We start from the raw sequence: 70,556 nt of genomic DNA on the forward strand, positions 1-70,556 counted from the left end.
TGATGGGTAAACTGTTCCTGGCGATGGCCTGGTCTTGATAAGACTGGTCTGGTGGGTTCGATTCCCACTGGCGGCATCCTCACATCCCTAAGCAAACTGACTATCTTTTAAAATAAGAGGACAGTTCCCGCAGTTCATGAACGAGCTTCTACTCCTTTGCCTAATTTGACTACGTGTTACAAAACACTTATGTCAAAATCATTTCTGTGAACACGATCCAAATGAATGTTGAGCATCACAATCAATCGAATAAATTAAGAAGGCGTTCTGCATGAGGCAGTCCTTGATAATCTTAGAATTTTTTAAATGCATATTTTTGGGTTCTAAATAAATTTTGAATCTTTCCCTCTGCTGTACTTTTTCATAAAATAAGTTCAAAACTTATTCAACCAATTCAATAAGTTTCTTGTGGTCTACACAAACAAATGCTTTATTTCAGTAAGATTCAGATTCTTTAGACATGTCCAGGAACAAGCCTGCTATCTCGTCTTTTCTGTTAATGGCATTGTTTCTAAGGTCAGGGCTACATCCTTGCAAACAAGGAATGTTATTGTTATTGATATGCATGTATTCGTGTGGCACATTGTTTAATTTGAGCAATTTGAGCAACACTCAAACACCATTGCATGTCACTACCCTTCTGCCAGTTTCTTAGATAAATAGTGTAGGACTGCCCACAAGGAACTCCAAATGGTAAAAGTATTTAAATCTATAACCATTTCTGGTCATGATTTGCTCCAGGTTGTGGGTGATGGGTAAACTGTTCCTGGCGATGGCCTGGTGGTGGGTTCGATTCCCACTGGCGGCCTCCTCACATCCTTAAGCAAACTGACCACACTTAAAACAAGGTAGGTTAACGCCAGACCGCGTCTTGTCGTAACAGGCTTCGCGATGTCTCGCGGCCTGTTCCTCCAATCCGCGCCTGGCGTACCTACCTTGGCCTGCGGCGCTGGCCTGCCTTCGGCAGGCATTGGCTTGTCCATCGTCGGATACTTCTTACGTGTTGCATGCTGGGGGGCTAGCCCCCCAGACCCCCCTTAATTCTAGATAGAGTTGCTTCATCTACAGATAACACGATCTTGACCCTCGTCACTTTCTAACTTGTCGAGGCTGGGGGGCTCCGCCCCCTACATCCCCCTTTCTTCAAGACAGAGGTGATCTACCTGCAAAAAACTCGATTTTTCGCCGTTTTTTAGGTGTTTTTCGGCTATAAAAACTGAACCAGTTGAGCTAGGATAGTGAAATTTCGCGTGTGCCGAGCCAAGAACATACCTAATAAGCCTGCAAAATCTCCGCCAGATCGGCCGAGCCGTTCAGGAGGAGTAGTGTACACAGACAGACAGACAGACAGACAGACAGAAAAAACTTTTCAACCGCACTGGAGTAACAGGCTTCGCTATCGCTCAGCCAATTAAAAGACAGTTCCCGCAGTTCATGAACAAGCCTCTACTTCTTTGCCTAATTGTCTATTACAAAACGCTTATGTCAAAACTATTTCTGCTAACACGATCCAAATGAATGTTGAGCATTATAATCAATCGAATAAATAAACTTTAAACTATTCTTGTAATTTGGTTTTTGTTTGTGCCCATCCTTCCATCTTTTGCATCCTGTCACTATCAGTTGCAGTCTTATTATTCTGTGTTGAAATGAATGATGGAGGTGAATGCTCTGATATATTGGAAAACAGGTCAATTTGAACATTTTCTTTATTTTTCAAAGTTGAGTTGAGTAACACTTCAGTATCACTGAGGTGGTTCAATGTACACTACAGAGTTTCGACAAGCTGGTTTGGTTTGGGAATTTAAAAATGGAAGGAAAACAGTTAATTGTTAAATGAATAGGCGTACTTCTTGAAGTTTCACATACGTTCCAGGATGACAGCTGATAAGCCCTTTTTTGAAATCACACGAGAGCAAGAATCGCACTAGTATGGCTGGAGCAACTATTTTCTTTGACGAATCAAGATTACCCCTCCAATGCCAATATTGATCACAACGCAAACAAGAATGGAGCAGTAGAAAACATTTCGACATTACAATCATAAGTGTTTTGCTAACCTTTAATAGTTCAGAGGCCCAAAGCAATTCAAGTGGGCATATTTTTCAGAAATACTTTAACGCTGCTGAAGAAAACCATCGCAACCCTGCTCAACTTGTGAACAGAGTCTTGTGTGAAATAACCATTTTACAACGTTCCCTAACTGGTTTAGAATCATATTTGAAAAAGAAAACTATTTTGCCACATAACTAGTCAGTCATCCTAAGGATAAGTCAGGATCCTAAACGAATAACGTCTGTGTTAACCTTCGTCTACCAAATCAACATGCAGTTTCTGTTTACTAATAATATTTTGCAAACAAACAACAGCAAGAAAGGGGTCGGGGAGGGGGAGATGGGGATACTTTGACTTTTTTTTTTGCCAAGTTGGCATTGCTTTCACAGCTCAACTTTTCCGAGAGGGCTGTGCCTTTCTCCTCTAGCGCTGGTCCAAATGGGCAGGTAGTGGGGGCGAAAGGCGCTGGAGGGACAGGAGGGGAAAGCGGCCAGAGCCACGCCGAGGTTCATTCGGCCTCGTAAACTTTCGGTAGAACGACTATACGCCAGACCGTGTCTTGCCGTAACAGGCTTCGCGACGCTGAGCCGGTTTCGTCAATCCACGCTTGGCGTATACACATACCTTGACCTGCGGCGCTAAACTGCCTTCGGCAAGCTGCTTTGAGAGACAGACCGTAGAAATGGGCGTGATCACTGAGAATGAAAGAGTCATGATCATGACTAAAATTTTGGGCGAGGAATTCTTTATCACCCAAATTTGGGTGAGGAAAGTTTCCTCGCCCAATTTGGGTGAGGAAAGTTTCCTCGCCCAATTTGGGTGAGGAAGGTTTCCTTACCCAAATTTGGGTCATAATACTATGGGGCCAGATGGGTAGCTGATACACCCTTCCTCACCCATTTTGGGCGAGGAAGCCTTCCTCGCCCAAATTTGGGTGATAAAGTATACCTCGCCCAAAATTGAGTTTTGATCATGACTTTTTCATTCTCAGTGATCCCCTCAAAAAATAGCATTTGTCATCAAAATCTATACTAATGGGACTTAACTTTGGGTCTGGGGTCCGAATGGGTTCTATTTTCGTCATCAGCAGCCTCAAAAACATAAACATAGGAAACGACATGAAACTTGACCAAAAGTTGTACGTACCTACAAAGTTGTCTTTTTTCTGCCGTTTTTAAGTGTTTTTGTGCTAAAATGACCAAATGGATTGCGTTACAAAGCTGAATTTTGGTGTGTGGCGAGCCAATGATATACCTAATGACCCTGCAAAATCTCAGCCGAATCGGCCGAGCCGTTCAGGAGGAGTCGGGCACACAGACACACACTGGCAGACAAAACTTTTCAACCGCACTGGAGTAACGGGCTTCGCTATCGCTCAGCCAATAAGGATAAAAAATCTTCTTATATATTCCACAAGTAGTACTTTTCACTGAAAATAAGTTAAATGTCTCAGAAAATCAGTATCGACTGGCTAAAACCCCACTTCTGTAAAAAATCAAAGTAAAAACCAGGACAACTTTAGAGGCCCATTACTCTCATTTTAGGTGAGCTTCAAAAAATTCATGGGGTCCAAACCGATTGTAGTCATGTGAAATCGAACTTAGTTGGGATTCGGGCTGGTAAGAGAAGTGTTGTGGACACACGGTCTAAAAAACGTGAAATATTGTCTCAAGTTACCCCGGTTTATGGCACGCAAGGACTCTCTCTCGAGGAATGGTTGGACAAGATTTAAAAGCCAATCAAAGCACTTTGGAGTCATACGAAATGTTTCGTAGAACTTCTCGGTATCATGCTCCTTCGTAATCTTGATCGTTGTTTTCCAGGCACCCAAATACTTTATGATGCTGGAGAAGTGGCCTGACCTTCGGTGCCTCCTCTTCATCTCTACTTTTTTGACCCATGATGTGTGACCAATGTGACGGCCAGTCTTGCTTGGCCTTCTGCAAAAAATAAGGGTCAAAAAAAGAGCAAATTACGAGAGTTTAACATATATGCACCTTTGTGCAAGATTGATACTGGTGATGAGATGTATTTGGGCCGCCTCTTCAGCCGGGCTGCTGTCGCCAAAGTCGCAGCTTTTAACCGCATGACAAAAGATGGGAAAGAAAAGAACCATTATAACAATAGTGAACGAAAAAGCCTACACTTCGGGAGTTGTCTGGAGTTAGGACTTGCTTTTCAGCGGGGAAGCAGAGAAACAATATCACACCAACTAGTAGAACCGCCAAAACGACGCCAAGCTCACACTTCTCATTCAAACTCGACAACGATTCCCCGCTGTTTACCGTTTCTCGATCTCTGATTGGCCGACGCCTTTGAGAACTACATGGGAATCTCTCCGCGTAACGTACTGTGTCGCACTTCGAACCTACCTTATTTATGCCGTAGGACGCAGGTCTACGAGGTGCAATAAAATATTTATTCGTATAAAATATGTAGAAAGTTAAAAAAAAATACGATTTCAAGAAATCCTAGGAGTCACGAAGTCAATTTGATTATTGTGTAAGAGTGTGGAGAAAAAAAAGAAGTGGTGTTGTGAAGTTGTGGCTCAGGGGACTACTAATGGCAGTGGTACCAATGGGGTCGATGTGCCACCCGTCGAAATTGAAACTTGACAATAGAAATCAAAATGCTGGTAAATTAAAAAAAATCCAATGCTAATGTATTCCGCAGTGTTCTAACAATGGAACATTTTTAAAGTCCATCATTATTAAAATGTTCTTGGCAGAAAGAAGGCAGTAAATTAATTTTCACGGGTTGGCAACTAGTTTCTCGGCGTCTGCGCCCTTGCGAAAATCGCGAAGCTGAAAGCACCAGCCAGCAGTCGCGCATTAAAACACTGCCCATCCATTGTTGCTGACGTTGAATCGTTTGGCTTGTTTCAAAAGGCTATGGTTCTCTAGTCATGTTTTCTTCAATTCTGTGTAATAGTTCTCCCTTACAACGTATCAACACCACGACGGTTGGTTTGACAAACTTCATAAACTCGGGAGGGATGGTTTCGAAACGCGGGTGAGTCTTGTTCGAGGAACATGAGCACTGCAAGTCGCGAGGTGGAGCGAAGTGGTCCTAGTGCTAACTGAATCACAACAACAACAAAATTGTTTTATTGACAGGAAAAAAAAAGGAATATTTGAGAAACTATATGTCAGAAAAAATGAACTTTTGTTTTGCTAATTTTCTGTGAATATTTTTTTAGAAAGTCATCACACAAAAATTGAAAATTTGTTTTATATGAATTTTCATAAGCAGGAAACAGAGAAAAAACAAGAAAGAGAGCAAAATTAATACAGATTTCAAATGCTACAGTTGGTTAAACTGTTAAGCAGGTTGCAAACCTACTGCGCATGTCCAAAAACACTCCAATCAAGAAGTATTATTGGATAGTTCTACCCGAAAAACTGCGTTCGAACCGACACCAATTCTATTGTTGCATCTTGTCTACCTGCAGTCAAAGAAATTTTTCATTTCGAACGTGCTGATTTTAGCTTTTGGAGTAAGCTGTACAGACCCAAAAAGAAGCTCGGCTATTGGTCCGCCCCGGCTCGGCTCCCCCCACTCCCTTTTTTTTCCTTTGCGAATCGAGTTTTGCCATGGAAACGGCGATTTTGACAGCAAATTTCTCAAAATTGGCCACCAACTTTTTAACCAGATTTCAGCATGAGAATCAGCGTTCAAAGTTCTACAAGTCTGCAAAGTCTCATTAAAATCGTATAGAAAATTTCCGAAATGCATAAAGGGCCACACAAATTGAATCTCGGGCCGGCTGAATCCTGGGTATACTATAAGGCTACTTCGTGCCTAAAAAATAGAAATATCCAGTGCCCTAAATGAAGCGGTGCGGACTACACTGTCAAAAAAATAAAGTTCAATTGACTAAAATTTAGTGGATTGTACTAAGAAATTTAGTCGTTTTTCAGGGCGACTAAGAGTTAGTAGAATTAAGAACACGCCAATCGAGCATGAGTGGACAGTAAAAACGACCAAATATTAGTCGAATCAAACAAAACTTAGTCGAAATTTTGACCAAAATATTTAGTCAGTTCCCTTTAGTCGGCTCTTGTGACGTAAGCAGCGGTGACGTCACACCATTTGGAGACTTGATGACGATTTTCTTAGTTTTAGTTGATTCGACCTCCTCGAGATCCTTTTGAGATTACTAAGAACTGCGTCCCCTCCTATTGGTTGAAGAGAATCACGTGACCACACGACCTCCTTCTAAATGTGACGTCAGCGCCCAGGCACTGACACTTAATCAGAGAGTCGAAAAATCGGAATCTCTGGCGGGTGTCGAACACGCATACTCTGACACGCCGTGCGACAACGCTAACCACTGCGCTACCGACTTGACGGAGGAAGACTGGCCGAGCGCAGCATCTTGACGGACCTCGCAGGGTGGGCAGCGACTATACTCAACTAAATTTTGGTTGAATCGACTAAGAATTAGTTTTAGTTTGAATGACCAAAACCAATTAGTCGATTGTACTTAATTTTTTTGACAGTGTACTTGGGCGCGCGTCGACGCGAGCGCCACCTCCCGGGGTCTCACAGAATTTCTTCGCCGCCATAGCCCGTTCCGTGCGAATGCACTATACGTTGGACTGGTCATATGTCGCGTTATACGCCGTGTTATTCGTCATTTGAAGGGTTTTCTTACTGAGATATTCATTTTTATCCACCAAATATGTTCTTATCTAATAAAATCATTAGCAGTAGGTGTCTTTGGATAAGATGGAAAATGATGAGTGATGAGTTGATTGTAGTAGCACCTTGAATGTAACAAAATGTGAACTTTCTGGTTTGGAACCGGTTTGGGCCCCAATCCCCAATCCTCAAGAAATTAATCACAAGAATGTTGTTAGGTGTTGATATCCAATAATAAATAGAGTATTCCATTATGATGCTTGCTTTCTGCACATCATGGTGAGGTTGAACTGTTGATGTTAACTTGCATTGTAGTCACTGTTTTCCATTTCACACGAGGACTGAATGATGTTTGAACAAAAACATAACATAAACAACGATAAATGATCTGGTTGGGGAATGTCCTTGTCACACGATTCATGTAAAGCCATAATTTTGATAAAGTAATTACTGCAACACCAAACATGAAGACGGCCATTTCCAAAAACTGTCCTCTCCAAAACGCTCAGACTCTGCAGTGTGCGAGGCTAGTTTGAGTTTTTCATACCTGACTCGAATCTGAATCTGCACTCACAGCGTTTTGAAGAGGACAGTTTTTGGAAATGGCCGTCTTCATGTTTGGTGTTGCAGTAATTACTTTATCAAAATTATGGCTTTACATGAATCGTGTGACAAGGACATTCCCCAACCAGATCATGTATCGTTGTTTATGTTATGTTTTTGTTCAAACATCATTCAGTCCTCGTGTGAAATGGAAAACAGTGACTACAATGCAAGTTAACATCAACAGTTCAACCTCACCATGATGTGCAGAAAGCAAGCATCATAATGGAATACTCTATTTATTACCGTCAACGGGGGTAACTTGGGACACTTTTTCACGTTTTTTGAACGCCAGAGGCAAGATTCTCAACCCAGACCAATGGATCCCAACTATGTTAAAGTTTGGCCCTTTCCCCATGATTTCATGCTTGTCTGGTTCATTTGCCTCGATTATATCGTTTCCCAGCGGTCTCGAAAGAGTGTCCCAAGTTACCCCATGACCGGGGGTAACTTGGGACAGTAGGTAATTAGCTACATTCCCATGCATCTATTGATGTTAATGGATGTAATAAATTTAAGTCACATCATGTAGACCAATTATTCAGGCCTAGGAACTATTGTAGGGCCGATATTGGACTATATCTAGGGCTCTACGTGGAACTCTCTTTTCGACTGGTATTACCCAAGCATTTTCTGAAAATTTCAAAATATGGATTACCAGAAGACAAAACTGCAGAGCAAGGCATCTCTTTCCATCATCAGCGTAAAATCCGAAGTTCAAGTTATGTCAGGGACCAGGTCAGTCAACTCCTAGAAGGCTAAGACTGCTAGAAACATGAGGAAAAGACTGTCCCAAGTTACCCCGTAAAATTTCGATTTTTGATAAATTGAAGTCTGGACCGAAGATGGGAAAACTGTAATCAACGCCCTTTTGCGAACGTTATTGTCTGTGTATGATCTAACAACCCAGAGAGACTAATCGGCCAAATCTGCATTTCACTCCTTGCACTAGGGTCAACTTGTCAATGATTGACATAGTTTGTCAAAAACCCTATTATGTAGTTTCCTGTTTCTCAAATACTAACGGTGATGTTATGCACCTCTTCCACCTTTCCGCGCGTGTCCTGAGGCCTCTGAAATAAAACCCTGCCGCGGGTTTGACGCTAGGATCCCCCGTCGCTGAATGGCAGCACCAACAAGCTGTTCAGGGCAGACTGTCCCAAGTTACCCCTGGTGTCCCAAGTTACCCCCGTTGACGGTATTGGATATCAACACCTAACAACATTCTTGTGATTAATTTCTTGAGGTCAACTTCTAAAGTACATGTAGTAGGTAAACATGACTGTAAGGGAATTTAGTCGGGTTTGGTTTGAAGTACTAACAGTCACTACCAAGAATGCAGCGGAAGCAGTCGAAACTTCAACATCTACCAAAGTACACAGGTATTTCTCCCAATGATGACAAAAGATGTTTGCCCAGAGCGCACCCCAGTCAGCACAAATGCGGGAAGTCATAAAGGTGTTTGCAGACCACACACCTTTGCGCCTACTTCAGCCTAGGCTGAAGGTGTTTAGACTCCACGCACCTTGTCCACTGCCATGCAAAGAAAGCGCAAGGTGTATGGCCAGCATACACCTTGCGCTGCATCCATAGTGCAGCAGGGATATTTGGCCTGGGCGCACCCCCACTAGTAAAATCAAAGTGAAAGGTGTTTACATGGGACGCACCTTTGCAAGTGAGCCTAAGCAGCCATGCATTGCTTTCTCATGCAGTGGTTTGGGCCCAAGGTGTTTCAAAAGAAAGCGCCTAAGGCGCTTTGTTTTGAGGCGCCTTCTGGCGTTATGTGGTGAGGCGACTCAAGGTGGTACAATACCTAAGGCAAGCGACTAAAGGCGTCAAGTTTTAGAACACCCCTGAATGAGAGTGTAGCTACATTCCCATTCATCTATTGATGTTAATGCTTGCAATAAATTTAAGTCACGACATGTAGACCAAGAATTCAGGCCTAGGAACACACTAAATGCTTATGGACTATTTTCCCCATAACAACGCATAATTTTCTGCATAAGGTGTGGATGATTCTGCGCATGCGTAACAACGCATAAAAAATCCCTAAGCTTACGCATGTTATTATTTATTCCATAAGATCCGGATAAAAATAGTCTGTAGCTTCTGTACAAAATTAATCCATAGTACACCCAGAAGAGCTTTGGAATTAATCCTTAAGTTATGCATAAAATGTGCAGAAGTGACGCAATAAATATTACATAACATACAGAGAAATCCGAAGGCCAGAAATGCATAGGCATTAGCAGAATATATTCGTCAACTACGCACAAAATAGCTTGCTCGAGCTTGCTCGAGCTTGCTCGGCACAGATGCCGTTCTGAACCTTGCTTGTTAACGGCCTGGATCTCACCAAAATGACCACTACCTAACGGAAAACTGAACTAAGCAAATCAATAAAATGTTGGATCAATAAGTATCAGAACAGGTTAACAAGGAATCGCACAGTTGTATTTTTGAATTAGGGTTTACTCCAATTGCAGTTGTGGTACTCCAATTCCCACTACCACTGCTTGTGTTGTGTATTTTGCTAAGAGAAAAACGCAATATTGTGTGAAACTCACCAGCACTGACAGTCTCAGTCCAGTATATGGTCAAGCAGCACCACATCAGCTGAGATGGATAACCGGTTTCTTCATCTTCTCTTACCATCACTAAGTCATGACTCAAAGCAAGGTTATTAAACCTGATTCCAGCTAATTCCAGCCACAGCACACGAACTAAGTAATACGTGAGGATCCATATCTCATGCCAGGGAGGCACAGCATGTAACAGTTCATGATGGCAAACAGGCATTTGCAACGCATTTTGTTCCACAAAAGTTTCAAGTTCCTAGATAAAAGTTCGTGAAACTCCACGCCAGACGCAGACAACGCAGACGAGCAGAAGACAACTTCAAATCAATCAGTTTGGCCACCTGTTGGCCACCAACCAGGAACCAGGCAGTGCTCAGCGTGACTCGGGGCAGGAAGGACTGCACAGGCGCAGGGCGGGATGACTATTCGCAGTCACACCGGCAGACGACAAGTTGCAGAACGCAGTTAACGTCATTAATTTCTTTTCCTCCCTTCATTAAGAGAGTTCTCTGTTCACTGCTTCAAGAAAGGACGTTTACTTTGATAGTAACTCAGGGACGAGACTCACCAGCCGTCAGTTTAGACTTAAGAGCCAGTAAAAAGAACCGTAGCTGAACCGTAGTAGGAAGTATCTCTCTCTCTCTCTCTTACTTGGAGACAGCCTTCGTCTTAGCGTCGGAGTCGGAATCTCACTCGTCAGAGCAGCGCAGGTTTCTTTCCATTACTATTTCTGAAGTCTCTGATTAACTTTCAAGCCACTTAAGAGAAAACACTCCCATTTGTCTCCCTATCCCTGTTAGGTTTTTCATTTCTAGAAAAACAGGAGTGATAGATGAGAGGCGATAAATAAAGAATGGATCTGCTCAAATGACTTTCTCAGAGACAAATTTACAAATTTGATTTATTTACAAATTTTTTAACAAATAGAAATGCAGCATGAAGACCAATAATGCCATCAGCTGTGGTAAGATTTCAAAACATTTGAAGGAATATCTTGTTAACCATTTTGAAAAATCTGAAATAAAGAAAAAGAGTTAGAAATACCCACAAATAAAAGATACTAAATTAATTACTCAATAACAAGAAAATAACAAATGGATCTATGATCCATGTATGATTATGATCTTACCTGGGATACTTAATGAACCAAAACTGAAAGCAAATAGCAAATGCATTTCTTTGTCCTTGGAAGAAGCAAAGGGCGAAGGCAGGAATCTGATATCGACTGGCATGCCATTTCCTCTCTGTAAAGAAGACAGACATCAGCACTAATGATAAAATATGACTTCATTATTGTGTCTAATTGACTACTCACCTCTGATCATTCAGGCTCTTACATCTGAAGTAAACCCACAAAATGAACAAGTTGCAATAAAAAAAACTTGTGTTAAGGACTTTGCCAATTTTCAATCATACATAATTTAAAAATCTGAAACAGTAAGAATAAGGAACATGTACAAATGTTAAGATTTAAAAAAAAAAATGGAGATTTGCATCTTGAATAAACATACCTGAAGGTTTTCAATCAATGAAAACTTTGACCTAAGACAAAAAGAATTTCATTGTTCTTCAGTTCATTGTTCTTCAGTGATCTGATTCAACTTGCTTCTCTCTGTACCAGAAAAAAAAAGACATTAGCACAAAGAAGAAAATATAATTAGTTACTTATTTTACTATCTCCACCTCACCTGTGAATCAGATGACAGTCATTTGGAGTGCAGCACAAGGGCTGTGCTTTCGTGGAAGGAACCTCAAGTGACGTGTTAAAACAATTGACTTCTGGCAGTTGAGGAAAAACTTCATTTGTTTTAAAAAGAATCAAATTTAAAATCTGAAATTTAAAAAAGGATTTAGAATATATATCCAAAAAAGCAATAATTATTATTATAAATACATTAGGAGAGTCTGTGGAACTCTACATCATCTCAAATCAAGTCCTTACCTCAATTTCAAAACCAATCAGTTCTAATCAAACCAATACTGTGCGCAGAGACAAATGGACTTCATTTGTCTTGGTTGGCCATGCAGCAATGCACCTGAAGTGTGCTAGGGATTTGACTTCAACTGCAGCAAGTTTCCCTTTCTGAAAAAAAGAAAGATTATTAACACAATGAAGACAGAATAAAAAAAACTTAGTCCTTAAATTCTCACTTTACCTCTTTATCACACTCCACACACACAACATAGGTATTGTAACGAGGACTCAGTTCTAAAACTTTCCAGGGAGCCACAATGAAAAAGACAGACTGGTCTTGTGTTACAATGGCTTGTTGAATTCGTCCAAAAATTGGTTGCCTTGGAGTGCTGCCAGGCAGACATACAAACAGCCCTGTTCGGTACTCCTCTCCATTCACAGTGACGCTTGAGACAAAAGTAATTATTTCTTCATCCAACCGATTTACTAGTCTTAACAAATCTGCATGAGGAGAATCTGATAGCCTCATTGATGTTCCACTCTGGTGCTCAATTTGATTTTCCAAATCACATCGGAAAGACTTCAGATTACTTAACTGGAACATCTTTGCCATGGTCAGAGGAGGGTTTTTGAAGTTACAGCAGACAGCCGAGTGTTGGCGGAAAATTTTTAGCCTGCCTTCAAATTTGGCACACCACACTCGCACTGGACTCGCATACTGCCTTATCATTTCACAATAATGCTTAAGGTGGTGTAACTTATTGATAACATACACAATGAATTGTTTTCGAGTAAGAAATACAGTTCCTATGCTGCCTTCTCCATCTTCACTTTCTCCTTCTCCCTCTTCTCCATCCTCTGGTTCAACTTCACCTTCTTCTGTTCCTTCTTGAATACCAACTTCGTCTTCTACTTCTCCTTCTTCTTCATCTTCTCCTTCTTCTTCTTCTTCTTCTTCTTCATCTTCTCCTTCTTCTTCTCCTTCTTCATCTTCAACATCTTCCTCATCTTCATCACCCTCTGTTGGTTGTCTGATAAATAAATCTACAAATAATGCATTATGCTGAGTGATAAGTTGGTCCAGATGGTCATTGTCTTCTGGCGCAATCTCAAAGGCAAAAATTATTTGCATCATATTTTGCAACAGAAATAGAATTTGCATGTGAGGATCAACTTCTTCTCCATCTTCCAAGAAGTCATTGATGAGAAACGGAAGGCTTCGGATGAGGCACCACATTTGAGAGCCTGTTTGCTTGAAATTAGTGTGCCTGTTAGTAAACATTTCATCAGTGAAATTGGGGGAAGGCTTATTTTTGCTGTCTGGCAGCCCATAAGAAAATGAAGCAATAGCTCCATTCAAATCTTTGACCGTGAAAAGCTTCCTAATGACAATGAACTCACGTAAAACTAACTTGAGAACCAGAGGCCCAATTCCCTCCAAAATATCATGGAATGCATCAAAGACAACATTCTCAACACAACTGAAGAATGGGATCTCATCGAGGGGGCTGGGCTGCTTGACACCACATTCTGTGGAAAACTTCTTTCTTCGAGCAACTTGTTCCAGATGGTTCTGATGTAACTCCTTCGTTCTAGGAGCACCCATAGCATTTGCATCAGCCCGAACCTCATTGCGACTTACCATGCACTTACGACAAAAATGCCTGGCTCCTGGTCCCAGAAACCCCAACACCTCATGAGCAGCTTTGGTGTCTGCAGTGAAGGCAGTAAGCACAGCTCTAATTACATGCTCTTCATTGTTTATAACAACAGGTACACCCTCTTCTGAGGAAAGCTTCTTCATTTCCTGGATGAAAGGCGTTAAAACTTTTTTGAAAGCACCTTTCTTCTTCATGTCATCTGCATAGACCAGGGCAAGCAAGAAAATGGATGATAGCTCAGATGACATAGCAGCTTCTAGATTCATAATTTGGAAGAAAAAAGCTCCAAGCTGATGAATGATAGTTTTAGACCCAAGCGCATTGCTGATCTCCAATTCATCATAGTACAAGAGAATGCAGAAAACCTTCTTGTGCCTCTGCAAAAACTGAAGAGTTTTGTAACGGTAGCCATCAGCATGTGATCTTAACTTGCCATCACGACTAGACAAATCTTGAAATACTTTTTCTCTCATCTTATCATTGGACAGAATAGATTTAAGAGTATCTGTAATTTTAACAGATTGAAAAGTTTCATTCACTTGTTTTGGAACATAGGCATTGGTTTGCGGGTCAAGTCTTTTGTCTATACGAAAATCCAAGAACTTTGAGTCAGGCACAGGAAGTCCGAACTTCTCTTTAAAACACTCAAGCTGGTCATCAATTGTTTTCAAGTTTCTGGGTTTAGAACATTTACATCATTTAACAAATTGTCAACAGCTTCTTGATCAAACCCTGTATCCAGCAAGCGTTGTTGTATTTTGGCCTTTAAAGAAGTGCTGTAATCTTGCAACATTTGATTGCATCCAGTTTGAAATCGTTCAATGGCCTTGCCAGTCAAACTTGCCGTGGACCTCATATCAACAAGTACATTGACAGCAGCCTCATCCACAGTTTCTTGCAGAGTAAGTGGGGGAGGTGGAGGGGCAGCAACTGCAGGGTCAGCAGTAGGAGATCCAGGTTCATGTAGTGCTGGTGGTGATGGTGAACGTGGTGGGAGCTCTCCAGGCGGCACACCAATAGATCCCTCTCCACAACTGGGACCAGCCAGATCATCGTTGGAACCAGTGTGATAAGAGGACCAGTGTCTTATCATAGAGGTTTTGACCAAAAACCGCTTTGGGCAAAATCCGCATTTAAATGAGGTTAAATCTGAATGGATTTGCGAGTAATGCTTTGACAATGCATTGAGGTCTGCACACTTCTGAGCACAGTCTCCACAAAACACCGCCATGATGACCTAAAACCAACACACAAGTTACTTTCATAGGTAGCACATAAAAAAAATAGTTTACCTAATAATGGCTGACCGTACCTAAGAGTTGTCAGCTTTTGTATCAAAGGACACACATGACATACGGGAAAAAAATTAGTCAATAATCATTCCGAGTCAAAGGCAATGGCTTCATTTGGAGATAGACTTCTGCAAGAGGACAACCCACAAGTGGACAGCTCCATGATAAACCTGCAGGGACCAAAACACGAGTTAATTAAGAATGTAGCAAATCTGAATTAAGATCTACTGTTCACCCTAAACTTACCTCACTTTCCCAAGAGATTACTTCTGCCCGATGTTAGATTTTGATTCAAAGATGAGCTCGTGCAGGAACAGACTTCTTTGAGTGGATTAACCTGAAACAAACATACATGTTAAAGGATGACAACAATAGAACAAGCAGCGTGATTATTATTACTTGCTCTGATATATTTTAATGAAAACAAGAAGCAAAGAACATCAATAGCCAATAACCAATTGAAATTAGAGTCTGATATGGAAGCACCTTTTGTGCAGTGCAATGAGATTCGCAACAGTTGTTACACCGTTTGCACTCTCAACAACTTTAAATTAACGAGTCCCATGATTCTAGAATCACATTACAAATTGTCCCACTAAACAACCAATGATCTTATGTAGCAAATCTAAATAAGGTTCTACTGCTCACCCTAAACTTACCTCACTTTCCCAAGAGATTACTTCTGCCTGGTGTCGGATTTCGATTCAAAGATGAGCTCGTACAGGAACAGACTTCTTTGAGTGGGTTAACCTAAAACAAAGAAATACATGTTAAGGGATGACAGCAATAGAACAAGCGGCTTGATTATTATTACTTGAACTGATTATTTTTAAGAAAACAAGAAGCAATGAACATCAATAGCCAATAACCAATTGAAATTAGAGTCTGATATGGAAGCACCTTTTGTGCAGTGCAATGAGATTCGCAACAGTTGATACACCGTTTGCACTCTCAACAACTCTAAATTAACGAGTCCCATGATTCTAGAATCAGATTACAAGATGTCCCAACAAACAACCAATGATCTTGATTTAAAAGAGAAAGTGAAAGACATACAGTCAGCCTATAACCTCTCGCGACATTCCGCAAAAATTGTTTTTATCAGTATTTTCCCAGATAGATCAAAGTGCGCCATTGATTTCTCAACGTACGACAGTCTGAACAAACCTTTGGGGATGGAACGGAGATTCTTCCGGCATTATTAGAGACTAAACGATCTCGCCGCACTGGCGGCGCCCGTCCAAAAGGACTCAGGAATACTCACTAACACATACCTCCCGGACCAAACATGACAGGCTTGCTGGGAGCAAAAAAAAATTAAAATAGATGAAAGTAACATAAAATTGCGAATCTGGCTTTTTATTCGGCTTTCATGCCAAATATATTGATGATTTCTTGCCGAGAGCAACAGGGTGTCCGGCCGGGGCTCTTACGCGCGCGCAACCTGCACATAGCAGTCCCTGCCTGCATATAGCAGAACTGTGAATAGTCAAGCAGACAGCAGCTCAGCTGTTCATCTGTGCTCAGCTGATCCTGGTCTCTTCCAACGTTCCAACTTTTCTCCCCAAATTCTGAGTTTATTGAATTAAGCAAGTATCACCATTTTCCCTCTTAGATTATACAAGGGCATTTTTTTTTCACAGTTCCAGAAAAAGGAGTAGGAAATCATACAACACTTGACAAGGCAAAAGAAAAAACAGCGAGCCAAAATGAGTTTTATTACTACTAGTGATATTCTATTTAACATCTTGAACATAAAATGAAAAGATTTGTGACTACAAAAATAAAAATTTAATAAAACTGTAATGTAGTAGTTTAGATTGAACAAAAGTTGTTCAAAATTGAGACTACCATATCTGTGACATAAAATAAAAAGAACTGTATCTACAATAATTAATTATTTAATAGTTGAGATTGAACTAAAGTTATTTCTTTCAACTTGTTTATAGTAAAGACAACATTGTGGAAACAAAAATGATTAAGCTTTGTTAAGCTTGTTCCACAATTCTATTTGAGATGGGCTTGCGAGGGATCTACTGCCCCTGGATGTCCACATCTCCTTTACCCCACAGAGGAAATGCTGAATAAAGTGCAATGTATTTCTCCACCCAACAGGGTGATTAACATTAAATACAACATAAGTCTTCATTAACAAATCAAATGCCTGCAGAAAGGCGTGAGGGCTGGATGTGTTTAAACAACTTAACTCCATGGGCCTTCCATCTAGAACTAGGAAGTACTTGAGTATTTTCTTATCTAGAATATCACTTTGAATAAGTACAAGGTACGGTTGAACTGAATCTGCTGACTGGGCAACTCTGTCAACCGCAAAGCCTTCTACATCATCCTTGGCCTGCAAAGAGCAGAAATAAAGAAATACCTATCAGCACCTCAAATTTTTATTGAAACCACCTAAAACAAACTCACCTTCAGAATTACCATCAGATCTTCTTCTTCAGCCCAAGTCCTTGTTTTGTCCTTGTCCTTCTTCATGGGAATGTCATGAGGGAGGTTTTGCGATATTAGCATGAGGCATTTCATGACAGCTAGAAAGAAAATAAATATAGATTAGCATACAATTTAGGAAAGGCACAAAAAATTCTTTGCGTCAGGTTTTACTTACAAACATCATGTTTCAATGCGAGGGGGCGCCTCTGCGCAAGGCAAAGAAACTTTGGCTGCATTTTCTGGAAATTTGCCATCATGTCATGGCTAGAGGGATGCATCCTTAAGAACTCTTCACAAATCTACAGAAAAAAAAGAAATATCAATGAGTACATTACAGACAACCAATGATAAGAACTGTGACACTTTAAAAAATTCTTTTTAAAAAGAAAGGAAACTTACTACTTCACCACCATAGGAGGAAAAATGAATGTATTTCTCAAGAAAGAAGGTAATGCTTTCACCTTTCTTCCTTTCATCTTGTCTCAGATCGAATGATCGTGCCATTCCTTGCATAATTTCTGCTTTGACAGCTGCCTTGTCTACTGGCACAATTAATGCCATAGCCTCAACCTGAAAGATCAAAAGCATTGAGTTATAAGATAGAAAGGTCCACTGTGATATGCAGCAAGTAAAAGTAATTTTATTACGAAAGCCAAGGATGAATAGGGGTAATTTCAAGAAAATGGTGAAATGAAATACCAATACTGACTTGTGCATTAGTGAGATTTGAAGAGGATTTAGTCAGATTGTCATCTGCTAGCTCTTTCTTTGACTTGCGTTGCCTGTTCTTTTCCTGAATTGGTCTGGCTGCATTCACAATCCACCCAGTATTCGTAACTCGATTAAACAGAGGTTCCTAACAAGAAAGACACATTCATTATTACTTTCATTACACTATTAATTGTCAAGGCCAGACACAAACAATATTTATATAAATATGTATAAATGTATAAATATACACATACCCATGGAGGCAGGTTTTCATCGGTACTTTCTGTCAGGGAAAATGATTCGGGATAAGCTTTGAAAATGGACTTCGCTAGCCCATCCTTCATGTCTGTGGTAACTTGCTTAGGATCACTAAAAAATTATGAAATAAAATGAGAATATGTTTAACTAAGACCCATAGTATTCTGAATGCATGAGAATCACCTCACTAAGTTGTGATACATCCACTTGGTTAAGACTCGTACGACAAGCTTTCTGTCTTTCCTTTCAAGACTTTTCTTGTTGGAAAGGTTGTTTATAACAGCCAATCCTCTGCTCTCTTTTGGGAGCCTTTGGGTCAAAAGTGAGCCCACATCATACTGTAAAAAAGGAGAAAAGAATCACAAGGGCTTTTCAAAATTAGAAAGCTAAAAATTTTCAATAACAATAGAAAGAGCAAATACCTCAGGAAGTTCTCGATCTCTCCAGTTAATAGAAGGTTTCGCAATGGAGTTAGAGTTGTGCTCCTGTAAATTTGCACCTAGAGGTGAGTCAGGCTCACTGAAAGTGGAAGGGGAGCCAGGTTGTTTTGAAGTAGACGGTTGAGGAGAGCCAGGCCCTCTTGAAGTAGAGGGTTGAGAGCCACGTTCTCTTGAACTGAAATGCTGAGAAGAACCGGTATTCTTTCTGGCCCTCAGAACTCGAAAAGGTGCATCTTCTTTTGAAGTGGAGGGATCAGAAGCCCTTGATGAAGAGGGTAGACTTTGAGATGTAGATTGCTGTAACCACATGAAATGGTAAACAAATAAGGGAGTTGAAAGCATGATCAAAACTTCCACTCCACACACAACATGCAAATTAAAAGTTTCAGAAACTACTACTTACCTCCTCAAAAGCAGTTTTTGCTTTACGTTTTAATAGGTTCTGAGAATCTCTCTGTCGTTTCTCAGAATCAGTTACAAACTTTGGTTTGAAGGCAGCAATTATCTGAGCATCTGCAAACAAAAATCCTTATTTATTTACAAACCCGAACAAGAAATGTACTTGGTTGATTTTCCCTCACATTACCTTTCTGCTTTTCTTTAAAGTCCTCCCAAACCCGAAGTTGTTGATACATGACGCTTTTGTCATAGTTGCTCCTCTCCGCAAGATCATCTTCCGTCAAATACTTTCTTAGAGCAGCCTCCTCAATGGGATCAAGTTTAGCGTCTTCACCGTCACTGTAGCTTTCATCACTATTGATCTGAGCACAATGACAAGGAATATAAAAGCAATACTTCATGAAATTTTACGAGATACAGAAAACCGTTCAAAGAACACTTACAGAAAGCTTCTCGTTGGAAAATCCTTCGGGACCATTTCAGGAGGATGTACAGAAGGTTTCTTATTGGAAGGCGGAAGCACCTCAGAAGTATGTACAGAGATGGCATCATTCCAAAATCCATGGGGATTCTTGGAATTATTAGAAGGCGGAACCACAGAAGTATGTACAGAGATGGCATCATTCAAAAATCCATGGGGATTTTTGGAAATAAGATGCATTATCTTTACTATCTCAGCCCCCGAAAATCCTAATGGTTTGAGGGTCTCAGGCGTCAGAAAGAAGAAGGATTCTTCATCAAAATCTTCACCTGCGATTAATAACAAAAGAAATTAAAAAATTGCGACCACATAATATAAGAGTTGGCTCTAGGTGTAGAGGGAAGGATCACACTTCATCGCTCTACGATTCGGACCAAGCACAGTATGGCGGCCATTACCGGCCTGGCCTAGGCTGTGAGTGAGACTAACACATAGTCGCCCAGCAATAGCAAGATAATGAGCCTTTCAAACAGCAGAAAAATTACTCACGGATACATTTCTGTATGGTGTCTTCTTTCAGGCCACGCTGGCGCAGTGCATCTGCCAGCATTTCAGAATCCATCTTGTTGAAATCCAATTCACTGTCCACCGACGTCGGAGCGGGTTTAACTTTCAACGGAGCTAACCGCCACTGTTGTTGGCGCGAAAGGCAGTGCGCCTCCCGTTTCCCAGTCGACGATGCAGCCAACACGAAATGTTGATGTGGAGTCGAGTGACAGGACACCTGCGAGAAAAGTACACAAAACATGATCAAAGCAATTCTTTTTTTGTCATGATAGGATAAATTATGAGTAGAAAAAAAAATCAGAAGCGAAATGGTTCATTACAACTCACTTCGACAAGGATGTGCCGGAACTAAACGGGAATGTTGGTAGCACTCGCAAATAATTCAAATTCAAAAAAAAGAAAAGAAAATCCGGAGAAGTAGTAATTGTGAATACTATCGTCCATTCTAAAAAAAAGTACTGTTTTTTCCCGGTCATTTGGCTTTAGTTGAAAGCTATCCTGTTCAGAATTGATCAAATGCCTGCAGGTCGGCCGATCGATCGATCGATCGATGAGTCGGCAGGAGGGAAGGTTTTCGCGCCTCCGCGGCTCTCTCGAAGAGATCGCAACGGAATGAAAAAATTAAAGTGAAATTAATGAAAAGTCACAGTTGGAAAGGAGTTCGAGTTTCTAACCGTGAAAAGGCGGTCCTGATTATCGCCCGGCTTGAAAATCGGGCTTCAGTAGAATCATAGACAATCGAACCCACGGAGGGTGGTTCGATGTTCGATCGTGAATCGATCTCCGACCGCTTCGCTGGCTACGGACTTTCGCAGGACAGCGCCTGGAGTGAATTTTCAAACTTGACCAAACACACATCACCTTACAAATTTAGATTTGTCTCAAAAAGACAAACAAAAACTGTCAACAGATGCGATGGTTTAAAATGGAAAATAAAAGAGTTATAGAACTCCGATTATCTTTTTGACCATTTTAGCACTCTATAAATCCAATAATTATCTCATTTTCCATTTTTAACCATGACATGTGTTGACATTTTTCGTTTGTCTTCTCGAGACAAATCGAAATCTGTATGGTAATGTCTATTTGATTAAATAAAAAAATTCACTCTACTCAACGAAGTTAAAAAAGACATTAGAAGTTCAATAAATATTTCATTTTCCATTTTAACCAAGCCGAAAATCGAACCCTCATCTTGTCCCCTCGCGCTCGCCCCACCGTAAACGTGGGATAAAAAGAACATTGAAGGAGGTAGGCAAACCCGCCACCACCTCTGTCCGGCGGGTTTGCCTACCCTCCCCATCACAGGGGCGCTCGGCAAAGCGATGAGTGAGACTGACAATTTTTCTTGATATCAGCCTTGACAAGCTTATTTGTATTTTCAATCTTGCGTATTATAAACTTCTCTCTGTTTAATTTACATAGACTATGCACAATTTGTCAGAAGAGGAAAACTGCATAATTTTAAGCAGTTTTTGACACTGATCTTATGCATTATTTAGCATGTATTTGCGAATTATACGTAACATTACGCACAATTTGATCAAAAAGATAAATCATGCATTAGTTATGCAGAAAATTATGCATAACTTATGCATTACTTAATTATCCATAAGGTTATGCACTAAAAAAAGTGCATAAGAAATTAGTGTGAACTCTTGTAGGACCGATATTTGACTACATCTAGTGCTCCACGTGGAACTCCTTTTTCTACTGGTATTATCCAAGCATTTTCTGAAAATCTTAAAAGATAGATTACCAGAAGACAAAACAGCAGAGCAAGGCATCTCTTTCCATCAGCAGCGTAAAATCCGAAGTTTAAGTTGTGTTATGGACCGGGTCAGTCAACTCCTAGAAGGCTGGGACTGCTGGCGACACGAGGAAAAGACTGTCCCAAGTTACCCCGTAAAATTTCGATTTTTGATAAATTGAAGTCTGGACCGAAGATGGGAAAACTATAATCAACGCCCTTTCGCGAACGTTATTGTCTGTTAAGGGGTATTGAAATGCACGTTTTTTTGAATTCCATACCGGCACACTCGGAAAAGGGTTCATTCTTACCTAAAACCACCGCAAACCAAAGTTGAGACCGATCGAAAAATATTTAGGGGTCGCTACAATGGCTGAAAGTTGTAAATTTGACGTTATTTTTTAAACTGTACAACTTTGGAGTATTTGAAGCCCTGCGCAGCCGGTGTTGGTCCTAGCTTGTTGCCCCCGCAGACGTTTTTTTCCCGGGATCCAGGCCGACCAAAAGAACCCTACGGGATGCATTTTGAGCGAATGATAACGGAACTGGGTCCATTTTACGCTCAAAAAAGTGTATTTTTCTCCGCTTTCAGGGGTTTTTGAGGGGGGTTACCCTAGGGGGTTTTTGGGCACCGGGTTCCCAACCCAAGGGGGATTTTTGGATTGGGGAAAAATTTTTTTTTAAAGGCCGGTTTAGGGGAAACAATCTAAGTTTTTGGTTTTGCTCCAAAAGGGCCCTTTTTAAAATTGAAAAATATTTTATTTAATTTAAAATTAAAAAAAAATGGTTTTTACTCTTTCCTGGGCTTTTTTTCCAAAAAAGGGCCTTTTTCCCGGGAACCCGGGCGCCTTGGGGGGAAAAGTTCCCCCGGGTGAAATTTTAGGCTTTTCTACGGCTCGGGGGGTTTTTGAGAATCGCGCCAAGGGTTTGAAAAACCATTTTTTAAAAAAGTTCCCGAAGGTGCCCCGGGAATTTTGGGGGGGTTCCAGTTTTCCGGCCGCCGCTTTTCAAAAGGGGGTTTTTTAAAAAAATTTAAAAGTTTCCCGAAACCCCCCAAAGGGGAAAAAAACCCAAAACCCCCGCAAAAACTTTTTGGGCTCAGAAGAGAAAAACCCCTTTTGGGGGTCGGGGAAAAAACCTTCCCCTTTTTTCCCAACAAACCCCATTTTCCCCGGGCCGGGGCCGACTAGGGTGAAAAAAGAATTGAGCGCTGCCACGTTCCCCGAGGGTTAAATGGGGGGCCCTTTTCCCAAACCAAAGCCCCCAAATTTTTTTTTAAATTTTTACATCCCCAAAAAATTTCGTGGAAAACCCCCCCCCCAAAAATTTTCCTTGGGGAAAAAAATGGGAAAAAAAAAGGGCCAAACGGGCCGGGAAAAATTAAAATTTTTTTAAGGCCCCCGGGCCTTTAAATTTTAAAAAATTTTTTTTAGGGAAAAAAGCCGTTCATTTTTACCCGGGAAGTTTTTCCCCCCAGCGCACCCCCCGAACCGGCCCGGGGCGCTGTTTAGAATTTCCTTGTGACGGGAAGGGCAAAAGTTTTTGGTAAGGGCCAAAGGCTTTTTAAAATTTCCCCCATTTTTTATTTCAACAAGAGTCGAACCAAAAAAATTCCCCGGGTTTTTCGGGCCCCCCTTTTCTTGGCCGGCCCTTTTCAGCCAACCTTGTGTCCGAACAAAACCCAAAAATTTGGCAAAAGCCGCATCGCCGGCCGGGTCCAAAAAGGGACCATCCTTAAAACCCCCGCTTCCAAAGGGATGGGGCCGGGCCAGGGCAAAAACCCCAAAGAAGCCCCCCCGAGGGTGTCCAGTTTCCCCAAGGGGCCCCCGGGCCCTGCCCGGTTTAACCTTGGCAGTGCAAAAAGCGGGACCGCCCGCCACCCTTTTGGAAAAAAGGGGGGGAGGGCACATAAAAAGGGGAAGGGCCAAAAAATTTCCCCTTTCTTTTTCCCCGGGCCCCCCAAACGGGCAGGGTCCCTTTCCCTTTGGGAAGGGTTTTTTTTTTTCCCCCCCTTTCCCCTTTTTTTTTTAAATTTTCCCCCCCCCGGGCCCCCCCCCCCTTTGGTTTTTTTTGGGAAAAAGGGGGGGGCCAAATTTTCCCTTTCCCAAATTAAACCCCGTTTTCCCCCCTTTTTTTTCCCCCCCTTTTTTCCCCCCTTCGCGCCCAAAAATACCTGTAAAAGTACCTGCAGTTCTAGGTAAAGTTACTGCCCAAAATGTACCTAGGTACAGGTACAGTTACAATTGTGACTTGAGTACATAGGTACAGTTATAGGTACCAAAAAAGTACCTAGGTACAGTACCTAGGTACTTTTTACCTAGGTATTTCCCAGCCCTGTCCCGTAGGGTTCTTTAGGTCGGCCTGGATCCCGGAAAAAAAAGTCTCCGGGGGCAACAAGCTAGGACCAACACCGGCTGCGCAGGGCTTCAAATACTCCAAAGTTGTATAGTTTCAAAAATTACGTCAAATTTACAACTTTCAGCCATTGTAGCGACCCCTAAATATTTTTCGATCGGTCTCAAATTTGGTTTGCGGTGGTTTTAGGTAAGAATGAACCCTTTTCCGAGTGTGCCGGTATGGAATTCAAAAAAACGTGCATTTCAATACCCCTTATTGTCTGTGTATGATCTAACAACCCAGAGAGACTAATCCACCAAATCTGCATTTCACTCCTTGCACTAGGGTCAACTTGTCAATGATTTACATATTTTGTCAAAAACCCTATTAAGTAGTTTCCTGTTTCTCAAATACTAATTGTGATGTCATGCACCTTTCCACGCGTAGTCTGGGGCCTCTGAAACAAAACCCTGCCGCGGGTTTAATGCTAGGAACCCCCGTCGCTGAATGGCAGCACCAACAAGCTATCCACGGCAGACTGTCCCAAGTTACCCCCGTTGACGGTTCTAGTCGACGGACACGCCGGTTGCCGACTTTCCAGGGGCCAATCACGCGTAACGCTTCGTTTCTCAGGAACTGTCACACAAACGTGTGTAGGTCAGTAAAAAACATTGATGTTTAAGTACCCGTTCATATGTATTACAAATAATGTTTTTGTACCATTAAGCAGATTTTGGTAACGGGTCATGAACGCTGTCAAAATAATTTGTTAAGTTTATCACATTTTCGATCCGCACTCACAACGAAGAGGTGACGCTGCATTTTTTCTTCGTCGTAAGTTTGCTTGCCACAAATTTGGCAAGCCTTTTTGAATGGCAAAATTTGGCAAGCTTTGGTCGGTACTCTTCATAAGCTTGCCAAATTTTGGCAGGCTGGAGAGTGTTACCGGGCCAAGCTTGCCAAGTTTTAGCATTCAGAACGGCTTGCCAAATTACCACTGGCATTGCAGTGTTGTTTCCCTCGATGAGCCTAGAGGCCGCTGTAAGCACTGTGGCAAAAAGGTACGGAAAAATCTGTTAATTTTTTTGCCAGGACTCTCCGTAGCCCTCTCATCAATATATTCCGTAGGCTCTAACAGTATTCTCCGTAGGACCGCACAGTCATCTCCGTAAGGCCTGGAAGACCGTGTAGTCTACGGAGAATACTGATAAGGGGGCTACGGAGAATTACCACAAGCTGTTTACAGAATTTTCCGTAGCTTTTAGCCACAGTGAGGCAGCCGGTACTCCCGGTCGGGTGACAGTTGAGGCGTCTCAAATGTGTTAAACACTGCACTTCACAAAAAAAACGAAATTATGGTTTCTTTTGAAATTTAGATTTTTTTCTCTTTTCTTAACATATTTTCGTGTGGCAAATGAACAACGCTTCTTTCAGCAATTTCCCGCGCTAACTAGGCAAGAGTACTGGCGGATTTTGGTGAGTTGGGAATTGTTCTTGTGAAAGCAATTCTTCAATCTTCTTCTTCGCCTACAAATTGCACATCTCGCTACTGTAGAAGTAGGATGAAAAAGTTGACTATCGTGCCCAATCCCTGCAATTGATGAAACCAAGAAACATTGTCAGTAACAGGAGACGCAGCAGTGCGAATTGTAATTTTGAGACACCACTTGAAAACGGCGTTGAACATTAAATAGGAAGTAAAATATAATTGGGAGAAACGACTCAAAGTTTACGTAAATCTCCATAGCTCAGAAAGTTAGGAGTCGGGGCTCTAAACTTTGAGAATAAATTCATCTTTAAAGAGTTGAATTTCGGTCACTAAAGGAACTTTCTGTGACAGATAATTTTGCCCCCTATTTTACGAAGCGTTACGCTGGACCAGAGCCCACCGCCCTCTCCAGCAGCGCAGTTACTCAAATTATCATCAGGTAAACGCTTTCCTTGACCCAATGTACTGTGTGTACTTCTGCTATATGTTGCTTTCATTTTTATTATGTTAAACGTAACGTTACGCTGGCTGAGGACAGAGTGGGGGTAACCTGGGCCTCGGGTGCCCAGTCATGCGCACACTCGCGTTTGTAAATCAAGGAGACTTAAAGTGTGTCGAAGTCCATGGTCTGGCTTGTAGTTCAGACTTGGGTCCAAACTTTTTGTCCCGTTGTCTGAGTTTAAAGTGATTCCTTAATCGAAGTATTTCAATTTTGCAGTCTGAATCAGACTGTTCTCTTGGCCAAAATTTAAGCCTCTTCGAAGCCAAAATTTCAGATGTTTTAAGTCTGAATTCACTGCAAAATTTAAGGGTGAGTCTACATTCTTGTGGGCGTGGTACATTTTGTCTGACACAAGTGTGAGCATGGTGTGAACCACGTTTGTCCCACACTTGCTCCCATGTGTTCGCCGAGGCTCAATGTCACGGGTCCCACGCTTGAGGCACTGTGGCAAAAAGGTACGGAAAATTCTGTTAATTTTTTGCCAGGATTCTCCGTAGCCCTCTTATCAATATTCTCCGTAGGCTCTTACAGTATTCTCCGTAGGACGTGGAAGACTGTATAGTCCTACGGAGAATATTGACAAGGGGGCTACGGAGGATTACCACAAGCTGTTTACAGAATTTTCCGTAGCTTTTTGCCACAGTGGAGACAACCCCTTTTCCACGCTTGTAAGTGTGAGACATGCGTGATACTGTCACTCACTTGGATAGGCATTGAAATTCCAGAGGCTCTCTTGGAATATTTAAACCACTATAATGAATGTCTCCTTTCCATTAAGTCTAAATTTTCCGTGCACCGTGTTCACGTGTTTTTCGCAGTCATGGAGTGCCTTCTCTGCTCGAAGCCTTACGATCTGGCGGAGCGTCGCCCGAAGACGCTGCCTTGCGGTCACTGCTTTTGCTTGGAGTGCCTTCAGCAGCCCGATGTCAGGAGCTCCTGTCCCCGGGATAAAAAAGTACGTATTTGCAAGTCTAAATGATCCATGAACCCGAAGAAGGGGATAACTCAATTTTCAGGAGAAACAAAAAAATGTCTGCAGGGAAAATCAAATCCTTTCAGATAAATAATGTAATTGTTTTTTGTACCAAAATAAAGCATCAGTTATAACTGGAAACATTTTCAAAAGTGTAACATGACTCTGCAGACGGTTTCTGTCGTTTAAATCGTTACGTTAGAATGTACTAAGGAACCATGTTTACTTGGTTCTAACAAACGAGATTCAATATGGAGACAACTTAAGTGGAGTTAAGGTCTGCGTACACTCTATTTTGCTGTGGAAAATTTTTACCTCCTTTTTCCATTAGTTTTTGAAAATGACTTCGGAGTTGAGTTGACTCTTTTCACAATTAGATTCATTAAGTTGAGTTGATTCCTTTTACATTGGATTCATGAAGACACTATTGCTATTTTGTGAAACGGAGTCATGTGGATTTCGGTGGAGTTGAATCCATTTTCCGATGAAATTTAGACCGAAAGGAGGCAAGTTCAGGTTTATCTATTTTCCATGTGGATTTTCTCCCAAACTGCTGGGGATTGAGTCAAACTTGTGGCGTAAAGATGCTAACTATCCTGAGGCACAATAATAAGATAAAAACTCAATTTGGATAAAAGTTTTTACTGTCATATCTTCTAATGGATTAATGCCTCGGCCCCTATTTCTTAATTCTAGATATTTCTGGCAGTCCCTGCGCAGCTTCCAGACTGCTATCCGGTGGTTCAGCTGATTATCAAGTAAGTGGCATTTGCGCAGTCGGCGAACAATTCCACGCTATTTTATTCACTAAATGTCATGGGACTTTTTTTGTCCCTTGAATGATGCAATTTTAAGCACACCCGGTGGTGATGCGGGACAAATTGTGTAGTGAATGTACAGTTAACAACAGGCGTCGAACAAAATGTGTCGCCAGGCGGGAACAAAATTGTATCAGCGTCGGATGTGCTTAAAATTGCATAAATCGTGGGACAAAAAAAGTCCCATGACATTTAGTGTGTAAGGGAGGGTGGGGCAGTTTGAAACAGGGGCAGTTTGAAACAAACACCAATATTAAAGCAATGAGGGCTGCCGGAGGAAATGTGAGTGTGCACAATCTTCTATTTTCATGATCTTACTGATTTGCGATCGAAACGGTCGTCAAAGGTGCACTTTAGTGGCCTTGAAAGAAAGGTGAAACTTCGGTACCATTGAAATTGGCCTAAACTTAAATTTCTAAATCACCGCAGTTTCCGTCTGGGTTTCGCTCGTGAGCAATCATCTCGCGCGCACTTACTTCATCTTTTAGTACTTTATTAGATTAACGTAACGCACCCTCGGACACTAACGTAGCCCTCACCAATTCCGGCGGGGAGCAGCACAACTGGAATGGTGCCCTCTGGGGCAGTTTGAAACAGAAGTGGATGGGGCAGTTAGAAACACAGCAATATCACTAGAAAAAACGTTTTATATTATGGAAAGCGAGCATAATGATGGAAGTTCGTAATTCCAGATCGCATCAATGGAGACGTTGTATGTTTCACCCGTGACTTGCATCAAATTGCAACATTCCATGCTGTAAACTTTGTGGGCCGAAAAAGGCCTTTATTTCAACTCAAAAACAGTAATGTGTGTTAACAACTTTTGTTCGTCTCTCTAAGACAAGTCTATTGCCATACAAATTTTCAAAAAAATCGCATTTTAAAAAATGGGCTATTTTGGCTTTTAAATTATTATTAAAAATGTTGAAAAAGTTCGGCAAAATGTCAGCACTCGCATGGGAACATCTATTAGAGTCCATTTGAATCTATTAGAGTTGTGTACGCGGCTCTTCTTGGCCCGTTTTGACTTCCATACAGCTGTTTCAAACTGCACCATCGCTTTTTCAAACTGCCCCGGCCTGGGGCAGTTTGAAACAGATGCAAGGGTTGGAGTTTCACCTTATTATAAACGTTGAGCGAACTTGTGAGCGTCTGCGGGCGTTTTCTAGTCTAGATAATGGGTGATTCCACGCCAACTGAGTCAGTCACAAAACGGCATGGTCTCGGATCGGGACGAAACTTACGCAAATCGTAGGTCTAGTACAGTCGACTCCCGTTAGCTGGCAGGGCAACCGGGAGGCGCGTTGGACAACTAACGAGAGGCCCGGGCAGGTAGGCCAGGCCCAGCCCGGCCGAGGGTCTGGCCGGCCGGCGAGGGATTACCGGCGGCTTGATCCCCTCGCTTGTCGTGTACTATTCCAGTAGAAATATTAAACCTTTTTCTGTTCATTTTTCTAACGATCTTTTAAAATCAATGCATAGATGAGTTAAAAAGACACAGGTTTAAAAAAAACCGCACCCCAAAATTCGAATTTTTACCATAACGGTCGGCATGTCCCTCCGGTGGTCAGCTAACGGAGGCCACTGGTCCGGGCGTATGCATCACGGAATGACAGATTTGCGTTGCATTTTGTTCTTGACTGTGATAAAATAATTGAAGACTCCGCAACTCGTCAAAAAGTCAAAAACAAAATCCAACGAAAATCTGTCATTCCCGTGATGCATACGCCTGGACCAGTGGCCTCCGTTAGCTGACCGGCGGGACATGCCGATCGTTATGGTAAAAATTCGAATTTTGGGGTGCGGTTTTTTTAAACCTGTGTCTTTTTAACTCACCAATGCATTTATTTTAAAAGATTGTTAGAAAAATGAACAGAAAAAGTTACAATATTTCTACTGGAATAGTACACGACAAGCGAGGGGATTAAGCCGCCGGTAATCCCTCGCCGGCCGGTCAGACCCTCGGCCGGGCTGGGCCTGGCCGCGCTGCCCGGGCCGAGGTGGTGGGGATGACTCCGTGCCAACTATCGAATGGTCAAGGGTGGTCAGCTAACGGGAGTTGACTGTAGTGGGATGACAAAATCCAAAAGCGTTTGGCCGAAAAATATCTAGAAGCCGAGATATTGAGAGGTTAAATATGGTGCCGGGACAGCGACACGGAGACAGTTTTTCGCTCGCAGTTTCGGTAATATCCATCGGATCGAGAAACCAAGCATACCGTTGGAAAGAGGAGAAAATTTCACAAAAAGTACTTCCTTTACTTTCTTTTAAAAAGTAAAAATAGTGTTTGATACGAAATAACCTTACCTTTGATTTATCGTAGAAAGTTAGTTGCACCACCAAATTTGCTGGGAAACGTCTTAAAAAATTCCCCGTGAAACAAAGATAAGAAAAAGATCAACCACAAAAAGTACTATTTCTCGTTCCCGAGATATCTGCATTTAACTATCTTGAAGTAGCGTTGCGAGTTCAAGCTCGCGCGGCGGACGAGGTATGAGAAATCCTGCGGCACACTGGGTTGTTTACAACCGTTGCATTTGTGATTTTGACCACATCCACAGCTATGTCCGCCTCACACACTCTTCCTTGCACGTTTCGTACGCCACTTTGTCAGTATTGTGGCTCAAAATGTACGTTTTGCTCTAATTCGGGTCATTTAGCGACGTACCTACTGATGCGCGCGCCGCAGGATTTCTCATACCTCGTCCGCCGCGCGAGCTTGAACTCGCAACGCTACTTCAAGATAGTTAAATGCAGATATCTCGGGAACGAGAAATAGTACTTTTTGTGGTTGATCTTTTTCTTATCTTTGTTTCACGGGGAATTTTTTAAGACGTTTCCCAGCAAATTTGGTGGTGCAACTAACTTTCTACGATAAATCAAAGGTAAGGTTATTTCGTATCAAACACTATTTTTACTTTTTAAAAGAAAGTAAAGGAAGTACTTTTTGTGAAATTTTCTCCTCTTTCCAACGGTATGCTTGGTTTCTCGATCCGATGGATATTACCGAAACTGCGAGCGAAAAACTGTCTCCGTGTCGCTGTCCCGGCACCATATTTAACCTCTCAATATCTCGGCTTCTAGATATTTTTCGGCCAAACGCTTTTGGATTTTGTCATCCCACTACTAGACCTACGATTTGCGTAAGTTTCGTCCCGATCCGAGACCATGCCGTTTTGTGACTGACTCAGTTGGCGTGGAATCACCCTAATGCGTCATACTATTAATCTAGTGCAAACACGCAGCATATACACAGACAGTACGATTACACTGAGAATGAAAGAGTCATGATCATGACTAAAATTTTGGGCGAGGAATTCTTTATCACCCAAATTTGGGTGAGGAAAGTTTCCTCGCCCAATTTGGGTGAGGAAGGTTTCCTTACCCAAATTTGGGTCATAATACTATGGGGCCAGATGGGTAGCTGATACAGTCGACTCCCGTTAGCTGACCACCCTTGACCATTCGATAGTTGGCACGGAGTCATCCCCACCACCTCGGCCCGGGCAGCGCGGCCAGGCCCAGCCTGGCCGAGGGTCTGGCCGGCCGGCGAGGGATTACCGGCGGCTTAATCCCCTCGCTTGTCGTGTACTATTCCAGTAGAAATATTGTAACTTTTTCTGTTCATTTTTCTAACGATCTTTTAAAATAAATGCATTGGTGAGTTAAAAAGACACAGGTTTAAAAAAAACCGCACCCCAAAATTCGAATTTTTACCATAACGGTCGGCATGTCCCGTCGGTCAGCTAACGGAGGCCACTGGTCCAGGCGTATGCATCACGGAATGACAGATTTTCGTTGGATTTTGTTTTTGACTTTTTGACGAGTTGCTGAGTCTTCAATTTTTTTATCACAGTCAAGAACAAAATGCAACGCAAATCTGTCATTCCGTGATGCATACGCCCGGACCAGTGGCCTCCGTTAGCTGACCACCGGCGGGACATGCCGACCGTTATGGTAAAAATTCGAATTTTGGGGTGCGGTTTTTTTTAAACCTGTGTCTTTTTAACTCATCTATGCATTGATTTTAAAAGATCGTTTGAAAAATGAACAGAAATTTTTTTTATATTTCTTCTGGAATAGTACACGACAAGCGAGGGGATCAAGCCGCCGGTAATCCCTCGCCGGCCGGCCAGACCCTCAGCCGGGCTGGGCCTGGCCTACCTGCCCGGGCCTCTCGTTAGTTGTCCAACGCGCCTCCCGGTTGCCCTGCCAGCTAACGGGAGTCGACTGTACACCCTTCCTCACCCATTTTGGGCGAGAAAGCCTTCCTCGCCCAAATTTGGGCGAGGAAGCAATCCTCGCCCAAATTTGGGTGATAAAGTATACCTCGCCCAAAATTGAGTATTGATCATGACTTTTTCATTCTCAGTGTATAATAACGAAATTCCAAATTCTGTTTCAAACTGCCCCACCCTCCCTTACGCTACGTGAATCACTGCACTCTCAGCACGTTACCGTATTTTTCCTCATTAATTACGTATTCGTATAAACAGCAATAACAAGTACTGAGTATTTTCTAAGTAAGTAATGACTAATTTCCTTTGTAAAATTATGTACCAAACAAAATTTTCAGTACATTATTTATCCTTTTCTTAGTAGTTCTTTATAAAAAGGAAACATATGGTTGCACAAATCACTTGCATAAGTACTGAGAAAGTGAGCAAAAAGTCAATAACGTGCAGAGAGTGTGGTGATTTACGCTACCTTTCCGTTTACATGATAATACCACTTCACCGGAATATCGTTCGAATCCCAGGTTTTACCGTGTAGTTTGTGACATAAATCGTTCCAACTTCTTGAATGTACCCCAAATTTGGAGATCCCCTACCGTACACACAATTATTTTGAACACTGTGAACCAAGCACGTCGCGTATGCTGCACTGCCTTGCGTGCAATATGTCCTATTCTGATGCACGGGAAGTCCGTGCGATTGGAAAGTATTCGTTTGATGAAACCGGGTTGAAACGCATTTCACCAATTAACGCCACACGTATAGCCTTGGTGTGTGAATGCTCACCCTCAAGACATTTGCGACTACACTTTACAAACAAGAAGAGGTTGTCAAAACAAAATATTTTGAGCGTGCAGAAGCGTAAGAAATGACTTGCTAAGTTTCCGAACTGTTCCATCGTATAGTTTGTACCTTCACATGCTTTCAATTACTTCGTGAGCATGTTTCAGGATGATAAGTAAACGCGTCTGAACAGAATAATCCTAAGTTCCAGGGTAGATCTAAGACGACCCTAACTGTCAGAGCAGATCCAAGACAATCCTCTATTTTTGTGTCAATTGTGAACTATTCCAGTTGCACATCACGTGAAAAGCGGTGACTTCTCAAAGTCCGTGACGGCAACATACTTCATAAAATTACTCGCCGAAGGGCTTGTTACAATGTTTAATCCTTATATAAATAAGTGGACATTGTATTTCAGATGTATCGAGATTCTCTGATTTGCAGTGAAGATAGCACACACTAAATGTCATGGGACTTCTTTTCGCCCATGAATGATGCAATTTTAAGCACACCCAGTGGTGATGCAATGTTGTGTCCGCCAGGCGGGACAAATTGTCTAGTGAAAGTACAATTTGCAGCAGGCGTCGGACAAAATGTGTCGCCAGGCGGGAACAAAATTAAATCAGCGTCGGCTGTGCTTAAAATAGCATAAATCGTGGGACAAAAAATGTCTCATGACATTTAGTGTGTACACCTATAGGTACCTCTGCAGTTAAGATAGTTCTAAATCTGCTCTGACAGTTATGATTATTCTATCAGGACGCGTGGAAGTGTGTGCCTGGTGATAGCCTTCATCGTCCATCACTTTCCAGGTGGGGTCGGTTTAGGTGCCGGCAGTGCGACCTGAGGCCCTCAGAGGCCTGCCCGTCCGCCGCGCACAAGATCTGCGCGCGTTGCGGCGAGGCTCTGGAGGCCCAGGTTGCACCCTGGCGGAGCGAGGACTGGGCCCAGCTGCAGGCCGCCACGGGCACTCTGGAGATGACTCTGCGCGCCAAGGACTCCCAGTGGAGGGCCAAAGTGCCGCTGGGCGAGAGCCGGCCGGACCTGGAGCCGCTGCTGCGGGAGATGCTCTTCCAGTTGCACGCCGACGGACTCATCAACAAGGTGACCGCACACTGCTAGAAAAAAACAACAACAAAAGTACACAAATTTCTGGCAGATATTTTGTTAGGAATTTATTGTACTTTCAAAGTGCAACAATCGTTGCTCAAAGCGAGGGGTCAGCCACTCTTGTAATCGTGCGTCCACTTCGTCCAGTAATCATTGGTAATCACGCGCCTAAACTGGCTATTTTCGCCGTTTTTATCGGATTTTGGGGGGTTTTCTTATGAAAATGTGCCAAAATGATCAGCTGGCCAAAATTATTGAGTTTTTAGAGTATTTTCGTAGGTAATCACTGGTAATCAGTAATCCTGTGTACACTCCTGAGCTGAGTGGTTGACAAAGTATAATGGAACCGGCATAAGGTGTGCTATGCAGTCCAGGCCTCGTTGTGGTTTGTAGAATTCTCGTTGTACTTGATCCCTCACTGAGAATGAATTGGTCACCACCATCACCCTTTAAATGGGTGATGCAACTTCGTTGCCCAAATTTTGGTGACGGAAAATTCATCACCCGAAATTTGGTAACAGGCGTTTGTCGCCCAAATTTGGGCAACGCCGTCCGTCGACGACGCCGTGAGGTTCCCGATGGCGTCCTTCCGGGGCCACCACGATGACCGGAGGCCTCAACGCCACATTGGGTCATCGTGGTGGCCCCGGAAGAGCGTCATCGGGGACCTTACGGCGTCGCCGACGACGTTACCCAAATTTGGGCGACGATTTTATGACTGCGCAAAATTTGGTCACCGCTGGCTCGTCACCCAAATTTGGGCAACGGTGCGTGCGTTACCCAATGAAAGGGTGATGGTGGTGACTCTTTCATTCTCAGTGGCTGGAGTACTTTTATTGTACAGTATTTGTTGTACATTTGTTGTACTATTCACTCTTTTTCTTGCAGTGCACTCCGAGACACGTTGACACGAGCTTGCAGAAATGTCACGCTACTTTTGAGCTTTGTGTCGTTTGGGTGCGCTTAAGCTGTAATTCATGGCTGATACACATGTGACATTTTGTTGTCACGCTCGCCTCAGCGTGTCATGTTGTGTGAGACCATGTGCTTAAGTCGCACATAGTATTTAAGTGTGCTTTGTCTCGTTTCCCTCCAGGTGTCGACTGGTTCGGAGGAGGCGGCCGCGTCTGGCCCCGCTCCGCTTCCCCGTGCTTCACCGGGCATCGCCATGAACTTGGACCACATCCAGCCCAATTATGATAGTGAAAGTGACGACGAGGACACTCCCAAGGAGAAAGAGATGACTCAGCAAATGAAGACCGCGTTGGAGCGTGCCCGCCGCAACCCTGTGAGTACACCGGTTAAACTAATGCGTAGTGGTGGGTGCTCTCCGCTTCCATGAGGTTTTAGCTTTTACGCCTGAAATCAAGCGTGGCCCTTGCGCCAAGATGCCCCCTATTTTAATGCACGGAACAGTTTCTTGTGTTATGTGTGTATGCTTTATGTCGGGTTGCGTAACGTCTTTAACTGTGAGTCTACACACTAAATGTTTTATGTAGAATTTTGTACGTGCCACTTGCACGATTTTGTGCATGCGGGGAATTTGCATAATATTATGCGTGAAAATGCATGAATTTATGCAAATTCACGCACAGTTTTATGCACGACGGAACACAAGTTTAAAATTATGCATCACCACGTACAAAATTGTACATAAACATCTAGTGTGTATCCTTGACTCAAGCATAGACTTACGGTTCATACGTCATTTGCGTCCCTCTGAAGCGAACCATCCACTGTTGTTGAACCCTTCTAAACTATAAGTCAGGCCGTACGTACACTGTCAGAAATCAGCTCCGAAATTTTATGGAGAGGACCCCTACAATCACGTTCGTGGAGACTCCATTCATTTTCCATCTTTTTCGGAGAGATTTTCTCAGGGCTTAAACAGATGTTCTTCGCAGCATTACTGGGGTCCTGGTGGGAGGTAAAATGCATGTCTTTTCTCAGATGTGTTAAAGAGGCCTTCGCTGAAGCATTCTTTAGTCTGAAATGGTCAAAGAAGGGACAATCTCCTTCGAGCTCATTTGACTTATATCCTGTAGCTTTCCCTTAATATCGTGAAAACTGACGTAAACAAGTATGGGTTTTTACCTTTCCCTCATTTTTTTAACTGGTTGCAAACCTTTTTTTGTGATAGTGAAGCATGCATTTTGTTCAAAATTCCGAACCTTTTCGGAGAAAGCCCAGAATTTGCATTTATGGAGAGCACCATGCAGAAGTTTCGGAAAAACTCCATGATTTTTCCATAATTTTTTTTCGGAATTTTCTGACAGTGTGGGGGTTTTACGAGTTATTTTCAGCCTATGTCGTGTTACGTATATCGAACTTCAAAACACATCTAATAGGCGTGACTGCCTGCCTAGCCGCCATTCCTCTGCCTTACCTCCTCTGCCCGCAAATAATTTTTGGAAACAGAATTTTTAAACCCTCCGAAGTGTACACACTAAATGCTTTTGTACAAATTTTGTACGAGACATCACAGTTTTTTGTGCATACGAACTTTTCGTACAAATGTGTACAAAATTTTGCACAATTTTGTACAAAAATGGCGAAATAGGTGCAGTTTTTCGAACGAAAATTGTACGAAAATTTCGTGTGCACTAAAAATGTGATGTCTCGTACAAAATTGTACATGACATTTAGTGTGTACTACCCCCTAAAGAAAAAAGCCTCGTCACGATCTAATGACTGCGACATCGTATTCACGCATTAAACCGTCACTAGGAACATTTTGAGTGTATAACGTACAAATTATTTAGGTTGTAATGCGAAGAAATTGCTCGTCTACGAAGTATTTTCTTTGTACGTCAATTCATACTATACTCATATAGTATTTTGCTAGAAATGGTTTTTTCTACGCCCGGCCTAAATTAATTTGTAAGGTCTCCTGAGTGCTCAAACGAACAGTGCGAAATTCACATCGTGATGAATATGAAGTCAAAAGTCTCATTCGTCGCGAACGAATGTCCGAAGGTGATACTTTTAGGACGTTTTTGACGATACAATTGAGTATCGCCATAAAGTGTACCTAAGTATCGCCTTTGCATTTGCAGTGCAGTGGTCTTACGACGGATTTTTCTGCATCCCAGGTGCGTAAGCTGCTGCGCCTGCACTGCTACAGTCACCTCGGGTGGAGCCTGCAGATCCTGCAGGCAGTGGCGCCGCACTTGGAGGAGCTGGACGCGATGGAGGCGGAGCGAGAGCATCTGGAGGTGGTTCGCAACATGCCGTCGCTGCGGAAGCTCCGACTGATGACCGGCGACCTGTGGGAGGAAGCGCCGCCGCTGCCACCGCAACTGGAGGATCTGGACATCTACCGCGGCAGCCTGGACCACACCCTATCCATTCGGCGCATGCCCCGCCTCCGCAGGTACACTGCAAATTGGATAGAAAGACTTGGCGCCAAAATATGGCGAGTCTCGCCAAGTTTTGGTCCAAAGGCGAGACTTTCGTGTCTGACCACGGCCTTGAGGCCGTAACCGTCCGGCGCATTACGGCCTTTAGGTGGCGGTCAGACACATAAGTCTTGCCATTTTGTGGTAGATTTCTGTGTCTGACCGTTCTGTGGCGAGACTTTCAGGTCTGACCAAAAGTTGGCGAGATTTTTATGTCTCGCCTCTGGAGTGGCGAGATGTCTGCCCTTGGGATTTGTAGTGTAGGAAGGTTCAGTCAAGAATCTTCTGACCACTCGTTAATACCTACGAAGCATTTGCTTCACACTACGAAGAAAATGAAGGCTTTGTAGAATTGCTTTGTAGAAACGCTCTCTTTTCAGAAGGATTTTTCTTTGTAATACGAAGAGGCATTTTTTTTAAGAAGTCCGATCGTGGAACACGACCGATGCCGATTTCCTCCATTTTTGGCCCGCCCTTCTATTCAAAAAATAGGGGGAGGGCCTATGCATTTGCCTTTGTGTCTGTGTGTTGTTGTTGTTGTTGTTGTTGTTGTTGTTGTTGTTGGCGTCTGTGTACAAGGAAGGAGTTAAGCTAGAGTAACCAGATTTGGAGGGTACTTCAGGAGTACCGTCCAAACAAATAATCCGGTGGTGCAAATCCCGTCCGGGTCGCACAAGGGCTGCTGCAGGTGCATCATGGTTTACATGAGCGGGAGGGGGATTTCCGCCATTATTGGTGCTAGCAGGGCACATAGGGGTATTTTTGGAATCGGGGCGACGAGACAAGATGAATGGGCCTGGTCCCGACTCCATCGGCCGCTTTTACAAGTTGGCCAGATCAGGATCTTCAAAAAAGGGGGTCGACCGACTAAAAAAATTTATTGCAGATTTCGATTGGTCTCAGCAAGACCTTTTCAACGAGGGGTCGGAGGGGTCCAGGAGCCCGACTTCGTCTATTAGTCACATCAGGATCTTCAAAAAAGGGGGTCGACCGACTGAAAATTTTTACTTAAGTTTTCGATAGGTCTTGGCAAGACCTCTTCAACGAGGGGTCGGAAGGGGGGTCCAGGAGCCCGCCTTCATGAGTTATGGGAAAAAGTGCGACGGACTCGTTTTGCGCTCCTGCTATGCCTCTATTGCAAGGAGTTGCAGTAGCATGGCAAATATGGGTATTTTCGGAATGAGGGCGAAGAGACAAATGAAATGGGCATATTCTAAGGACAGTTGGAGTAAAAAGTGTAAGGACTATTGCATATTGTGAATAGAAGGGCGGGCCTAAGTCACGATGGTACATCGATAACTTTGCTTTACCCGCTCACGGTGTGTGTGATGCGAGCGGGCCGAAGGCCCGGGCCTTCGACTGGCCAAGTTGGGTCTGATGCGAGGGCCGAAGGCCCGAGAAAAGGCCGCCGGCAGGCCAAGCTGGGCCGGCCCCCTGTCGAACCGAGTTGCCGGCGCAGCGAAGCGGAGCTGGCAACTCGGTTCGACGGAAGGGCGGGCCCTAGCTTGTTTGGTCAAAAGTAGTCCTTGTGAGTCTAAGAAAGGCCACAAATTTTTTGGGCCGAAATATGCACCGTTCAGATTCTATGGGCAATTTTCGTTTTCTCTGACAACTTTTCACATAATATGGCCAAAATTGAAAAATCACCTTTCTGAGGCCTCTATGCACTCGATTGAGCTCAAAATGTGGTATCTTATGTAAAATCACGCGAGGAACACGAATCCGGTGCCCGTTTGTTGATAGGACAACCCAAACAGATGTTATGACTGTTTTTCAGGTTTTGTAGTGGTTTTTACTTTTCTTGGGGTTTTGGTGTTCGGCATCGATTTTCGCCAATCCGATGAGTGGATTTTATAGATAAAGGACCAATCTATCATACTACGAGATAAAAAGTTTGTGTACGCCGCGTGAAAAGCAGTGGCGCTGCAAAAATTGAAAAACCGTCATTTCTGGGTAGTTTTAGATCAGATAAGCCACCTTTCGCGTGACCGTCTCCGCCCCATATTCAGTCTAAATATTGTCCCAAGTGATGTCAGAGTTGGTGTGAAATTTCACCGCTGTAGCTCAAGTAGTTTGGAAATGGCAGCTTTCTAAAGTTTTGCAATCGCGTAAGGCATTTACTTTAAGTAGAATTGCGGTAAATGTGAAGACTTGTCACAGATCGGGTAATAAATGAGATAGATGAGTGCGTCAAAGTTCTCTAGGCGTAATTTTGGACAAGGAATCCGATTTTGCCGGTACGAAGGCCCTAGGTGTACTCTAAAACTACGTTTTCGTGCGAACCACATAAAAATGGCCATTTTTCCAACTTCAGAGTTCGCCTAGGGTCTTCGTAGCAGCAAACCCGGGTGGAAGGATCTGCAGTTCAAGTGTAGTTTGAACTCAGTGGAAAAACTGCAGTATTGGAACAGTACTATGGATTCAAAAGTAACTGCAAAAGTATTAGAGTTGAAAACTTCTATTTATGTGCATTTATCACTGACTTTTAACTAATAATAAATTGCTCTCCTGGTCTTCAGCCTTATTACAGAGCGCCTCTACAGAAAGATTTCAGTTTTGACTTAGTTTAAATTATAGTCACTACAATAGATAAGAAGTACAGAAGTAAGTGAAGTTGATGACTAGTTCTTAGGCAGTTAGACTGCATGGTAGTGTCGTGGTTAGAGAGTGCAGAAGAATCTGAAGAAAAACTGCAGTTCTAACTGAGTTTCCCTGCTAATGCCAGCGGCACCAGGCCTTATTATGTGATCGCGTTGGGTGGATGGCCTTCCCAGGCAGGTGGCGTAGACCAGTGGATAAGGCACTTGGTCCGCAACCAAAAGGTGCGAGGTTCGATTCCCCGCAAAGTATCTGATTTCATCATCAGACGAGAAGGAAGTTGGCCAAGGAAGGTCGAAGGGGGCAACAGAATGCAACAGAAGTAGGAAAATTGAACGTTCAAATTCATTTTTTAAACACGTACTTTTAACACTACAATTTAACTGCATTCGTTTTTTAAGTGAATTCTGTAGGTGCAACTATGTTTAATAAGTACATTCACTGCAGTGTAAAATTGGTTTAAACTGTAGTCAAAACTGCAGTTGGGCGAAAAAACTGGTACTTTTTCTGCAGTTTTTCTACACTTTTTGTATAAAATTCTATAGTCTTTTTGTAGTTAATTACGGTTACAGAATAGTTTAAACACAGAAAATTCTTGGCTTTTCTTCCACTTTTTTTATAATTCAAAGTTACTTAAAACACCAAGTTAAGTTAAGTAAAACGCAAGTGAAGAAGTGCTGTTCAGACTACAGATCCTTCCGCCCGATTTAAATCGGATTCCTTGTCCAAAATTACGCTTAAAGAACTTTGACGCACTCATCTATCTCATTTATTACCCGATCTGTGACAAGTCTTCACATTTACCGCAATTCTACTTAAAGTAAATGCCTTACGTGATTGCAAAACTTTAGAAAGCTGCCATTTCCAAACTACTTGAGCTACAGCGGTGAAATTTCACACCAACTCTGACATCACTTGGGACAATATTTAGACTGAATATGGGGCGGAGACGGTCACGCGAAAGGTGGCTTATCTGATCTAAAACTACCCAGAAATGACGGTTTTTCAATTTTTGCAGCGCCACTGCTTTTCACGCGGCGTACACAAACTTTTTATCTCGTAGTATGATAGATTGGTCCTTTATCTATAAAATCCACTCATCGGATTGGCGAAAATCGATGCCGAACACCAAAACCCCAAGAAAAGTAAAAACCACTACAAAACCTGAAAAACAGTCATAACATCTGTTTGGGTTGTCCTATCAACAAACGGGCACCGGATTCGTGTTCCTCGCGTGATTTTACATAAGATACCACATTTTGAGCTCAATCGAGTGCATAGAGGCCTCAGAAAGGTGATTTTTCAATTTTGGCCATATTATGTGAAAAGTTGTCAGAGAAAACGAAAATTGCCCATAGAATCTGAACGGTGCATATTTCGGCCCAAAAAATTTGTGGCCTTTCTTAGACCCACAAGGACTGCCTTTGACCAAAAAATGGAGGAAATCGGCATCGGTCGTGTTCCACGATCGGACTTCTTAAAAAAAATGCCTCGAAGCATTTGATCCAGGAAGCGGAAGAAGGGGATAACTCAATTTTGGCCATTTTTCAGGAGAAACAAAAAACTGTTAGCAGGGAAAACTAAAACAAAACAAATGAATGTTGCAGATGTTAATAATTTCAAAAAGCATTAGTAAAATTTTGGAAAAAAAATCAAAAGTGTAAGGTCACTCCGTAGAGGATTTCTGCGACTTATCACTTTCCGTTGAAATGGAAAACAGAGTCAGCTCACCTTATATTTCCTAAACAAAGAGGAATTTTGAGACAAGTCAAGTGGAACAATAGTCTGCATAAAGTGTATGTTACTCTGGTGTATTTTTTGGACTTAGCTCTTTTTTCCAAATTGAAATTTAAAATTAAGGGGGGGTTAAGTTGAGTTGATTCTTTTTACACTAGATCCATAAAAACACAAGTTGAGTTACATCCTTTTGCCAATTTGTCAAACGGACTCATGTAGACTAAGGTTGAGTTATCTCCATTTTCCAATGAAATTTAGACTGTATAAGGGGTTAAGTTGAGTTATACCCTTTTTCCATGTGGATTTTCTCCTAAACTGCTTGGAATTCAGTCAAATAATTTGGTGTAATGATGTAAACCATTCTAAGGCACAATAATAAAATAAAAACTCAATTTGGGGATAAGTCAAGTTATTCCCTTCTTCCGCTTCCTGGATCATTTCTTCGAAGCGTTTTCTTCGTAATCCGAAGCAATTCTTCGTGGAGTTTTTACTGTGGTGGTTCTTATCGAATGAATGATCGGTACTACGGCCAGAAATGTTGCTACACTGAGATTCCAAACGCTACGAGTATAGCACGTATGGTGCAATGCGCTGTGATATCGCACCATACGTGCAATGCCACAGCCATATTGCACCTTTGGTGCAATGCTTCCCGAAAAAGCTCTATGCTAATGCATGGGGAATGGGAGGCATTGCACTTCATGTGCAATGCTTTTGCATTGCACCAATTGACGCTATACTCATAGCGTTTAGATTCTCAGTGTAGAGGTTCCTTTGTAAAGTTCTTGGATTGACCTAAAATATTTGTAAATTTCCGAGAACACTCTTAAAAGCCTACGAAGCATTTGCTTCTCATAAGTGCGCAGAAAATGAAGGCATTGTAGAATTGCTTCATATTACGGAGGATTTTGCTTAGCATTTCTTTGTGGATTTTACATCGCCTTCATTTTATTCGTATTACGAAGCGATTCTTTGTTGAGTTTTTATTGTGAATCTTTGTCGATTCTGCGTGAACTTACGAAGGTGCCTTCGGCAACACTCTTGCCCGAGGTACCTTCGTAAATTTCGTACATTCTTTCTACAGTCTGCATTCTTGCTTGTCGCACCAGGTTGACGCTGAGCTACAGCCGCATGAAGTCCTTCCCGCCGTTGCCGCCACACCATTGCGGCCTGGAGTACCTCAACATCCGCGGCAGGGGGTGCAGCGAAGACAAAGACAGCATCATCATGTCCTTGATCCGTGCCCACGGCGCCACCCTGCAAGAGCTGCACATCTCGACCACCAGCCAGAAGCTTACCAAACCGTTGGCGACGGGCGAATTTTTCGAGGACCTGGGCCCCAAGCTGGGGCAGTGCGGCCTGCGTTCTCTGAAATTCCTTGTTCTGTCGAGAGACCCCCCCTTGAGGTTCCGTGACGAGGGCGAACCCAAGGGGCACAGCGTTCCGTCCTGCAAGCAGCAAGTGAAGGAGATCACCGAGGCTCTCAAGGGGGGCAGCCCGACCCTCAAGACACGAATCATTTGCAGCATCTGCGACAAGCACTGGCTCAAGTAAAATTCCGCTTCGAGTTCTGGTGAGGTACCTGACCCTCGGTTGTAATTTGTCACCTAAGTTAGGTTTATTTCTGTCCAATCTGGAATTTAAATATTGTATATCAAGAATTAGCTCCCGTCTGTCCAGTATCTCACTTCTACCGGATTTAAGACCACTGCGCTCGTTGCCTGTGAGAAGTTGACTGTCTTGGAATTCTAAAAATTGATGCCAAATTGTACAGTTATCAAGTTCTGTGCAGTTTATAAGGAAAGTTCTGTGCCAACATAGCTTCAAACTGTGTGTGAGCACTGTTACTAAGCGGCCAAAATGTTTCTTTGCAGTATGAAGATTTTTTTTCTGGCTTCGTAAATGGATAAAAATGGAAGAATCTGTAACTTTAAGTTCGTTTGTGCGATTGTACTTTTTCATACTGGAATGTTCTTGTATTCAGAGTGAATTAAAGAACTGATTGCAACGCTGTCAGTGCTGGATTCCTCCTACGCCCACAATCATAAGACGTACAATGTGCCTGGCACACACTTGAGTTTGCAGAGTACGTTACTGACTTTTCATTTATCAACAATTACGTAATTGTTTCAGCAAGGACAACACTAAGTATTTTCTGAGGAAGTTTGACTAGTTTCCTTCCTGACATTACACTGCAAATCCAAGTGTGGGATGGATACTAAATAACGTGGAACAAACTGTCCAACGCTTGGAAGCGTAGGACAAAGTGTCCCGTTCCACTTTTGTAGGCGTGGGACAAACCGCGTCCCACGTGGGAGAATCTGTCCCACGTTATCTAGTGCATGCCTGTCCTACACGCGGGTTTGCAAGTGTATTAATGCGAATAAACGTGAACGAAGAGTTAACTGTTTAACACTTCCTAATTAGTTCTTTATCAAACGCTAGGTACGTTTTATGGTTGCACAAATTACTTCTATGCGTACCGACGTAAAAAATCAGTAACGTGCTGACAGTGTGGCATGTCCGTCAAGCATTGCAAAAATTTGTTGTCACTTAATACCAAAATCGCGGATGACGATTTTCATCAAAGCGCCTTTAGTTAAGGGGAGGTTCTACTGAAAATATTGCATTTTTCAAATTGAGACCCAGTGTAAAAATTTGTTGCAGATGTATAGTAATACATAGTTAATGGTCAAACATGAAATTCAGAGCCCAATACCTCCCTCCAAATCCAGTCGAAGAGGTTTTTTCAGCCTGTTGTAGCAATATCTTAAAAAATTCTCCTACGCAAAGCATTTCAACGTAAACTGATGTTCTCGACATTTTTCACTTCTTTGGCTCATATGCAATAAAGCATGGCATCACCAAGACATGGGACCCAACAAATTTATTTTGTCGCTGCTTTTCAGAAAAAAAGTCACTAAAATATCAGAAATTTTAACATTTTCTTGAAATTTTATTGACATGCTGTCTTAAAAACACAGCTTACGGTTTTGTAATGGTCCCAGTATCTTACTAATGCCACGGTTTATCAATTATGAACCAAAGAAGTGAAAAATGCCCAGAACATCAGTTTACGTTGAAATACTTTGCGTAGGAGAGTTTTTCAAGTTACGACTGGAAATAGCAGAAAATTCCTCTTCGACTGGGTTGGGGGCTAGGTATTGCTCTCCAAACTTCAAATTTAACTATTTACTATGAAATACTTTAAATTTACAATGAATATTGATAATGGGACTCAATTTGAAGAAAGTAAGATTTTCAGTAGAACCTCCCCTTAATGCATGGACATGACAACACTGTGGCAAAAAGGTACGGAAAATCCTGTTAATTTTTTTGCCAGGATTCTCCGTAGCCCTCTTATCAATATTCTCCGTAGGCTCTTACAGTATTCTCCGTAGGGCCGCACAGTATTCTCTGTAAATCCGCACAGTCTTCTCCGTAGGACCTCGAAGACTGTATAGTCCTACGGAGATCACTGTGCGGTCCTACGGAGAATACTGTGCGGTCCTACAGAAAATACTGTACACACTAAATTACTATGTAGGTTTTTCTGCGCGCTAATGCACGAAATTGTACATGCACTTCCTAACGCACGAATTTGTGCGCGACAATGCACGATTTCCTGCATACTTGCGCACGAAATCGTGCATTATTGCGCACAAATTCGTGCGTTACGAAGTGCATGTACAATTTCGTGCATTAGCGCACAGAAAAACCTACATAGTAATTTAGTGTGTAAGAGCCTACGGAGAATATTGATAAGGGGCCTACGGAGAATTACCACAAGCTGTTTACAGAATTTTCCGTAGCTTTTTGCCACAGTGTTAACTAAGTCATCAAATGTTTTGATGACACTCTTGAAAGGAACATTAGCCTTTTAATTGTCAACAAGTGACAACCAAGCTTTTCACTGTGCGGCTGCTCCTAAACCAGTCAGACTGCACACTTAATGTTATGTACACTTTTGTACGAGACATCACAGTTTTTTGGTGCACACGAACTTTTTGTACAAATTTTGTACGAAAAACTGCACATATATCCACATTTTAGTGCAAACTCACGTACAAATTTGTGCGAAAATTTCGTGTGCACAAAAACCAGTGATGTCTCGTTCAAGATTTTTACCAAAACATTTAGTGTGTACCGGTTATACCGTTTCAGTTCCATGCGACGAACCTGCTGACGTGTTCACGATTTCCCCCTTTTCGGCCATGCAGTGCATGCAGGATGAAGTAACAAATGACGAAAGTAAGAACCAGTTAGCTTTATTGGAAAACTAAAAATTAAACGAGTTACTGTTTTAAAAAACGTTTCTCAGACAGACACGTTACAGTTATACTGCTCCTTGGAACAATGGAGACAAAATGTCAAAGATAGAAGACGTAGTTGTCATAATAATTGTTTAAAAGTCCAAGGTCAAAGCTACATAAACAACACTAGAATATGACAAATCTGGACACTCATATTGTTTAGAAAGAAACGCTGTCCTTTTTTTTTTACGGCGATGAAACTGAAAACATGCCAATGCCCAAACTACCATGATGAAGTGAGAAGCTAAGTTAGCACGAGTCTTTTCATCAGGGAACTCATTTCAAACGCCACTCCACTCTTTGATAACTTCTTCTGCAGCGACTCGAGGGTCTCCGTGGCGAGGTCTACCTTCCCCTGCTTGAACAGCACCTCAGCTTCTCCGCACTGCTCCCGTAAGGCCTTCTCCTCCGCCTCCCGGACGCGCAGCTCCCTTTCAAGACGCTTCTTCGTATTGAGGCGGGCGGCCTTCTTCGCCAGCGCCCCGAGGCGTTCCTCTGAAGTGAGCTCCTCGTTGGCAGCATCACCGGTTAGTGCAGCCAGTTCCATCTTGACAGTGTCCAGCTCAGCGGCAACCGTCTCGGTGAACCGCTCGGCCTCGGCGAGGGCGGCGGCCAGGCGGCACAGGGCGCAGCCTTCCTTGGCTTCCCGGACGTCGGCGGCACTGAGCGCGGAGAACCTCAGGCCGTGCGGGCACACCAGAGGCAGCGCCGGCCCAACGCGGCCCGCCTTGGCCAGCACCTCACTCACGTGCCGCCACGAGGCGGACCCGGACGCCGCCAGGCACGTCATGTTTCCCAGCATGAAGAAGCCTGTTGAGGATCAAGATAATACAACTCAGTACATTTGCTTGGAATCTGTGCCCCACACTGAGAATCCTAACGCTTTGAATATAGCATAGCGTCGATTGGTGCAATGCTTTTGAATTGCGCATTGTGTGCAATGCCTTCACACTAAATTCTTGTGGACTTTTTTATGCATAGTTATGCATGCGCAGAAACGTCCATATGTAATGTATAATATTATGCATCACTGTGTACATTTTATGCAGGAAGATGCATAAAACGTACACAGTGGTGCATAATTTTATACATACCTTATGGACGTTTCTGCGCATGCATAACTATGCATAAAAAATGCGTCCTCATGCATTTAAGAAGTCCACAAGAATTTAGTGTGTTCCCATTCCCGTGCATTAGCAGAGGGCATTTGCGGGACGCATTGCACGTATGGACATTGTACGTATGGAGCGATATCATAGAGCATTGCACCATTCGTTCTATGTAGGCGTTTGGGATTACAGTGCATTTCTAGGGATGTCGCAAGGACTTCCGCCACACTCAGAATCCAAATGCTAATACACAGCAAATCCAAGTGTGGGACACGAATTTGTCCCACGCTTAGAAACGTGGGACACGGCTTTGCTCCCACGCTTTCAAACGTGGGACATTTTGTCCCACGCTTACAAGCCTGGTACAGTTTGTCCCGCGTTATCTAGTGCATGCCTGTCCCACACACTTGCATTTGCAGTTTAGCGTCATTTGGTGCAATGCTTTTTGCATCGCACATGAAGTGCAAGTGCCTTCCCATTGCCATGAACTAGCATACGGCATTGTCGGGATGAATTGCACGTATTGTGCAATATGGGTATGGCATTGCACGTATGGTGCGATATCTTCGAGGGGGGAACAGCTTCCCACATTAATTGTACAAAATTTGACCACATTCCACATTCAGGTGGCAAAAACGCCTGTAAGTAGGCAACATGTGTGGCAAAAATGCCAGCAAGTACATTTCTGTATCGCCTACAAAGGGCCGTACAGAAAAATTTACCTATGACGTTACAAATCTAAAAGCGAAACTTGAGTATCTTTTTGGCGATAAAATTAAGTGTCGCCGGCTTAGCCGAAATCCTGCCTTCAAAACGACAATACTCAAGAGTGTCGGTACATTTGTTTACCGCCTTTTTGAAGGCAATATTTTCTATGCGGCTCGTTCCTGGCGATACTCCATTGTTTCGCCAGAAAAGGCACTAATTGGCTGAGCGATAGCGAAGCCCGTTACTCCAATGGGGTTAAAAAACATTTCCTGTCTGCGTGCGTGCGTGTGTGTGTGCGTGTGTGTGTGCACTACTCCTCCTGAACGGCTCGGCCGGTCTGGCTGAGATTTCGCAGGCTTATTAGGTATGTTCTTGGCGCGGCACACGCGAAATTTCACTATCCCAGCTCAACTGGTTCAGTTTTTATAGCCGAAAAACACCTAAAAAACGGCGAAAAATCGAGTTTTCTGCAAGTAGATCACCTCTGTCTTGAAGAAAGGGGGTCTGGGGGGCGGAGCCCCCCGGCCTCGACAAGTTAAAAAGTTACAAGGGCCAAGATCGTGTTATCTGTAGATGAAGCAACTCTTTCTAGAATTAAGGGGGGTCTGGGGGGCTCCCGGCATGCAACACGTAAGAAGTAACCGACGATGGACAAGCCAATGCCTGCCGAAGGCAGGCTAGCGCCGCAGGCCAAGGTAGGTACGCCAGGCGCGGATTGGAGGAACAGGCCGCGAGATATCGCGAAGCCTGTTACGACAAGACGCGGTCTGGCGTAAACCTACCTTGTGGTATTACCCTTGGATTTTGGAGTGTGAAAGCGGAAGACTAAAAATTTTGATTGCCTTACCAGTTTTGGCTCTGCTTAACGCGACGCACGCTCTGTTCTCTTTCTCCAAAAAGCCGATACAACCCGAAGAATTACTTCTCACTAAAGACAAGATGATGATCTCGTTCTCTTCGCCTTGGAAGTTGTCTACACACGTGGCTCTGATGGTCTTAGCATCACCTCCAATGTGGCGCAACTGCAATAAAAAAAAAAGTTAAATACAAAGAAGTTTAAACCTAAATGCCAGATGAGATCACTGGTAAATCTTAAGCGTAACTCTATGCTTGAGTCAAGGGTAAAGTTATGCTTGAAGACATTACGCTTGCACTGACAAAAATTTTGTCGTAACTTAGCAAAACATTTATCGCTAATTTTTTTGGCGACAAGATTTGTTGTGGAACGAATAGCTTGTTAAACCAAACTCGTACTGGAACTAAAGGATAATTTCACAACGACTAACTTGTAATAACACAGTAGCAGTCTACTTTCAAATACAAGTTGTTGACCAACAACAAATGTTGTTGGTCAACGACAAGTGTTGCAAGTTGAAAATGATTTTGTAATGTCTGGGACAAGTATTCATGGAGTACTTTTGTCGCTTAATTTATTTTGCTTAGTTCTTTTTTTAATAATAGTAATGTTGCTATGACTAAAGAAGACCAATATATGATTATTCATAATATGCTTTAATTGAGCAGATAATTGCAAAAGATTTTGTTTCCATACAAATAGTATCGTTAAGGGTGGTAACAAGAATTTTGTTCTTCAACAACAATTTGTCGCTTACAAGATTCAATGACATTTCTTTCGCTTTGGTTCATGATAAATTTCTTTGTTTTGGAACGACTAAATTTTCACTCATCTGATTGTTTCTATACAACCATTTTTTAACAGTGCATGAAATCAAGCAAAGATTAGGAAATCACCCATACATTTAGATAGTGGGAATCTTGGCGGATAGGCCTGTTACGCTTGATTTCAAGCGTAAACCGATTACGATTGAAAACACTGGGTAATACTACATTTTAGCTTCAGTAGTGATTATAGTACAGACTATAAAATCTACTAAACCTGAATTTTTGTCATTTCTTAAGTACTTTTTGATTTCTATATGATCTACTGACAATTTTATCCTAAAAAGATCAAAATTGGGCATATTTTAAGAGAAAATGGAACATTTTACGTCTGCTCAAAACGTCTAGGAACAAGAGAAAAATAGTCCATATGAGACTGAGAGTGTACTTAACAAGGTAGGTTTACGCCAGACCGCGTCTTGGCCTGGTCGCTGCCTGTTTCTCCAATCCGCGCCTGGCGTACCTACCTTGGCCTGCGGCGCTAGGCTGCCTTCGGCAGACAATGCTTGTCCATCATCAGTTACTTCAGAACTGTTGCATGCTGGGGGCCCCCAGACCCCCCTTCATTCTAGATAGAGGTGCTTCATCTACAAATTACACGATCTTGACCCTTGTAACTTTTCAACTTGTCGTGGCTGGGGGGCGGAGCCCCCCAGACCCCCCTTTCATCCAGACAGGAGAGGTCTACCGACAGAAAACTCGATTTTTCGCCGTTTTTTAGGTGTTTTTCGGCTATAAAAACTGAACCACTTGAGCTAGGATGGTGAAATTTCGCGTGTGCCGAGCCAAGAACATACCTAATAACCCTGCAAAATCTCAGCCAGATCGGCCGAGCCGTTCAGGAGGAGTAGTGTACACACACACACACACACACACACACACACACACACAGACAGACAGACAGACAGACACACAGACAGACAAAACTTTTCAACCGCACTGGAGTAACAGGCTTCGCTATCGCTCAGCCAAAAACCCGGTTTGATTACCCACTCCGGATACCTTAAGGGCTCAGGCAGACCTCTTAATCAACATTACTGGTGCGTAAGGTAACTTTATGCTCGAGGCAAGCATGGAGTTACACTTTAAGATGTTACGCTTGAAATAAAGCATACACTGAAAATTCCCCCAAGTTAAGTTAGGGTTAGGGCGGGGAAGAACTGGACACCCCACCCCACTTCAAATACTGGAGGCATAGGAAAAACAACTATCAAAAGTTGTTCCGTGGCATCAGCAGTTCATTACATGACAGTTGTCAGGCCAGTACATACGGCATTTGAAGTAAAATGTGGGGTGTCCAGTTCTTCCCCTGTTCAGTTTTTCCCCGCACTGACCCTAAGAGGAATCTTAGCGAAATAAACTGTTACTCTAGATTTCAAGAATAAAATGGTAACGCCTAAAACAAAGAGTAACAGCACAGTTTGGTATTTTTAGTGATATTAGACTTGCAGCACAAAGTCCAAAGTATTTTGAATTCGGATGTCCACTTTACTGTGTTCGACTCAAGATAAATATCGGTAAAGCAAGGTAAAGCAGGATAAAGAATTTTAATATTTTCACTATGGTCTCTTACTGCCGTGAGTTGCGCTTAAATGGTGCTTTATTTGTTGACACCGTTCCAGAGAGTTACGCTAAGTACTCTGAAAACGGTCGAAAGAAACAACAGTTGTGAATGGTCTACGCTTGAAAACATACGCACGTGTTTTAGCACCAGGCCGAGCTGTTTCCTGTAGGTTGTCAATATTGTGATCTTGTCTGCATCGTACCCTTGATGGAGCAAGTAAGCTCCAAGTTCTGCAGCCATCTCTGCCTCTTGAGCGTGGCAGTAACCAGTACCCTCCTACAAAATCAGAAACAAAACAAAAAAAGTTAGGCCAGGAACAGCAGTTACGAAGAAGGAGGAAGAAATTTCGGGCCTTGCTGCAAATTGAACCGGTTGGGAACTACAGCGTACTCAAAATGTTCCTAATCTTTCCCTCAACATGATTTTTATACGTTTCGAGGATTGGTCTAAGGGTAAAATTCAAAGGGATTGACACAAATTCGAGACATAAAAAAATAACCTACCCTTTTGAAAAGATGTTCGAAGTTAAGGGTAATAACTTTAACTCTTATGATAACGTTATGATGCCCTTATGAGGTAAGTTAAGGATCCCTGTAAAGCAGTGGGACCGAGGGCAGACCGATGCGTTTTCTCTTTGCGTGGAACATGTATGAGCGTTAGAGCACTGAAAATTGAAGAGTTAGAACTCTGACCAAATCTCGGCGAGGATTAAGGTGAGATGTGGGTGAAAATTTGTACCAAAATTGATTAAAATGATAAATTTGAACAGTAAATCGCCTGATTGAGAAATCTGTTTTTACTCGTTACTGTTAGACTGTTAATACTGTTTAGGGGTAAAATTCAAGGGGATTGACACGACCTGAACCTCATGTCGTCAGAACTTGATGAAAGTGGGCTCAAATGTTACCCTCATAGGGGTAAGCAAGCCCACAAAATTTGAACCCTCTAGCTCAACTAACATGGGCGCAGTGAACAATCTAATTTTCGCCTGAAATTCATTTTCACCTTTTTCAGCAAAATGCACATTTTTGGAAAAGTCGTCGCGCTGGCCGCCCCGACGGCCTTTCCTCCGCCTGATCGACGTTTCTAGACTCAAAATTGTCTGGGGAATCCGAATCTGGCGTCGGTTTTCCGATAGCGTTCCGATAAAAATCCAAAAATGGCACCTTTTTTTACGGAAATTCAGTTATTTTAGGGGTTCACGCGACAGGCCGTATCCGCTAGCCCCCAATCCAAACATGCCCGTTTCAACTTTTTTTCAGTTCAGGGACACTATAAGCTTAATTTTAAGATGGGCCCCGATATTGTGTATGGGTCTCGTTTAGGAGCTAGCCCTATGCCCAACTTTTGACTTTTTCCCTAAAACTTGTTTTTCTATGAAACCTTTAAAAAGGCATGGCCTCCTCAAAAAACGTCCTAGGCGGCAAATAAAGTAGTCTAACGGACGCAGAATTCCCCGAGGATCACGATGCTGCTCGTGCACTTGAGTTTTGGGTCCTCAAACACAGTCAAAACTCCAAAAAACAAAAAATTTATGTTAAATGCCACAAAATGTTGAACGGCAATTACGACCCTTTTCCCCGTCGCAAGGCCGCTTTGCCGTTGCCTACTCGGACTCCTTGGAGTTTCTACTTTGAGAATAAGCAGAAAAGGGTCAGCAGCCCACACTGGAAACTGCGGACTTCCCCGTAAGGGCGATGCACCGCGCCGCCAAGGTGGGCAACCAGTTTGACGCACCCCTCGGCCACAGGCAGTGGAGGTCGCGCGCGCCGCCCGGGTAGACATAGGCGGTGGGCCGAACGGAAAAAAGCTGTACGTCATGACCAGATATTGAGCTTTTACACAGTTGTAGTATGGACGTATGGTGACAATTTTGGCTGGAGAGGCAATTGATTCGTCCCCTAGGCTATTTTTCAAGGAAATTCCAGGAAATTGCCGTTAGTCCGTTTTTGACGTAGCTACGTTTCCAGTGGACCGATTTCAACACGCAAAGAATGCTTTCTGATGTAAAATTTAACAAGGAATCTGAAACTGCCCAGATTTAGCGTAGTTAAAATACTTTTGACTTTTAGGCCGACAAAGTTAGAATTTTATTTTCACACAAAAGCTCGAAGTTTTGTTCATTGGCCCATAACTTTTTTCCTCGCTTGATTTTGGGAAATGACCTTTTCTAACGGCTGTAGCCTGCTTCTTTTCGTAAAAAAATGAGCACAAAACCAACTTGGTACCTTGAACGGTGCCTGAGATAGGTGGGTGCGAAGCGCGCGCGGCGGCTCTAGGCGCAAGCGCGGGCCCGCCCGGCCCGGCCCTGTGGCCGCGCTAGCCAAAAAAGTCGCACATTCAGTGATAGAAGCATGAAACTTGACAGAGACGTTCTCAAAGGTATAAGAAACCATTCTGTACGAAGTCTTTTGGTTTTTTCGGACCGTTTGGCCAGAAACGTTCAATGTGTTCAAATTAAACATTTTTTTAAAAACTACATGCAAACTATGATAAACAGTGGCACCAAGTGACGTTTTCACAGACTTCGATGTCTCTTAACGTGAATCCTGCCTCATCCAAGGAATTGGAACACATGTGAACACCTTTGTGAACGATTTTTTTCATTTTCCTACATTGCTTCTAAGACAGCGGTTCTCAACCTTTTTTCGGCTCGCGACCCCAAATTTGTAGTCAAAGGTGCGATTTTATGCCTTAGTTTGGGAGAAGTGTTGTCTCAAAGTTGATCAAAACGGTCAAAAAAGCCTTAGAAAAATCATGTTTTGGGCCGACTATAAGCAGCCTGTGCGTCTGATTCGACGCGGGCCTTCGTACTTTCTCAACGGTCATTGGTCTTTGGACCTTCCTCTAGCATGCCTTTGTTACGGAGTGCGATTATCCGCCTTAGTCAGGGAGCAGTATTTGCTCAAAGTTGATCGAAACGGTCAAAAACGCCTGTAAAAAATCGTGTTTTGGGCCGACTTTAAGCAGCCTCTACGTCTGATCCGAGGCGCGCCTTCATACTTTCTCAACAGGCATTTGGTCTTTGGACCTTCTCTTAGCATGCCTTTGTTACGGATTATAATTATCTGCCTTAGTTTGGGAGCAGTATTGGCTCAAATTTGATCAAAACAGGCACCCGCGGCTTACCTCCGGATTACATCAAAACATTTCCAGGATTACCATTAGATTACGCCCGATTACCTCAGAATTTCCCCGGATTACCCCGGATTACTTCGGAATTTCTGGTTATCCGGATAACGGATTACCAATTTGCTGTACACCGGAGCGAAGTCATTTCCCCCTCGGTTTTGGGCCGATTTTAAGCAGCCACTGCGTCTGATCCGAGGCGGGCCTTTGTACTTTCTCATCGGGCATTTGGTCTTTGGACCTTCCTTTAGCATGGCTTCGTTACGGAGTGCGATTATGCGCCTTAGTTGGGAGCAGTCTTGTCTCAAAGTTGATCAAAACGGTCACAAATGCCATTAAAGTCGGTTTTGATCAACTTTGAGACAATACTGCACCCAAACTAAGGCGAATAATCGCACTCCGTAACAATGGCATCCTAAAGGAAGGTCCAAAGACCATATGCCTGGTTGCCTACCCGGGCGGCGCGCGCGACCTCCACTGCCTGTGGCCGAGGGGTGCGTCAAACTGGTTGCCCACCTTGGCGGCGCGGTGCATCGCCCTTACGGGGAAGTCCGCAGTTTCCAGTGTGGGCTGCTGACCCTTTTCTGCTTATTCTCAAAGTAGAAACTCCAAGGAGTCCGAGTAGGCAACGGCAAAGCGGCCTTGCGACGGGGAAAAGGGTCGTAATTGCCGTTCAACATTTTGTGGCATTTAACATAAACTTTTTGTTTTTTGGAGTTTTGACTGTGTTTGAGGCCCCAAAACTCAAGTGCACGTGCAGCATCGTGATCCTCGGGAAATTCTGCGTCCGTTAGACTACTTTATTTGCCGCCTAGGACGTTTTTTGAGGAGGCCATGCCTTTTTAAAGGTTTCATAGAAAAACAAGTTTTAGGGAAAAAGTCAAAAGTTGGGCATAGGGCTAGCTCCTAAACGAGACCCATACACAATATCGGGGCCCATCTTAAAATTAAGCTTATGGTGTCCCTTAACTGAAAAAAAGTTGAAACGGGCATGTTTGGATTGGGGGCTAGCGGATACGGCCTGTCGCGTGAACCCCTAAAATAACTGAATTTCCGTAAAAAAAGGTGCCATTTTTGGATTTTTATCGGAACGCTATCGGAAAACCGACGCCAGATTCGGATTCCCCAGACAATTTTGAGTCTAGAAACGTCGATCAGGCGGAGGAAAGGCCGTCGGGGCGGCCCCTTTCAAAGCTCTGTTTTCTTCATTGAACTGATTGCACATTTTCTTCAGAGTCAACTCACAAGATAGGTACTTTTGCTTTGTCTGCTTCCTGCAGTAATGAGACACGTAAGCAGGATAAGATTTAATGTGATCCAAGACTTTTTGCTTCACGTCTGCAGCCAAGGCATGAGAAGGAGTTTGTTTCCCTCGACGTTCATTGGGACCAATTCCAGTTGTAGTCTCCGATTTTTTCTTGAGGCAGATGCGAACAAATGTATCTGTTTCTCCAAGTGTATCGAGGAATGTTGATTTACAAACCTGATATCTACTCCCTTTGATGTCAAAGAAATATTTGTTTGAATATGTCTTTCCCCGGTTTGAAGCCTGCCACCTTTTTCTGGAGCGCTGAATTCTTTCAGTTTGAACTCTGGAGCAGATGTAGTTCACTCGCTTTTCGTAACTACCCATAGCCCAATACTCAGAAAATATAGCGTCACCAATTTCATTAGTAATGATGTTCTGACATTTCAGACGTTTACACTTGTGAACAGCTTTTCGTTGCCTTGCACTGACTGATACACCTTCACCAGACACATAAGCTTGACCACTATTTCGCTTGGCTTTGCGAGCAGCTCTTAGCTGTTTCTTAGTTATCTTCGGTGGGGGTGAAGATGGCTCATCAGGCATTTCTTCAAAACCTGCAGACAGAAGGTTTGCATGAATATAAGACCAAACACACAATTCCTTGATGGTGCATAAGAATTCAGAACTCACTAGCATCAACTGCAGAACCTCTATGACTAGGTACTTCAGAGGTGCCTTCATTTCCTGAACTGCTTTCATTATCATCTGTGTCATCTCCATTACAATTTGTGAAGTCAGTGTTTGGACCAAAGTTCCCCACAATCCATGAGGGATCATCATCATCAGAACCAATAAATAAATCATCTGAACTATCATCAGAAGTTGGTGTTAGTCCATAGGTTACTTTGGACGTTCTGTTTCTAAGATGGCGTTCTGAAAATCCAAAACAAATAGAGTAAGAATGGACCTTCAGACACTAGATAGAAGGGCCCACATTTTCAAAAATTAAGATGTAAAGTACATACGAGATGATGCAGAATTGCTTGTTGAGGTTTTGGTTGAGGGCAAAGGCTTGTTGAACCTACTAGCACCTGTAAAAGAAATAACAAAAATGGAAGCAACCGTCTCATAAGCCTCATTACCTTACTCTGATTCCATGGTCTCTCATGTCAAAGCACTAAATACCTGTTTCTGATTGAGGCAAGGGTCTAAGTTGTCCCATATTCACCAACACAGCTGTGAAAGGAAAAAAATAATTAATAGTGGAAAGGCTGCAAAAAATCCAAAATAAAACAGATGCTAGTGACTTGAAAGATTTACCTCGAGTTGAGGGTAAGACAGTCCCTTGTGAATCACAGCTATTTCTAATCACATGAGGTGGAGAGTTTTCTGAGGGTTTAGCTGGTGTCGGTATCCTTTTAGGAGGTGAGGGAGTCCCCTGAGAGTCACAGGCATTTCTTTTTGCAGCTGCAATAACAGTAAGGTATGAGGTATGAGTATCTATTCCAATAAATAATCATTCCACAAAAGATTGTTTTTGTTAACTCACAATGAGGTGGAGAGTTTTCCGAGGAATTGGTTGACACCTTGGATCTTTCGGTACTGGCTTTGGGTCGGGGTAGACCAACACGTGGAGCTAAACAATGAGGTGGAGAGTTTCCTGAGGGATTAGCTGACACTTGGAATCTTTTAGGTGGTAAGAATGTCCCCTCCAAGTCACAGGTATTTCTTTTCTCAGCTGCAAGAACAGTAAGGTATGAGTTGCTATTCCAATAAATGAATTATTCCACAAAAGAATGTCTTTGTTCATAGTCACATTTTGGATGAGGTAGAGACTTTTCCGAGGAATCAGTTGACACCTTGGATCCATTGGCTTTGGGTCGGGGTAGACCAACACGTGGAGCTAAACAAAGGGTTATAAATGAATTGTACTTGATAAATTTGAAAAGAAATAAAAGGATAGAAAAGGTTATGTGAATGAGAAAAAGATGCACTTAAATTTACCTTGAGGAGCTGGTAGGATTTTAGAGGATGTATCCACAAGAGCCAACTTTGTACTCTTTCTGTTACATTCCTTCCCCTCATCAAAACTTAAAGACCTGACCACAGCTGCAAAAAGAGAATACATGTAATTAACTAGACCCCATTTCCAGCATTATTTTAAAACTTCTTCTAAACACTTACATTTTAAAGGGGAGTTTTCCGATGAAAGTGGTGGTGCAGACTCTCCAATGGTCTTGCTGATTCGATTTTCACAGTCACTCTGAATGCATGCAGCAGCTGACAAGACCACTTTGGGCAACAGAGCTGAAAGCAGATTGACAATTTAGCAACATGAAACCTGAAAAGTAAAAAGCTTTTTACTATAGTGCCTTGTACTTACCTTGCTTAGCAGATGGCTGGTTACCCAACTGTGTCAGATTCTTGCCAGTGTCAGTGATTTTAGAAATACTTGAACTGCCTGCAAAAGAAAACATTTCCAAGAATATAAATAGAATGATACTTTGTAGCTTGTCCAATTAAAAACTTAACTTACAGGTACTATTGGATGAAGGGGAGTAATCCACAAGTCCTATTTTTCTACCTGAGGCTTTAGCAGAACCTAGTGAAGGCTGATTCAAACCTGCAACACAGAAGTTAGGGGCAGGTCACCAATCAAACCTTCTAGATGAATGAGCTAAAAACTGATCTAAGTCATAGCATAGGTTTGGAACAGCAATGTCATTTAATTTAAAGCGCAAGACCTTTAAGATAGCATCGTACAACATAAATTCATGCGGACAAAGGCAAGGTTTCATGAATAGAAACTATACCTGAAATGGATTCCACCCAGGCGTGGCACTTGTCATCCATGGATGTTGGCAGGGAAATCAAAGCCGCAGCAGCAGTCAAATCTGATGAAGATCTGTTGGACAACAGGACCTGCTTGGCAGATGGAAAATCCTCATGCCGCCACCGGTCCTGCATCTTCATCAGACAGGCTTTGAAGCGAGTTGGAATGCATTTTGCCGTTGGCCGATGAACAGGAGGCTTCAAGCCTGAAGATGTTGTTTTCGGCTGAGAGAAGCCAGACGGAGGTGCACTCAATGGCTCTGACATCAAACTAGGTGGCACTTCCTTGTCGGATCTAAATTTAGGTGAGGGCCACCTTCCTTCTGTTGAGTTGGAACCTGCACTATCACCCCTGCTGTAAAAGTGCTTGGGTGTCACTGGCATGATGGCCCCTAGCCTAGAACCAACAGAAAGACAAATACAAATTACCAAAGTGAACTAAACAAGAAAAATAGCAGCTGGAAGAGAGATGAAAAGAGCCCTGACAACCAAAAGAATAAAACACAGCACATGAAATCAAACAGAAATCACAACAAAAAGTTTTATGCTATGTGAAGCCTTAGGCAGCTCAAAGCTTAAACAGGTGAGCAACATAACGGTCTATAAGATAGGAAAAGGGAAATGCAAAGGGAACTGCTGTTAAGAAATACGAGGGCTTACTAAGTTCTCTACACCTGAATCTTCTGTTTGACAGGGCCTCGTACGCTATTACCGCGCCACAACAGAGTTCACAAGCCAACGATTAAGGTCGCGTCCGCGGCGGGCGCTAGCGAGTTCATGATAGCCAACACTGCACCACTCACATACTTGCGTGAAAATACTCCTAGTCTTGAAAACACCCCATGAATATATTTTTTGTTAACTTATGATAAGAGGCAACAAAATATGAAACGCACAGAAAATCATCATCTCCCTAGATTGCGGTTTCCCAGAAACAACATAATTTTTGTGGGGTTGGCCATATTGAAGCGATTGTTGTCTAACGACCAATGGCAACGCAGAAGTAGCCGATTCGCCGATTCCCTTCCAAACCTTTACCCCACCCGCCCCCACCTCACCCACCCCTCTCGTCCCTCCTCACTGCTAGCCACTACAAGCCACTGCACAGTGGAGCGAAACGCCAAAAAATGCGACATCGTGCGACATAGAATCATTTTCCGATCCCTCAGCTTTTTTCACGGCATATGGTCATTTCATGATGTTATCTAGTAAAAGAAATGATTTCCTGGTATTGGCTAGGCTTATAGAGCAAAAAATCGCGAAAAACACGAAAATTTTGTATCAAAATGTGCCATTTTTTACACGTTTTTTGCCCGTAAAACTGTCAGTTTTCGATTCTGCAACTTTTCTCAACAGATTCTGAAAGCTAAGGACAAGGCCTACAACTTTTGTTATGGTCGCAACACTGTAGCGAGGTCGGCTCTTCGAGTTTTTTGGCCTCAAAGGTTTTCCCTATAATAAATTTTATTGAAAAATTATTCCTATTTTGACAAATTTAGGTATTTTTGTGCCCTTGAGGTCTGTGTTGCCTCGCTACATCTATTTCCGGTTCTTATTAACTCGATCGGATGAATTGAAACTGGTTGGGATGTAAAGCGGACTGCAGGGGCACAAGAATACCTAAATTTGTCTAAATAAGAATAATTTTCCAGTGCAATTTATTATAGGAAAAACCTTTGAGGCCAAAAAAGTCGAAGAGCCGACCTCGCTACAGCGTTGCGACCAAAACAAAAGTTGTAGGCCTTGTCCTTAGCTTTCAGAATCTGTTGAGAAAAGTTGCAGAATCGAAAAAATGTCAGTTTTACGGGCAAAAAACGTGTAAAAAATGGTACATTTTAGTACAAAATTTTCATGTTTTTCGCGATTTTTTGCTCTACAAGCCTAGCCAATACCAGGAAATCATTTCTTTTACTAGATAACATCATGAAATGACCATATGCCGTGAAAAAAGCTGACAGATCGGAAAATGATTTTATGTCCCACGATGTCGCATTTTTTGGCGTTTCGCTCCACTGTGCACTGCAAGCCACTGCAAGCCAAGAAAACCATCAAGGAACTATCTCAAAAAAATGGTATCATTGAGTGAAAGTTCGTCCATGTGGACTAGTGGGGACGAAAGTATAGACAAAGATGAGACCTGGATGTTATCTGGGGAGGTGAAACTTTTGGAGAAGAAGTGGGAGGAGCTTCCTCCTTACTTCCTGGGTGGCAGGGCATTTGCCGAAAGAGAGATGTGAGTATTCTAGACATGGTACTGGTACTGGTAAACAGAAACGAATGCCCCTCTTTCAATTATTATTTTCTCTTGTCACAGTATGGATCCCCCCAAGTATAAGGCTTTGTTCATACCTAAAAGAACTAGCTCTCCATTGAGAAATAAGAGTCTCAACGAAACAGAAAAGAAAGAGTTGGAGAGATACAACAAGTGAGAGAAACTAACATTAATCCTTGAACCAAGATAGTGCTTTCTCCTGCTCTGCTAAGTAATGGTTTTGTTTATCAGGTTTCTAGAAGAAATGGAGCATGTGGAAGAGCAGCGCAAGCAGAGAAAGAGAGTTCCAAAGCCATTCTGGCCTGATCCCGAGACTCCAGAAAGTAAGGATGAACTCGGTCATGCTTTCAAATACTTCCCACTTTTCGAGCAGCCATCAGTACCAATTTGCTCATTGCATCATTTCAGACTATTGGAATCCAGGATGGAATTCACCGCCAAAGGAGGAAAATAAGGAATAGGTTGTTAAGTTCTTCATATAATAAATTATTAATACCTGCACAATAATACAGAGTGAGGTGTAACCCATTAAAATGTGCCTTTGGATTTGTTTTAGTTTAATACTAATATAATTTGGTCTCCTAAACAACTGTTGTTTCACCGAGTGATTCATAAAAGTGATGAGAGTGGAGTTTCGCATAACCAAATATCCCAGGTTTCTTCGTGCTGAAGCATCAGGAGATTGGCAGTTATAGATTGGTGGCGTGAATAAGCGTTATTACAATGCGAACATATGCTTATTAAGATCTGTTGCGAATGTATCACTTGAGTGTAGTGTCTGAAGCTATGGCAGTTTTTTTTTTGTTTTACATAAAATCGTAGTTATGCAATATTTTAGATAGAACTTTTGTGCATGGGATAAGACTCTGAGCTTCTCATCACCACATTGCAGAAATAAGTTATTCTTTACATTTCAAAAATCTATTTTTGTCCTGTCTGTTCTATCTGAGGTGATAAGAAGCTCAAATGGAGTCCTATCCCATGCACAATGGTCCTTTCTTAATGACTTAATGATTCTCTGATATTAACCCACAGCCATCTTATCAAACACAAGGCTCAATTATTGCTAACAGTAAATTGATCTGATGCATGCCTTTATCTAGAGCCAACATTTGGAATTATTTTTAAAAGCCAAAGATAATCCTCTGCTTCAGGCTTGGAAAACAAATTCCTCCAACACTTTTATCTAATGATCTTCCGATGCTCCAACACCAAGAAAGCTGGAGATGTAGGTGTAAATCCACTCACAACACTTAAACGAATTATCACAGATTTGCGGTGGTTGTTTGAGTCATGCATTCACTTACCTAAACTATGGAGTTTTGTAGCACGAGTAGAAAAGAACCAATGGTGAGATGGCTTGAGCCATGGCATCAGTGGTGATACCGATGACATGCTGACTGGGTTCCACAGGGAACTCGGGAATGGCAAGATGACCCCAGCACAACCAACGCAAGATTCTGAAATGTAAATACAATAAGAATTAAGCACATTCTGGGCACTTTGAAAATGTAACACGAGGAGCACTTGCACAGCTGTCACATGTAAAATTTGTCACATTGTTTAGAGTTAAATAAGAATCTTTTATAACTATTATTATTGTGCTGCAGTACTTGTTAACATTTAGATTAATTATTCGCTAGTCATGGTTTGTCTTGTTAACCCAAGAATAGTTGTAGTGAGTAATTACAACAGAAGCTGACAGAAGTTTACTAATGTTGCTATCCTTGCTAGGTGAAATGACTGAGTTACTGAACTCGGCCAACTGCAGGCAATGTTTTCAAATATATTTATCTCACCTTCCAAGGCTACTATCTTCATTCAAGACTTACCAGATACCCGATACTCCTCAATTCCACTGCCTGGCTGAAGACTGGCTATTCACTGTCTTTGGCATTACTCCTGGACTCCGTTTCCTCAGACACAGCCACCACATTTCGCCTTCTAATATTCCTGTACAAACAAAGGTAATGGATAGAGTTCTCCACTTCAGTATGGACATTCAACAGCAACAGGGAAAGCCTGGGGCTAGAACGCAGGGTTAGGACAAACACTCTAAGGCTTATTGTAGAGTAGTCAAAATGACAAGAATGACAGCCAGACGGAGAAAAATAAAGGTGTGCGCAAGAAAGCCTGTGTGAATAGACCAATGAAGCTCAAGCTGCTGGTGCAAGATCAATGCACTTGACTGCAACACATAAACAACAAGGGACTCGAGTCACACATGCTTCATAAGGACTTAGAATTCTGAGTGAAACTTCTTAGTAATTAAAAAAAAGTAAAGAAATTTTACAGACTATCAGCACCAATATAAGAGAGAGAAAACAAAATTTTTGAAGAAAAAGCTAAACAGAAATATTGGGCTCGGCACTTAAATTCTTTATCTACCATTTTACATGCGTGTGAGGTCTGTGAAGCAGATTCCATTGTTAGTGACAGTATCAAAATGATAAACATATCAAAATGCACTTCCTAATATTCCCAAACACAGAGCCAACATTTACTTGGTAACAATAATGATTGGACTGTAATTCTTACCTTCCAGTCTTGATCCATGCTGTTGCCGCCCAACTACAACCAGTTGTTGGATGAGTAGTAGCTCTTCTGAGCATGGCTTCGCTGCAAAAAATCCTCCTTAGTGATCACAGAATCCTCCTCTGATACCTGCACAAAAAAACAAAGCAGCACTTCAAGCAAGAGCAATAAAATTAAAAATAACACTATCAGAAAAGCTCCCTATGGTATCAAGACGGGGTTAGGTAACCAAAATATGAGACAAAATCAAGGCAACCAATGGGAAAGAAAACTTGACGTAGTGCATAGGAGACGCAACACGCATGTGAAGGTGGAGAGAGAATCAAGCAGTGCACTGCATACGACTAAAGTAATTTACAGAGAAAGCAGGATCGCAAAATGGCGAAACTCACTTACGACGGACGGGACGGCCAGGGTGGGCCAGGGCCAGACAAAAACAACAACAAGGACTGCATCTCGAACGCCTCCCTCACATTGCAGGCCCAGGGGCTTGAAGGGCCGTGACCGGGCCGCACAGGTGAAGGCACCTCCAGAAAGCTTGAAGTCTGGGCTTTCGGCGATGCGGTATTACTTTCCGTTCACGTCCTCCCTGAAAAGCGGGCTGCGACCGCACCATTGGTGGCACTTTCGGACGCCACCCGCCTGATGCCGTCTGCTCTCCGCCAACCCCCTTCCCCTCTCCCCCGTAGTGTGAACAAGCAACAAGTATATTATTTGCACTCGAGACTGGAGGGTGAATAGTTAGTTGTCTGCAAGTTGCGTTGACATTTTGACAAACTTCATTTCAAGCGGATCAGTTTCATCATTTGCACCGACATTTCGACAATGTCGCGTATTTTGAAGATGTGCTCAGTGTGGTTCTTGAAGAAATCTTTCTGTGTACAGTCACATCATACCCACAAACTTGTGGCTTCCAGCCAATTTATGTTGCTCAAGTTTCTCTTTAAGTTGGTGGTGTCTTTTCAACCAAATCAATGCCACTCAGTGCATGACAGAAACAACTCTAGTTCTGATTGGAAAGAGGCAGTCTCAAAAAACAAAAACAACAGCTGCATCTTATCCGAGCTGTGAGTAAGTACTCCACTCCTACTAAATGGTGGGATTTGGTTTCAATGTTACAATAGAGTGTACTGGGATCTGAATGTTAGACCATCTGACTGCACGATATTTAAACACATCTTCATCTGCAGGCTTTGTAAGCCTATCTCACTGTCCAATATTCTAAACGCATCTGTTGTTTGAACGTAAGTCCATCTACTTTCTGGCAATATTGCGTATGTCCACTGGTTTTCTGACAAAATAACGTATGTCCGGACTTACGTTATTTTCTCAGAAAATCAGTGGACATACGCAAATTTGTCAGAAAATGCATGGACATACGTGGACTTACGTCCTTTGGGTCAGAAAATGGTGGACATACGTTGTTTGGGTTATGGGCCAAACAACGTAAGTCCAGTGATCTTGGAAACTAAAAGAGCTGCAACAGATTTCAAAAGAGTATGTGTTCCAGCATCAAATACAGAGCACTTACATATTTTCAGATCCCAGCTCCAGTTTCAATTTCCTGAGATATTTAGTTTTTATCCTCTCCTGAAAAATTTTGTTCCGAGGACTTACGTCCCTTTGTCAGATCATCAGTGAGTTGTGGCTGCCTGCCGGGGCGTGATGGCTGCAGCTCGGCTGGAGCTGCTTGTGATCTCCTTTGCGAGGAAATAAACAGAAACCGTCAACTGTCAGGTTTTTAAAACCAATAAGGCCCATTTTCAAAAAATATATGGGATAAATGTTTAGTATGAGTTTTTGCTCCAACGACAGAGCGTGTATTTGACTATGATTCAACTACTTCCACAGCGAAAACGGTTTCTGGTTTTCCCAGGAGCTCCCTGGAAACCGCCTGTCTCTACCATAAGCTTCCTGGGAAAACCAGGTACCGTAACCGTGTGCAGCTCGGGCCATAAGCTGCATTATATTTATGTAACCTTCACATTGAGATGGGTACCGGTTAAACCTACATTGATTTCAGATTTTCGGAATCAGTACAAAAATTTACAGTTAAGCCAAAGTGCGATGAAATTTGTACACACTGAATGTCATGGTTATGCAAATTTAAGCACAAAAGTCCCATGACATTTAGTGTGTATTGCGCTGGAAGTGTGGTCTGTATCGCAAGCATGGAATAACAATGCTGTTGCCAAACTTCCACTTGAAGTTGTTTTTCGCCTCTTGGCGGTATTTGAAACTAATGTTTCGAGCCTAATGCAAACGTTGGTTTTCTCCATAAAATTTCGGAGCTAGTTTCTAACACTGCGGGCACTTGCCAGGCGTAAACAAAATTGTTTCAGCGTCGGACATGCGCTAGAGATTGTCCCCTAAGTAAGAGGCAGGCAGAAGAAGACATCACATACCAATCTGGATAAGGTGCTGGACGTTTTTAGGGATGGAGGCCAAAACAAATGCCTCCAAAGCCTCAGCCGCTTCTTCTACAATGACTGAAATCAAAAGAAGATTCGAAAGTGACAGTGTTTGGCTGCATAGGGACAAATTCTTTTAAGGTAGAGGTAGTAAAGCAGTGAAGCTATCAGATCTTCGTTGTAACTGACACCTGCAGACCTGCACAGTCGCTTAGTCCCATCACCTGCCCACCTTAAAAATGCAACTTCTGTAATAACGTGCTTAAAAGGGCCGTAACGATGGCTTGCAGTCAGCGTGATGACACTGAAACTGCGCACCTCTTCAGTGTCTCCTTGGTTTGCCTCCAGGCAAACTTGACAAACTCCTAATGCCCTGAAGTTCGAATAAATTTTCAAAATTGACCGACCGAATTGAATGGAATATTCTCTATAGAGATCTCTATAGATATATATCTCTATGGAGATAAATACACTCCCGACAAAAATTAGCGGAACGCTTTTTGTCATCGTAATATTTTCTAAGTCTTCCGAGCTAGGAAGCTGAAATTTTGTACACGGGTGCCCCTACTACTTCCCTCGAGGCCTGCGAAGCGCGTAGCCCGTGCGCCTCCCCTAACGGACGGCACCCACCCCTAAGTGCGCGAGGGTGAAAAAAACGATGAAAACGTGCCGTAAAAACCAACTTTACCTCATCGCAGAGGCCAAAGTTTTCGTGTACGAGGTCAAATGAGTCTCCTCTTTCCAACGATGCAAGCGGAATTCAATTTGAACCAACCCACCCCCCGCTGCACTCACCCCCACCCCCTCGAGAGGGTGGATTTCGAGCATGTTTGAATTTCGCGCAAAACAGCGTCGGGGCGTCCCCCGTACCAAGCAATCATGTTTTTTCGACGTTCCAATCACCCCCGGGTGAATCATCCCCCAGAAAGTCCAACCCCCTTTCGAACACCGGCCGTCCGGGGCCTTTCGGTTTGAGCAAAATGCAACAAAACTCCAGGGGGCATTCCTCCAGTGTCCAAGAAGACCTCTCAGCGAAGAAACGCGCTACCGGACGACTGCAACCCCTGCGGTCGGGGTGTTCACCCCCTTGCACCCCTGCACGCCCCCGGAGGGGTTGGAAGCCCTCCGCCGAGCGGGCTGGTCGAACAAGACATGGGGGAAGCGATCCTGAAGTTTTCAAGACAATCCCACCAACCGTTCGTCTTCCAGAGCGAAAAAAGCGTCATTTCCAGTAAAAACCACCCCTAACTTCACTCCCTTCCAGCGATCCACTAAGTGGGGGTAGCATTCCCAACCAACGTCACAACACTCGGCCCAGACCTCATTTCAAAGGCCTCCAAGTTTCAGACTGATACGACAAAGTATGGGACCGTGGGAGCGACGCAACGATGTGCCTGCACTCGGCGGCAACGGACGCGCTGGCCCGTCGGGTCCATGCGCCGTGCAGGTAGGCAAGCCAACTCACCTGGCGCCAAGTTGATTAAAAGCCATTTGGAAGCCTGATTATGGCTCGCGCGTCACCACGCTTCAGCACTGTGGGCAGGGCATGTCTCCCAACATGCCACAGTGGCTAACCAGCCAAAATCGGGCTTCCAAATGGCTTTTAATCAACTTGGCGCCAGGTGAGTTGGCTTGCCTACCTGCACGGCGCATGGACCCGACGGGCCAGCGCGTCCGTTGCCGCCGAGTGCAGGCACATCGTTGCGTCGCTCCCACGGTCCCATGCTTTGTCGTATCAGTCTGAAACTTGGAAGCCTTTGAAATGAGGTCTGGGCCGAGTGTTGTGACGTTGGTTGGGAATGCTACCCCCACTTAGTGGATCGCTGGAAGGGAGTGAAGTGAGGGGTGGTTTTTACTGGAAATGACGCTTTTTTCGCTCTGGAAGACGAACGGTTGGTGGGATTGTCTTGAAAACTTCAGGATCGCTTCCCCCATGTCTTGTTCGACCAGCCCGCTCGGCGGAGGGCTTCCAACCCCTCCAGGGGCGTGCAGGGGTGCAAGGGGGTGAACACCCCGACCGCAGGGGTTGCAGTCGTCCGGCAGCGCGTTTCTTCGCTGAGACGTCTTCTTGGACACTGGAGGAATGCCCCCTGGAGTTTTGTTGCATTTTGCTCAAACCGAAAGGCCCCGGACGGCCGGTGTTCGAAAGGGGGTTGGACTTTCCGGGGGATGATTCACCCGGGGGTGGTTGGAACGTCGAAAACACATGATTGCTTGGTACGGGCGACGCCCCGACGCTGTTTTGCGCGAAATTCAAACATGCTCGAAATCCACCCTCTCGAGGGGGTGGGGGTGAGTGCAGCGGGGGGTGGGTTGGTTCAAATTGAATTCCGCTTGCATCGTTGGAAAGAGGAGACTCATTTGACCTCGTACACGAAAACTTTAGCCTCTGCGATAAGGTAAAGTTGGTTTTTACAGCACGTTTTCATCGTTTTTTTCACCCTCGCGCACTTAGGGGTGGGTGCCGTCCGTTAGGGGAGGCGCACGGGCTACGCACTTCGCAGGCCTCGAGGGAAGTAGTAGGGGCACCCGTGTACAAAATTTCAGCTTCCTAGCTCGAAAGACTTAGAAAATATTACGATGACAAAAAGCGTTCCGCTAATTTTTGTCGGGAGTGTATATGTCAACGGATTCGTCGCAACAGGCCAAAGAAAAATTTCTCCACATATCAGTCAGTGGCGCCAACAGAAATTTCATTAGGGGGCGCGACCTGTCGTTGGGACCCACCCACCCGTCTACCCCCCCCCCCCCCCCCAAAGAATTAATTAGAAAGAAATAATTGCTTTGTTAGTGACAGCATAATACATTTGCTTTCTTTGAAATGAGCGTTGTATTTTGTATTGGTTGAGGTAAGTCATACGTGTGGATGAAGAAGAGATGCAGCATGCAGCGCAGCAAGAAGGTATGTATGTTATAAATAGCTCAATTGTTTAATTGTTTACTTGAAAACAAATTATTTATTAACTCCACTTTCAGACAGAAATCTTACAGAACTTTTTTTACAGGCCTATTCAGTTTCAGTTCGACATGAGACCGCAGATGCATGAAACAATTCAACAGATTCAATGTAAGTGGACCAATCAATCATTATCATATTTTAAGGCACTACTTCCTAAAGGGAAAGGTCATTACATAATAAAAATCGTTTTGCATGTCAGCGTTGCAAAGAGATGCGTCTACCTTGGAACCCATTTAATCAATTTTATATATTAGCACTTACTACAAAGGTAAAGGTACTTAATTCAGTGGCGCAAGAAAGCAAATCACAAGAATAATAATTTCATTTATGGTAGAATAGAAAGAACTTCATTTCGTACTTCATTTTCGAAACAAAGTGCGCAATTGCTTTGCTTGTGAAAAATTGAATTGCATAAAAATTCAAAGCCAAAGAGGTCTCTACACAAACAAAGCGTCAGTTTTAAAATTTGAAAATAGATTTTTAAATCAAGACAAAACAATTGAATATGTTAAATTTCTGCACTTTTGTTTTACTTTACTTCTAGAAATTTCATAAATATAACAAAAACAAAGCAAAGGCATACCTCAAGTTTAAAACATGTCAGCACTAGTCTGAAAAAATATATATGTAAAGATAGTTAAAAATTTATCTTAAATTACCATACAAATTTTAACGTCGGTCAAAATCGTAATAAGAATAGACATTCTAATGACTTGGAAAGTTCAAAATTTGCTTCATTCAAGTTCAAATAACAATGCATTTTATATTTACTTAAATTTATGCAATGCAAGTTCAAATTATTTACATTAGTTAAACTTTCTGTACAATTTGGTTTCATATTAAAATACGAAAACAATTTAAATCACTTGAGCGATTCTCACGTTTCGGGGTAGTTTTGGCGTCTCTGATTTGCCGAAAGTGAAAAATATCCAATTAAGTTTTTCTGATTATTGGGGTCCTGGATGATACTAGAGTTATGGCAATGGTATTTATAGTAAAGACCTTGTACTACCTTCCTAAAAACATGAGCCATAAGGTATTCCCACACGTTTTAGTGGGTGTTTTGATCACGGAAATTACGTTATCACGGAAGTTACAAAGTGTGAAAATCGGCTTTAACGGCTGACTCGGGCTTGCTGTGGCTTAAAAGTCGTTCCAGGGTCAAATGATACTCTAAGCCCGACATTTCAGTGGAAATTTTTTTCACCTAGTACTGCTGCAACATTGGGTAAAGGGTGCCACGGAAGTTACAGGTAATTGTTGATACACGCCATTTTATAATGCTCTAGCCCGCTTTGAGACCGTGTACAGCATCTTAGATTTCCGTGACCCATGCAATTATATCCCAGGGACTCCACTTTGATGGCTTGTGTCATGGAAAGTTAAAAGTTTGGCTTGGGGAGAAGTCCAGAGCTGCCTTTTCGAAATTAGTGTAGTGAAATTGAATACACGGAGGACATTTTTCGTTGCAGCATAAGTACCTTTGAAAGAAGTCTGGCGTGTTGGTCTTCGGTTGAAATTAGGTCGAGACATGCCAAGCTTCGAATCCCCATCGACAGTTGGCAGCATTTTCGAACCACACCGCCACACTGGGGGCGGAAAGTTCGAGTATGTTCTCTTTGGACAATCACGGAAGTTACATTTAGGGTATTCCAAACGCTACGTAGACCAATCCAACGGACGTGAACTTTTCGAAATGTGTGCGTTTAGTGGGCAATGGCCCTCCCTAACATCAGAAACAAACCCCATGTCGATATCTGCGCTCGTTTGGGCACAGGAGTCAGAAGAAACGAAACTACCCCGTAACGTGAGAATCGCTCACTTAAGGGGAGGTTCTGGTGAAAATCTTGCCATTTTCCAAATGGATCCTACAGTCATTATCTGTTCGGAATATAAAATTTTTCATTGGGGAGACTAAAATTTGACTTTTTAAGGCACATGCCAGGCTGTAAACCCAGTCGAAGAGTCTTTTTGAGCCTATTTTGGCTGTATCTTAAAAAATCTCCTTGCGCACACTATTTTGTCGTAAAAGGTTGACCTTGACATTTTTCACTTCTTCGACTCATTTT

General features: G+C 42.9%; 3 protein-coding genes and 1 long non-coding RNA gene across 16 annotated transcripts; 1 reads left to right on the plus strand and 3 right to left on the minus strand.

Moving 5' to 3' along the window:
• Window positions 1–24,706: 24,706 nt before the first annotated feature.
• Window positions 24,707–43,739, plus strand: LOC117640311. Of its 13 annotated transcripts, none has more exons than XM_034376725.1 (9): window positions 24,966–25,144; window positions 25,518–25,559; window positions 25,924–26,011; window positions 26,893–27,029; window positions 27,744–27,805; window positions 33,696–33,987; window positions 35,090–35,281; window positions 37,086–37,366; window positions 42,836–43,739. In XM_034376725.1, exons 4-9 carry the CDS (start codon window positions 26,895–26,897, stop codon window positions 43,278–43,280), a joined length of 1,407 nt encoding a protein of 468 aa, XP_034232616.1. In that variant the 5' UTR covers window positions 24,966–25,144; window positions 25,518–25,559; window positions 25,924–26,011; window positions 26,893–26,894; the 3' UTR covers window positions 43,281–43,739. The 13 variants fall into 13 exon arrangements, with proteins under 13 accessions (XP_034232615.1, XP_034232614.1, XP_034232616.1 ...); XM_034376713.1 differs by having other exon boundaries at window positions 25,092–25,124; XM_034376720.1 differs by lacking the exon at window positions 25,518–25,559.
• Window positions 43,740–46,030: 2,291 nt separating this feature from the next.
• LOC117640122 (NFX1-type zinc finger-containing protein 1-like) lies at window positions 46,031–51,371 on the minus strand. The gene is made up of 3 exons (XM_034376383.1): window positions 51,236–51,371; window positions 48,704–48,878; window positions 46,031–46,849 (listed from the first exon to the last, which is right to left on the minus strand). Exons 1-3 carry the CDS (start codon window positions 51,338–51,340, stop codon window positions 46,284–46,286), a joined length of 846 nt encoding a protein of 281 aa, XP_034232274.1. The 5' UTR covers window positions 51,341–51,371; the 3' UTR covers window positions 46,031–46,283.
• A 3,999-nt stretch (window positions 51,372–55,370) lies between these two features.
• LOC117640399 lies at window positions 55,371–58,694 on the minus strand. Its single transcript, XM_034376878.1, has 12 exons — window positions 58,292–58,694; window positions 58,015–58,101; window positions 57,862–57,939; window positions 57,663–57,785; window positions 57,483–57,587; window positions 57,295–57,381; window positions 57,028–57,216; window positions 56,799–56,945; window positions 56,664–56,714; window positions 56,504–56,569; window positions 56,169–56,411; window positions 55,371–56,092 (listed from the first exon to the last, which is right to left on the minus strand). Exons 1-12 carry the CDS (start codon window positions 58,692–58,694, stop codon window positions 55,371–55,373), a joined length of 2,301 nt encoding a protein of 766 aa, XP_034232769.1.
• Window positions 58,695–62,755: 4,061 nt separating this feature from the next.
• LOC117640293 lies at window positions 62,756–63,527 on the minus strand. The gene is made up of 3 exons (XR_004587421.1): window positions 63,510–63,527; window positions 63,121–63,246; window positions 62,756–62,770 (listed from the first exon to the last, which is right to left on the minus strand). It is a non-coding gene; the product is annotated as an uncharacterized LOC117640293 (long non-coding RNA).
• Window positions 63,528–70,556: the final 7,029 nt, after the last annotated feature.

The sequence above is a fragment of the Thrips palmi genome, unplaced genomic scaffold, assembly GCF_012932325.1.
Source record: "Thrips palmi isolate BJ-2018 unplaced genomic scaffold, TpBJ-2018v1 HiC_scaffold_12, whole genome shotgun sequence".
Classification (NCBI taxonomy): domain Eukaryota; kingdom Metazoa; phylum Arthropoda; class Insecta; order Thysanoptera; family Thripidae; genus Thrips; species Thrips palmi.

Excerpts from the sequence above, each read along its gene's own strand:
- LOC117640122 (XM_034376383.1), bottom strand. The coding sequence starts at position 51,340 with ATGGCTGCAGAACTTGGAGCTTACTTGCTCCATCAAGGGTACGATGCA. Across the intron at positions 48,879-51,235 it reads TCGGCCTGGTGCTAAAACAC|TTGCGCCACATTGGAGGTGA; the intron begins GTGCGTATGTTT and ends TTTTTATTGCAG. Across the intron at positions 46,850-48,703 it reads GTTAAGCAGAGCCAAAACTG|GCTTCTTCATGCTGGGAAAC; the intron begins GTAAGGCAATCA and ends GATCCTCAACAG.
- LOC117640311 (XM_034376712.1), top strand. The coding sequence starts at position 26,144 with ATGCGCACACTCGCGTTTGTAAATCAAGGAGACTTAAAGTGTGTCGAA. Across the intron at positions 27,030-27,743 it reads CCTGTCCCCGGGATAAAAAA|ATATTTCTGGCAGTCCCTGC; the intron begins GTACGTATTTGC and ends TCTTAATTCTAG. Across the intron at positions 37,367-42,835 it reads CGCATGCCCCGCCTCCGCAG|GTTGACGCTGAGCTACAGCC; the intron begins GTACACTGCAAA and ends TTGTCGCACCAG.
- LOC117640399 (XM_034376878.1), bottom strand. The coding sequence starts at position 58,694 with ATGCCAGTGACACCCAAGCACTTTTACAGCAGGGGTGATAGTGCAGGT. Across the intron at positions 58,102-58,291 it reads CTGGGTGGAATCCATTTCAG|GTTTGAATCAGCCTTCACTA; the intron begins GTATAGTTTCTA and ends TCTGTGTTGCAG. Across the intron at positions 56,715-56,798 it reads TGTCTTACCCTCAACTCGAG|CTGTGTTGGTGAATATGGGA; the intron begins GTAAATCTTTCA and ends TTCCTTTCACAG.